General features: G+C 46.8%; 2 protein-coding genes across 3 annotated transcripts; one reads left to right on the top strand and one right to left on the bottom strand.

The window, feature by feature from the left end:
- Positions 1–29,779: 29,779 nt before the first annotated feature.
- LOC123148209 (phosphatidylinositol/phosphatidylcholine transfer protein SFH2) lies at positions 29,780–35,071 on the top strand. 2 transcript variants are annotated; one of them, XM_044567582.1, is made up of 11 exons: positions 29,780–30,054; positions 30,174–30,202; positions 32,357–32,440; positions 32,537–32,590; positions 32,701–32,778; positions 33,345–33,398; positions 33,626–33,685; positions 33,775–33,870; positions 34,067–34,168; positions 34,253–34,333; positions 34,456–35,071. In XM_044567582.1, exons 1-11 carry the CDS (start codon positions 30,000–30,002, stop codon positions 34,738–34,740), a joined length of 978 nt encoding a protein of 325 aa, XP_044423517.1. In that variant the 5' UTR covers positions 29,780–29,999; the 3' UTR covers positions 34,741–35,071. The 2 variants fall into 2 exon arrangements, with proteins under 2 accessions (XP_044423517.1, XP_044423518.1); XM_044567583.1 differs by lacking the exons at positions 29,780–30,054; positions 30,174–30,202 and adding an exon at positions 30,280–30,737.
- A 51-nt stretch (positions 35,072–35,122) lies between these two features.
- On the bottom strand, positions 35,123–37,202 carry LOC123148210 (phosphatidylcholine:diacylglycerol cholinephosphotransferase 1). Its single transcript, XM_044567584.1, has 2 exons — positions 36,589–37,202; positions 35,123–35,754 (listed from the first exon to the last, which is right to left on the bottom strand). The coding sequence occupies exons 1-2, from the start codon at positions 37,000–37,002 to the stop codon at positions 35,275–35,277; spliced, it is 894 nt and encodes a 297-aa protein (XP_044423519.1). The 5' UTR covers positions 37,003–37,202; the 3' UTR covers positions 35,123–35,274.
- Between the last annotated feature and the right edge of the window lie 34,887 nt (positions 37,203–72,089).

Here is a 72,089-nt window from a genome sequence, read left to right as displayed (position 1 = left end):
CTTTTGAAGATCCCTCGCTCAATGTAAACACCATAAGTCATTAAGCCCTCCGGTGGGCAAGCCCCTTCCCTTTCCTCTCCATCTTCTGCCAATCTGCCTCATGAGTCTGTTGACGAACACGACGCTGCACTGGCCATGAAGGATACGAAGCTCGCTGCCCGGCTGCCCCTGCGCCATCGCTCGCTGTTGTCGCCCGCTAGCCCCCACCCTCAGTCGTCGCTCGCAGGGCAATGCGCCCTGCGCAGCAGCGCCCGTCCGCCCACTTGCTCGATGTCCCAGCCCTCGTGGACAGTCGCATCATCTGTCGGTCTGCATTCTCCTGGCCAACCGCCGCTGCCACGCTAGGTTTGGGAGTGGCCGAGTGGAGCGTGTGCGTCATGTGCATCGAGTTTTTTTGAGGTACCTGTGCATGCGAGGTGCGATGCGTCGTTCATTGTGTTGTTGGGCGCTGGCTCAACCGCTTGTGGCCCAACTGCCTCAATGGCCCATTAACCAGTCCCGAACGGGCCTTTTCTCAGCATCTTTAGCGATTTTCCTAGCGACTATAATTAGCGTAGCCAGCGAATTAGCTTAGCCAGCATCCAGCGAGACGAGATGCATACATATAAAAGAAGTTTTGCACCCAGTTAAGGTATGGCAGACGCCATACCTTGCCCACTGGGGGCCTCCGCCACTGATCACCACACCAGCTTCTGTGGTTAAAATAGACGGCTCAGCATACCAATACAAGGCCACCTTGTCCGCTGTGCCCGCGGTCATGACTTCGAACCACCGTCCAAATATTTTTTTGTCGTTTGTTTTCATTCTTACTAGCAAGATGCCCATGCGTTGCACCTAACATCAAGATGCATTTGTATGACTTGTTTATATTGTGAGAGAAAAGGATGAACGAGGGAAGGCCTTATTTGCAAATGTGGAGAGGTGTGTGGGTACCTTTTTGCAAAATTGCCATAGTTTCTTTCCTATCCGTCAGATATAAATCGGACGGCCTATATTGCAGGATGGCAGGCACACCATCATCACCAACTCTGTTTTTTATAAGAGTGTATTTTATGTATTTTATAAGAGTGTAGATGTAGAGTAGATACAAGTCGACAGGTGGGCACGATGGTAGTGAGATAATGTGACGCAACACTAGAGGTACCACGTGGAGCGTTTAATTGGTCAACTAGTCATGTCATGAGCAAATACAGAGTTGTACGGTGAGTCCATGACTGTATAATAACCACTAAACATAAATGGTGACCGTAATGAGTGGATTCTGAAGTCCAGTGTATGTATCGTGCTTTCGCTTCAAATACAATGATCGTCATTGCATATATCGCGAGAGAAAGATGAAACATGCGTGAATTTTCTAGGGGCTTACTTTTAGAGGACCTGGAGATAGTTTTGTGTGCATACTTGAAAGGGGCATACAGGGGGTATGCGATGGAGAGAGAGATGCTCTTCGTTTCTCTTTATTATGACTAACTTTGTATATAGTATAAAAATATACAAATTCACAGTGCGGAATAAATATCATTGTGGGCACCATGCAATGCAAATTAGCGTTGGTACTCCTCCATATAACTTTGTAATGTTGTATATATGTAGAAACTCTAAAATAATTTTTTGGCCACACTTTATTCAAAAGGAATGTTGTATGTGAAATAAACGTGAAGAGAGGGCTTTTTAGATCAATGGGGTACGTGATGTAACATGTGTGAATGTGTAGTTGATGCATTTGGCGGGGCCTAGAGAGGTATGCGTGTGTATGACGTATTCGAGAGAGGCATGGATAGAGGGGCCGACAGGCGGGGCGTGGGAGAGATAGCACGAGAAATGAGAGTGTTCTAGAGATAGAGACGAATATGATGTCACGACAAGAGATTCCATTCCCTTGAGTGTGTATATGCAAGGGGGAGGGAATAGAGGCACCAGGAGAAATTTTCTGTGTGTGTGGTGTTTGTGTTGGTATGTCTGGGTGTGAGAAGATAATGAGACGTGGGGGCAGAGTGTGTGTCACCGCGTGAGGTCCGGTGGGTCGAGGTGAGGCCCTTCGTTCGGTTCTGTCCTGCGCCACATTGGTCGGCCCGTGACGCATTTAGGAAGACCCATGGATGACTAGTCGTACAAGACAAAGATAGCAGAATTGTGAAGGACTCTATGTCCACTGACAAAGCCGGCTAGGATTTGTAACCCTAGGTTCTTGGACTAAGGTAACCCCTTTATCTCTGATATTACTATTCATCCAGCCTAACTTTAAGGGGCATCCTACAGAATGCTCTGCTAGAATCATACTCATCGATTAGGAAGGTGTGAGACAATGCGTGAGAGACAGGCGTAAAGATAATGTGCGTACATGAGACATGTAGGCAGGTCCATGTATATAGAATGGGTCGATGAGGATTGTGCGTGTGTATGTTTGCGAGAGGAAGAGTTCTTGTGATAAAGGTTACTCAAAACACTTGTAAATGGTTACGAGAGGGAGGGTTATATCTAGAGCATGTGTGCGAGAAAGACACCTCGGGAGAGAGTGTGTGAGCATGTGTGAGAGACCACCGATGGAGAGTGAAACTACACGTAAAATACTGCTCTACACATTGATTAAAGATATAAATTGTATCCAAATATTAGGATGGGATCATGATATTTGCAATTCGCGTAAGGAGCGGTCATTGATCCATCAGACATCTAGATTCTATCCAATTTGAGCATGTCTATGTTATTATTCGACACAATTGATCCACATAGTTAGTATTTTGAACTCCAGACAATGCATCACTTTAGCAATCGAATATAAACGTGAGTATAGTTCATGTTGTGTGTGTAAAGCACATTATACATACGAAAGTTACACAATGGACATTATAAATAGCTACCTATGAACTAGCATACATTTGAATTCAACTTAAGGTGGTTTAAAAAATCAAATTCAACATGAAGTCCATTCAATTATTTGAATTTGATATCATGGCATTTGTAAACCATACCTAAATTATGGGGGCACCAATCTTTGCTCTGATTTTGTACATAATAGCATATGTAGTCGTGTACAAAATAGATTCAAATTTAGCTCCTCCATTCCAAAATAATCGTAGTTATAGGATTTTCAAGTGTCAAAATTTCAAAAGAAGCGGATAATTTAAAGAGGTTTTCAAACATACAAGGTCAAATATAACGTTGTCTATTTAGGTCAATCCTCATAGTTCAAGAGTACTCTAAACGTGAATGCTTGTGTTTCAAAATTTCGAACGAAGCGCCAAAAGAGCCTCTACTCGCCCAAAACCACGTGAGACCAATGTTTGGTAGTACAAGGAAATTACTTTTCTAATAACTCCGACCCGTGAAACCTACCGGCCCGACGTCCAAAGAACTAAAACGGGGTAGGTTTGTAGCTTCATCTAGACGCCACGCAACCACATCCGAAAAACATTCATACACAATGGCCGCCTAAGCACACATGCGCGCGGCCAAAATCGCTCCCGCCCACTATTTGGGACACCTGGGATTACCATCCTACCCCCGACCCGCAGTAGGTCCAAAATTTAAGAGGGGGCAAAGTTTGTACTTGCCCCAAATTTCAAACAAGCGCATCCCATCTTCTGTTCAAAAAAAGCCAAAAACAAGTGTGTCCCAGACCGAAACATGGTTCCCCCCCTCCCCCCCCCCGTCGCCCACCCGTCCTATTCCCCATTCGTACTCCGTGCACGCCAAAACTACCTCTCCACCAGCCGCGAAACCCCGGCGTCCTCTGTCCGCCACCCCATCCCACCCATCAACCGCCGCCCTCCTCCATCACGTCGGAGCCGATACCCCAACATCGTCGTCCACCGCAACCTCAACCGCAACGCCCTCCACGGCTAGTAGTTGAAGCCGAGGCCGAGCCGTCTATACCCGAGCCAGTTCAACCACGCCGTACTGCGCCTCACCGCTGCCGCTCCAACTTCGCCACCCTCCACCGCACCGGAGCTGTTCCTGCTACGCCATCCTTCCCCGCCTCGGATCTGCTTCCCCTCCGCCGACATACGGCCACGGCAACACAAGTCAACAATTTGGCCATGGGTTCGTCCAAGCCTGCACCCTCCAGAACATCGGTTTCCCCGGTAAAAAGAAGAAGATCGGCGCGACATGTGGAGGTGACCACACCGGCAACCGAAAAAGGTACTCCTCTTCCCTTATTCGTGCAAATCTTACGTCTCTGCTTGCACGGTATTCATCCCACAGAAGACACTAGTTGACCACTTCTTCTTGATACTAGATGTTCCTAGTAACTCGCGATGCACAAGGTTTCTCCTCATATACTATTTCACCTTAGCTAGAGGTCCGTCACCCCCTGAATTTCAATTTCTGGCCAGTTGATTCCCAATTAACGGAAGCATTCCCCGGCGTAACAGGCGCTAGTACGCCTATTACACCGGGGAAGCAGCGCCTTGGTGTTTATCTTAGGGGCGTGTGCGGCCTAGAGCTACTGGCGCCCGATCTGGAGGTCGGCCGGGATTAAAGGGATGGCCTGGGGGCGCTGCCAAGCACGGCGGTGGTGTGAGGTCGATGGGAGGGCGGGGCGGCGGAGGCAGGGGTCTGGGCCGGTGGTCGCTGGCGGTTCGAGAAAGATCGTCAACAGTGACTGGCGGGAGGTAGACGAAGGCCATCTGCCCGTTCCTTATAGATCGGACGGTTCATTAAAAAATCGACTGACCTATTTATTTTCAGTCGACTGTTATCTTAGATATGACCACATGTGGTGGTGTGCTGGAGGAGTACCTGCATTTCCTGTGCTCATATATTACAAAATCATACGGAGTAGAATCTAATTTTGTTTGCCATGCAATGTTGTAGAGCTATCATATGTCTCCTGTCATTTATTTTTCAGCCACCTGCTATCTGCTACTTTTACAGTGCACTAGTTCTGCACACACTTCACCCTTACTCTCACTATTGTGTTTTTATGCAAGGGTATTTCAGACCCTGCCTTGACAGAAGCAGAAAGAATAGAGAGAAGTCGCTCCAGCGTGGTACGCAGCTAGGCCAAAATGTTTCAAGCTTTAAAGGGTGTAGTGTCAGCAAATGGAGACGAGGAACATAGCTATGGAGTTGATGATCTCGCTCGCCGTGAACCACCAACCCAGGTGCTTGCTTTAACTTCACGGTGTCATATGTGATTGCATGTTGCATATGGTGTCTAGCTTGTATTCGAAAGGCCAAAGTCGGTAAGATAAGGAAAGATATTTTTTACATGAACCACCATCCCGTGAGCACCAGAAGACAAATAGCTAGTCAGGGCACTGGCCGAGCCAGTGACAAGCCCAGCAAAGATAGGCATCACCTGGAAGCCAACTAAAAAGCTGCGATGGTGGCGAAGCAGCCCGCCTCCCACCAGGCTCTCAGGTCCTAGATGATCATGCTCACCACTCCAGCCGGATGTCTAGCTTGTATTGCTTCCAATTTGGTTAAATTGCATCTGCTTAGCTTACACATTATACCTTTGAATATGACATGCCTTTCTGTTTTTGGTACATACTAGTACATCTGTGTATTAACCATGTTCTTACATCAAACTAATGTTCTTGTGTATCCCTCATCAATCACTTATGACGAGGCAGGCAGGCAAGGGGACTACTCCTCATTTAAAGAATGCAGCGTCAGCCTCCCGACATGATTCTCAAGAAACAGAAATGCTAGATGAAGATAGTGAACGTAGCTCTGTAGTTGATTACAGCATTTCCCCTACACTAGCATCGCAGGTGCTTGCTCTAACTTGGCAGCGTGATATGTGGTTGCATGTTGCATATGGTGTCTAGATTGTAATTCTTCCAATCTGGTTAAACTGCATGTGCTAGTCTGCTTAGCTTATACATTATACCTGTTAATGTGACATGCCTTCCTGTATTTAGTACATAGTACATCTGTCTATTAAGCATGTCCTTACATAAAACTATTGTTTTTTTGTATCCCGCATCAATCAACATGACGAGACACCTTTAGTATATGCAGTGCGATATTAGTTGCATCTTTCATATGATTTATAGCATGCGCTGCTTCTAATTTGTTGAAATTCCATTTATGATGGGACGCTTTTAACTTGGCAGAGTCATATTGGTTGCATCTTTCATGTGGTGTCTAGCTTGCATTGCTTCTTATTTGCTGGAATGGTTTCTGCTTAGTTTACACAAACAGTTGTGAACATGCCATGCCGTCCTGTTTTTCGTACATATTCCATCCTGGTATCATGTGTTTGCCTTACATCAAAGTAGTGATTGTCAGTATCATGCATGAATGAGTTCTGAAGAGAGAATTTTATTGCTTTTTCTTGTCGGTTTTACTTGACAATTCAAAATCAATAAAGCGGAAGGAAGTTAGCAAGGCAGCGGATAAAGGTGCTCCTTCCGAACGGAGGGCCTCTACAGTTTCTACTCCTCCACACCCCCAAGATGATTTCCAAGACAACACATGCATAGACACTCAACAAAGCTGTGTTTATGATGAGTACGTCTCCCCTAGTGCAGCATCACCGGTGCTCCCTCTAACTTGGCACTGTTGTATGTGGTTGCATGTTATGTGTGATGTCTAGCTTATATTGCTTCTAATTTTGTTGAATTCCATCTGCTTACCTTACACATTATACTTGAATAAGACACATGTTCCTGTTTCTAGAACATATAATATCTGTCTATTACACCATGTTCTTACATCAAATTACTACTGTTATGTAACCTGCAACAATCACTTATCATAAGACACTTTTGACTTCGAAGTGTGATATAGGTTATATCTCACATTCTTTTCTAGCTTGTACTACTAATTTGTTGAAATGGCACTTATGACGAGAGAGTTTTAACTTGGTAGAGTGATATTCGTTGCATCTTTCATATGGTATCTAGCTTTCATTGCTTCTAATTTGTTGAAATGCCTTCTCCTTAGTTTACACATTATAAGCTATGAATATGCAATGCTGTGAATATGCAATTGCACTAATGACGAGAGACCTCTAACATGGTAGTGTGATGTTGTTTGCATCTTGCATATGATTTATTTATTGTACTGCTTCACATTTGTTTAAACGCCATTTATGATGAGACATTGTTAACTTGGCAGAGCGATATTTGTAGCATCTTCCATATGGTGTCTAACTTCCATTGCATTGCTTCTAATTTGGTGAAATGTCTTCTTCTTAGTTTACACATCATAGTTCTGGTTATCTCTTCCGTCCTGTTTTCATACATATTACATCCTCCTATCATGTGGTTGTCTAACATCAAAGTTCAGTTCATCTGCATCACGCATCAATTTGTTCTGAAGAACTAAATTGTTATTCGTTTTTCTTATCGGCTTGACTTAACATGGCACAGAGAAAGAGGAAGAAACGTAGAATGGCAGGGAATGAGAAGCGGATGAACCCTGCAGATTCTGCTGGTACTGATGGTGCAATAGAAGGTCAAAGTCCAACAGAAAATTCTACAAACACGGCATCCCATGCTACACGAGTTGCAAAAAAAGCCAAACAGAAACAAATAGCTGCCACCAAACAGGCAGAGACAGCCCTAGTTCTTGCAACACCTACCACAGTACTACCAGCTGCACGACTTACTCGTGCGTCAACTGAGCTAGCAGCACGTTCCCAAGCTCCCTTGCCAGCTGACACTACTTCCCAAACACTCTTGACACAAGACGAGTTGGCAATATCAGATGAACCTTGTGAGCTTTAACAACAAGAAGGTAGTTGCTGCAGTCAAGTTATAGTTGCATGCTTCTTTATATGTAGTCTCACAGTTTGATGTACACTAACACTTCCTATGTTTGTTGTTGGACTAGCACCTAGGCGCAAGAGGAAACAAACATCAGGGATAATGCTCGATAGGTTAACTAAATCTAGAGGAGGAAGAATGGAGATCCGTTTTGAGGCAGGTTTAAAAAGGCCATGTGATGCTACAGAGACAGCCAAGTAAGTATCAGAGGCAGCAGTTGTTGTTAGGTGTCATGTACGTATCCTCCCAACATGGATTCAGTACATGAATGACAAAGACGAAACCTAGTTCAACACCTTCCTCGACCATTTATCTGTAAATATGGTTATGTATGGAAACTAGTAATATCGTCTTGCTCTGTCCAATACTTTCTAGGTTGCTGATAATGAGACTCCCATAATTTTCAACAGATGAGATTCAAGTTGGATAGCCAAGATGATGCAACCAGACAAGCTTGCACCCATGTTTTCAAGTCTGCTCTGTGACAGTATCGGTATAACTTGAGGAAAACTCACTTTGAAGGCAAGGCTAACAGTGAACTTGCCCAAACATCTCCAGTGGAAAATATATCTGATGAAGACTGGAGAGGCCTCGTTAAACACTGGTCCGATCCGAAGTATCAGGTACATTATATATATGTCATCAGATCACATGTTGAAGTCCTATTTACGCATGTGCCACACAAATCTATCTTCTTGTAGGTGAACTGTTCAAAGAATAAGGCCAACCGTATGAAAGTGAAATTCCAACAGACGATAGGATCTCGTAGCTATATTGCACACTGTGAGGCTCTTGTAATCAGCTGTTGTTTCACTCTTTTCGTTGTACCATATTATCAGATCTATATTGACTTGTTCCAAATGCAGAGGAAAGCCTAGAAGGACCAAAAAGTACCTGAACCAAATGATGTGGAAATCTTCAAGGACTGTCACACCAGCAAGAAGAAGGGCATGACTACACCAGTCAAAGCCGTTGTTGTAAGTCCTTAATCCTCATGCCTTTTAACTACTACTTACTCTGCCTTGTGCCTTGAACTGCATGGTTTGCAGCCAATGTCTATTACTCTTTTCAATTTTATACACAATTGTCTTAGCGTATCATTGCACCTTACAAGGTTTAAAAGATAGGAGTGATGTTCCTTTGATCTTAACCTGTAATCTAGTTCCGTGCTGGACTTGCCCACACAATATTACAATTGCATGTTTGTCTGTTCTTAGTTGTTTTGTGATATGAATGATGTCATACTATGCTTACCGTATTATAAACTTCGTCTCTTTATCCTTAGCCCTCAATACAATGTGAAGAAATAGACAATACATTAGCGATGGTACATGGTCATATGTTTGGAACCTGGTTTTATTATGTACTTTGCAATAAAATACAACTATTATTTTACATGGATTCACTAGAATAAGTTCTGTATATAGAACAAAGCTATTTTGTTTGGTTTTGCTGCCTCCTTAATATCTTCTGTTCTGGTACTACTAATGTAAAACCTCAACTTTTTAGCGAGCTATGGAAAAATGGTGGAACCGCCACCTTTTGAAGGTGGCGAGGCAACTATAACCGCAATGTTAGCTCTTGCTGCAGTGGGTCAGTACCTGTCCACTAACAATGCCAAAAGCATGTTCCTGGGTAATACTGGGTTGGTTGTTAAGGCAATATCGTCCAAACTGCCTCATGATCAAGATATGCAAGCTCAAAGCAATGTTGTATCTACGCTCCAGACACAAGTCCATTCCCTAACAGAGACCCTTTGTGAAACAAGGAGAAACATTGCTCAATGTCGTCAAGATATGCATGGTTTTGAAACCAGACTATCAGACATTTGCTATGTTGTTCAGGAGCCTAGGGGAAATGAAGGCGAGGGTTATGGTGCTCCATCGGACAATACAGCATGAAAACATAATAGTCAGGTCAAATGAACTGAGCTTCTGAACTTCTGGTGGTGCATTTATCTGCTAGACTGTTAAGTTTTATGCCAACCTTCCTTTTGTTATATAGTTGTAATTTGTTTTGGTGCGATACAAAATTTATTCTTAACGTGCAGCCACCGGCTGAAGAAAATAGCAAGCCATTTTTGTATAGTGTAGGGTGTTCCCTATATTTGCACTGGTGGCGATCTTTGATGCCGAATGGATGTAATCTGTGCAATCGCCTTAATAGCCTAGCATTAGTTTCGGCCTTATTTATTTCCTAGTCTTCTTTTTCCCTGGTTTGCTAGTGGCCGCAACTACCATGGGCCATATACGGGCCATAGGATCCATGGGTCTCCTACGGGCCATCGATAAATGGGCCTTTAATCGGTGGGCCTCGGGCCGTCGGATAAATGGGTCTACCTGGGTCGTAATCGGGTGTAATTGGTATCGGCCCAGCACGATAAGAGGCCATAGGACAACAAAGGCTTAATTCTGTCACAGGCATAACGGGTCGTTAATGGGCCAGAATATACGACGGGCTAGAAACGGAGCAATGGGTTAACAGGCCAGAAACGGGCCGACTCTTGCCATGGGCCGAATTTGGCCCATTAGGGTAACAGGCCAGTAACGGGCCGACTCTTGCCATGGGTCGAATTTGGCCCATTAGGGGAACAACCCAGTAACGGGCCGACTCTTGCCATGGGCCGAATTTGGCCCATTAGGGGAACATGCCAGTAACAGGCCGGAAGTAATCGAGGGCCGAAAAGGAGCCCAAGAACGTATGGGTCGTCAAGAGGCCGAAAACTAACACGGGCTGGAAACGGCCCATGTAAATCATGGGCCATTAACGAGTATAAAGAAAATTACTGTTCATTATGGGCTAGAGTCACCGTGGCCCTGTAAAGGGCCGAAAGATACGAAGGCCTCATATGGGTCGAAAGACATCATGGACCATACATGGGCCGAAAGTGAAATGGGCTGGTGTTATATTCAACGGCCCACATGACGTTGTTGGGCCGATTTCCATTAGGGCCTAACGGGCCGTGAGTTAACGGGCCGTAAAATGGGCTATTTGTGAATAGACCATTAACAGGCTTTTCATGGGCCAGCCCGTTAACTTTTTACCAAGTCAAACGGGTCGGCTTTGTAAGCTAAATGGGCCAGTGGTGGGCCGTGGCACATGTCGACATATCATAGGCGCCTATCTGACCCACTGACGAGCTGACACGTGTTTCGTCCGGCCAATAAGAATTTTACATGTGGAAATTTCCCATTGGTCGGGGATGTTAATGGGTTATCGTATCCAAAACCCGACCCGATAGCTTAACAGCGTTCCGTTACGGTGGATGCCACGTGTCGGTCACCCTTGACAAAAGCACTTCTGTGACGCGTGATTTATCGTCATGGAAGTGGACACTTCCGTGATGATAATTTTGGCAATGTCATGGAACACTTCTACGACAGCACAGGTATGACTATGTTGATTCTGTCATAAATTTGTCATGGATGTACATGCATGACAGAAAACGTGACCTACTGTGACAAACACGTATCATCACGGAAGTGTATTTTTTTGTAGTGTATAAGCCGAAGGTGTGCATCACAACATCAAAATCTTTGGTTAGCACATCATTCATTTTCTTCAACCATGTCATTGATGCCTTTGCCATGGAATTCATCCATAGGTATGATCAATTACCCCCCATGGATTTATTTTGTTCCATGGATGCAACATAATTTTCTATATCATGACAGGGTATTACCAAATCACTATACATTTGGTTAGTTACGTTTTTGTTGCTAATACAAAAGGGCTGAAACGGCTATACATACTTTGGTGGGTGAATTCTACATGGACCTCATGGGAATGGCCGATACTTATATATTGCCCTAAGAATATCTAAGAATGGCCGGTGTGGTATTCTAACATCGTCCTTAGTTTGAGTAGAGATTGAGATAAGTCCTTGCAAAGGAATTTGTCAAATTGATGCCATTGAAGATATTATGCATAGACCAATTCATCAAAATTGCAAAGTGAACTTATGTTTTCATTGGGTGTGCTTTGGCTTATTAGTTTTCAGAATTTACGTAAGGCCAACTCATGGTTGATTTTTTTATTGAGCATCATATTGACATCATGCATAATATTGTTTTTAGCTTGGTCTATCTAGTACCATGGAGACTATATATTGATGGTTAAATTTGTAACAATGGCCAAGGTGTTGGTGTTGTTTATTTATCTCCATATGAAGCTATTTTGTGAAGCCTCATGCCGCTTAAAATATTTTTGCACAATGATCAAAGCCGAATATGCATTGTTATTCGGGTTGGAGCTTTGTCTTGATATAGGTGTTATACATATTGAGGCTTCCGGTGATTCGTTATTAGTAGTGCAACAAATATCCAAGGGTTATCAATGTTTTGACGAATCACTTGTAGTTTATCTTTTGGTATGTCTAGATGCAAGATTTACCTTGGGTTGCTTTAAAATTGTTCATATATCTAGACATGACAATTCGAAAGAGTTGGCACAGCAAGCATCTGGCTACTATGTTAACCATGGTGTATTACATTTCTATCAATAGCCGATGCTAGGTCTTGTCAATATAGGTAAGGCCGAACCGAAGCCCACCGCTTCGGCCACTAATGAAACTTTTATGCAGGCGAAGTAAGGATTGGAGGAAGTTCATTCTTAATTATCTGCAAAATCCTAGCAAAAGGGAGAACAATATGGTTCGGAGGATGGTTTTGGTCTATGGAACCTTATCACCGGATTGTTATAGAAGCTGAGAAGTTTTCACCCAAGTTTGCCTCAAGAGGTTCAAACAAGCAATGGCCGATATATACTTATCGTCCTAAGAACATGCAAAATGGCCGATGGAGTGTTGACATCATCCTTAGAAAAATCATCGTGCAAGTTATTTTTCGGCACACAAGTTTGGCGAAAAACAGGGGGGCATGTGTTGACACCAGATTTTGACACAGCCGAGAACTTAATAAATATGGCCTCAAATGAAAACATTCTCAAAGTGAGAAAGTTTCGTATCATCAAAAGGATAAACTTTGATATTTGGGTCATAGCCATCCGATCTCATCTCTAAGGCCGAAATTGTGTTCGAATTACTGAGATTTTGTATCCAGGACACTTTTCGGCTGATTACACCCCCAAGACTGCCCTATATTGAAAACTGATCTACATGAATTGTCTTCGTCTCGTTGAAACTACCAATTTTGATATAAAGATCGTCTCAATCCGAGGCCATATGCAAAAGTTAGAGCCCGCATAGCGCGACCCTCCAGTGAGCAAGAATATGACGCCCGGAACCAGACACATATGTGGGTATGTCTGATGTGCTGCGTGAATAATTAGCTGTCTTGCACGAGCGATTTGACCCTCGAGATGACCTCTGATGAAAAAACGGTCAACATGAAAGTTGTTCGTCTCGTCGAAACGGTCAAGATTTCTTTTGGACTCATTCCCATCCAAGGTCGTTTGCCACCACAAAAAATACCCGCAAGGTACAGCTAGTTTAAACCGAATAGTTTTGGAAAGTTCGGATAAATCAATTCCGAATTTGACGAGGGTTTTGGACGTGAATTGATGTAGTTTTCTTGTAAGGAAAGCCTAGATGAATCTTTTGCTTGTACGGGAAGTCCAGCCGCCTCTTATATATGCTGGGGTGACGGCCGATTGAAACAACACCAATCGAACAAACACATCTACTACTTTTTCATGTTCATCTACTTTTTATCTCTCCTTTGTATCTTTCTTCTCGTTCTTCGCTAGTTCTTCATGCTGGAGGGCTGCGGATCCACGAGGCTCTAGGGGTGAGTGAATCGACCTGGAGCAGCCCATAGCCACCGCGAGCCCTGACGGGGTCCCTCCCGGGCAAGCGGGGCTTCGGGTCTACAAAAGCATCTGCCGGCTGTCCTGCGTATCGCGCTGCCAGTCACATCTCCTTCGACGCGAGCTGCGGTGCATCACCCCCGGCGTCGAGGGTACATGGTGACGTGTTCGTGTGCAAACAATTGGTTAAAGATTGAGGTCCATCTTAAAAGGCTTTGAAAAATGGTTTAACTTAGTGGCCTGGCAGCCCATGAAAAGCCTCGATTTAGGGCCTGGCAGCCCATGAAAAGCCTTGCATATTTTTTTCGCTTTGCTGTTTTTAAACATCTTTTGATAAGGGATTTATGAATACTTTCTGATAAACTAGTGTTTATTACAACCCGACATGGCTTTCAACGCTCAGTTGTCAGTACATGATCAGTTATAAACCGGTAATAAGTTGCTCCGGTCTGGTTTTGACTTAAGGTCACTAGCATTATTCGAACAAACCGGTGGTTATCATAACCCAGTATGGTTTTTCTATGAACCGCCAAGAGGAAAAGGAGTCATCAATACTCCAAATTGGTGTTTTCACCCTTACTATACCAACGGCTGGACAGCCAAACAAGATACATCACAGGAGTAAGATAAATGAAAGCCATAATGGGTTGTGCATATAAATCACAAAGGCATGGCAAGTTTTCCGTATCAAGCGAGGCAAACATGCTCAATGGCATGACAGATCAAGTGTTCACGCTATCCTATTACAAGGCGCTTTAAACATCCCAAATTGAACAATTGTTTTAATTCAGGTGGTAGACTGCAACTGGTAAACCAGCCTCCGGTTTATGACTCCTCCTCTGGACAGTTTGAAGATTGAGGGTCATCTTGCGCAGTCGCATTCTCCTCATCCCTACCCAGTCGCTAGAAATCAATCGTTGACCAATCGATTCTAGTTAAGGCTTGAAAAATGGCTTCTTCATGGATAAGGTTGGAAGGGTCAATGTCAGGAGCATAATTATGCTTATGAATTGGCGGCACAAGATCCTCTACATTATGAATTAGCGCGGGCTGTCTTTTCCCTTCAGCGTCGTAAACCGGTTGAAAATGAGATAGATCTATGTCATCCGCCAATTTGCTGGCTATAGGCCGCATCTCCTTTGTCAGCCTTGGAAGATCATCGTTGTTGAAGTTGGTGCCATCTTCCTTCACGCTGGGGTAGCCTTGGCTGATATCTGCCGGTTCAAGATCTGGAATCCATGCCTTGGCCCGGATTAGCGAGGTCAGCGCACCTGACCTTGTGGCTGATCTCTTCAGTTCATCCAACCGGGCAGGTAGCATGGCCAGCTTTTCGATGGTTTCTTTGATCAGTGTTGGTGGAGGCTTGTTATAAGCTGCAGTGCAAATGGCTCGTTGGGATCTAGAATACAGTTGTTCTATCAAAGTATAGGCCGCTTTAAGCTTCATCCGCATATCGGAGCCCAGATGAGTAATGCGGGTCCTTGTCATGGTAAAGCATCAGTAAACCGGTTTTTGATAAGATGTTATGGATTGGAAAAACTTCATATGCAGATACTTACCAAAGATAGCAGAGGTCATGGCGTTAATCTGCCGTTTTAACCCGGTCAGTTCTTCAACCACCGGTTTCAGGGCTGCTTCTGCGTCTTCGGCCTTCTTTGTTAAACCGGCCTTTTCCGTCTCCCAGTCTGCATGCTCTTTGTTAAAGGTTTTTTCAGCCTTTCCATGGATGCTAAGGCATTTGTCAACTCCTCCTTGGCCTTGGAAGCCTCTGCTTGCTGAGATCTGACGTTCTCCTGAAGGTCAGCGGTTTGAGCATCGCTTTTACTCAGCTCGGCCTGCAACGACAAGATATATCAACAATGAGATATGTATATTTGAAGTACCAAGCGCATAACAAGTTATGCACTTTGTACTTGGGGGCTAATGCCTATTTGCTCTATCATCAAAATTTTCTTTGCAAGTCTCAAGTATAATGCAAGCATTATCCTTGACACTTGGGGGCTAATGTACATCTGTTCAAATGGATGCATGGATTAAAGACCCGGTTCACCTTGGAAAGATAAACTGTCCCTTGAGAACTACATAGGCGAAAACTACAGGAATACAATGATCACGTCTGGTTTACTTCAAATGATCAGTTGGTATATGGAGGACAAGTTTGCAAGAGTTAAGGTATTATAAAGTCCCGGTTTATGATTGCCATCATAAACCGGCCATTGGAGGCTACTTGGGTTGGTACTTGTACTTTGGATTTAAGAAAGGAAAAGTGATGAAAATACCTCATAGCGCTCCTTCATCAGGTTCACCAAACCGGCTTCATAATCATGGTTTGAGTGCAGACGGTTTAGAAAACCGTAGTGGAGTTCTTGAGCGCTGAGATGGGCATAGCTTGACAAGTCGGTGCTCCATTTGCCTTTTTCCATGGCAGCACGCTCTTCCTTGGCACTATGTTTCGCCAATATAACAGGATGGCCAGGAGAGGTGTGGCTCATACCGGTAATGATAACCTCGCCTTCTTTGTCTCCAGCAGCCTTTTCTGGAGTTGATGGAATGTCAGTAGTCCTTACTGGACTTGAAGGTCTGTCAGTAGCCCGGATTGGACTGGCCGGTTCACCATCTGGTACAGCAATTTCAACTTCTGCTGGTTTATCAACATTATGATCTGGAGGGGGCGGTTCGTCAAATGTGGCTTCAGTATTTGGACCCTCCGGTTCTGCAGTCTGCTCCGGTTCAACAACCACATGATCTTCGGGCGGGTTATTCACCCGAGCCTTCTTACTAGGTCTGGCTTTGGCTCTAAACAGAACAAGGTACAAAGGTTAATATAGCATATAGAGTGTGAAACATTAAAAGATTGGATTGAAATACTTACCCAGCCATGGTTATGAGAGGAGGGAGTTGTGTTGCTTTTGACTCGCCAGAAGATGAAGGAGGTGTCACCTGATAATTCGAATCAGACGGATTAAGAGGTTGTCGTAAATAGCCTGCCTTGGGATAAGAAGTGTCAGAAGTGGGTGAGACCTCAGATCGGCGCTTTCGAACCGGGGTGTCTGGTAAACCCGTCGAAGTGACCTTTTGGCCGCTGTGTCGGGTTGTGCGGCGAGCCTCGTGCTGCTGCTTCTTCAAAATAAATGTTGGATCCAAGTGAGCAAGGGGATGAGAAAAGCTTACTTTCCGGACCGCTTGATGGATTTTTTGTGTTGGCAGAGATTCTGAACTGAAGGAAAGGATAATTATCTCTGCATCGTCAGCTTTGCTGCCTTCAACGTCCTCCTGATAAGTATCATTGTCAATGAGATGCACGAAAAGTGAACCAAGTGAATCAAGTTCTACCTCAACTTCCGGTTCATCCGGGTCATCATCCAGTTCCATGCTGATGCGTTCAGGTGCCTTCCGTTTTGTGGTTTTCTTGACGGCTTTTGTTTTAGGATGGGAAGGCTTTGCCGCTTTCTCTTGAGTCTTTTTCTTCCAGAACGGATCATCACCTTGTTTAAAAATAAGCAGAAGGGTATTCAGAGATTGCACAGTCTAAAGATATCAAGTGTAAAGTGGAAGAACAATACTTACAGCAGGCGGTTTGTTTTGCGTGTAAAAAGGGGCTAATCCGGTTTGGCGACAGACAACTTCCGATTCGTTCAATATTTTCTTGACAGCTTCAGTGACTTCTTCGTCTGTTAGCTGAATATTGACATGACGTTGGGAGTCTTCTACTTCACCAGTATACTCGCACATTAAGCGGGAGCGGCGACTTAGCGGCAAGATACTCCAGGATATCCAGCAACGGACAAAGTCTACACCTGTTAAACCATTGGCCAAGAAGGCTCTCAGCTTGGCGAGTTGAGGTGCATACGGGGCCCGTTCCTGGGCACTTAGTCGTTGTGGAAGTGGGTGAGTATTGGCAAGCCGGTTGGCACGGTAACCCGGCAGAGGATTCTCATCTTCAGGGGAGGTGTCTTTACAGTAGAACCAAGTTTGATTCCACTCTTTGGGGTGACTGTGCAGCTTGGCATGAGGAAATTCAACCTATTTTCTTTTCTAAATGGAGACGCCACCAAGTTCAGTATTGGGTCTGTCTACAAATTCAGTGCGTCGGTTTAGATGAAAGCAATCCCGGAACAGCTCAACAGTTGGCTCTTCTTGTAGGTACACTTCACAGTAAACTTGAAAGTTGCATATATTGGATACCGAGTTGAGTCCAATATCTTGAGGGTGGAGTTGAAAGCTGGCAAGTACATCCCAGAAAAGCTTTGATCCGGGCGTTTTGAAACCATGGCCTGTGTGATCAACAAACACCACTACCTCACCCTGCTTAGGGGTGGGAGGATTTTCCGGTCCAGGAACTCGCCACCGGATCGCATTCTTCTTTGGTAAGGTACCAATCTTGACCATTCCATTTAGTTGCTCCTCGGTAACCTGGGAGGGAGCCCAGTTGCAGGAATAAAACTGCTTGGCCATTGCAAGTGAAAAGCTGGAAAGAAATGTCGGTTTACAATTCATTCATAGTAATGCATAAGGTACAATAGGACAAAGGAATCCAAGTATGTGAAATTTGTAAACCAGAGACTGATACAATTATGAATGACAAAGCGATAAGAAGAAACAGAGGTATACACCTGCTATTAAACCGGAGTATGACAACAGAGATAAAGGGATTGCCGGTTTACAAGGGGACTAATGGTATATAATAGATTACTCTCTACAAGGGTAAACCGTCTATGTGATATAGAAGGTACAGATCTAAGGCAAGAATGACTAAGTAAGGTAAAACAGGTTTCACAAGACTGTATTGAAATTTTGGATCCACCGTAAGCTAGGAAAAGGAAAAATATTGAGACTTAAAAGCTTGGTCCTGAAGCAGTTCACGAAAGGTCCAGATCAAGTTACGATGTACTTAAAGATTGGATCAAATGGTTGAGATAAGGAGTTTGATAGCTACTATGCGGAACACATCAAGATCAAGGTCTACCGTCTATGGGATGATGAAGAACACGAGGAGAGCAACAGGAATCCGCATGAACCCTAACGGATCTACAGAGAAAAGAGGGGAAACTTACAGCAGTGGTTGAGGTAGCGGTGATGCGCCGCATCTTTCTGATGCAACCAGGTTGATGCAGCGCCCAACGGAGAGGCAGAGGCGGAGTTCGATGACGGCGGCGGCGCTCGGGTGCAGGGGCGTCGCGAGGAGGAAGAAGAAGCGAAGAGACAAAGGGGGAAAAGAGAATGACCTTCGGTCTTATTTATAAGGCGAACAGATAAGCAACAAGTGCGTAAATCGAGGAGCTTAAAATGGATAGTTAATAAGGATGTCGCCTCGATGGTTGGATACTCATTAATGAAGGGCATCTTCGGCTTTAATGAATAGGTGACATCATGGCAGTTTACTGCGGATCTAAAGGATGGCATCACGGCTGTTTACCAGATCCATGCGAAGGTGTCAGGGCAAGAATTTTTCTAAGTGTTGAAGATTGACATGAACAAGTTCAAATCAATCTGGGGCCTATTGTTGGGGATGTTACTACTGGACGTAAACCGGCCAGGAGTAGCCGGGTTAACTTTATGAAGATTAGAAGCCCATGAAGACATAAGGATGATGGCGCTTTACGAAGGCCCAAAGCCCAAAGGCGGGTTAAGGCCTGTAGATGTAAACCGACTCTTTTATGTAACTTGTATTGTAAGTTAGAAGGAATAGAGACGGAGCCGGATATGTTTATGATCCGGCCTCGGGACTCTGTAAACCGGCGGGCGTCAACCTATGTATATAAAGGGACGACCTGGCAGCGGTTTAGGGAAGAGACAACACACAACAACTCGAGAGCCAGGCAAAGTGGATTCGCTCCCTGGTCATCGAAACCCTAGCAATATCAACATAACTAGACGTAGGCTTTTACTTTCATCGAAGGGGCCGAACTAGTATAAAAACCCTCATGTCCCTTGTCCGGTTTAACCCCTTTAAGCTAACCCGTAGCGATGGCTCCACGACTAAGTCCTTTCATGAGGACATCTACCGTGACAAAACCATGACAACCCGGGTATGCCTCTCTTCTCTCTCTATCGGGATATGACTTGGAATGAAGGATTTTTACCCAGCGGTCGATTTGAGTCATTTCTTCCTCTTGTAGCTCCCTAGGACCATCAGTGGCAACGAATGGAGTGCGGTGGCTGAAGATCTATCTTCTCGTTGTCATCATCAATCTCCATGCGTGAAGCTAGTTGCGTTTGAATCCGTGGACAGTGGGAGGAAGTTTCTAGCATGTGTAGAGAAGGTTAGACCCTCTTTCGTTGTTACAAATCATTTGTTAGATGTGATTCATACACTGTCACGGTCCCAACCCATTCATACCACACCTTCAACCAAATGCATCCTAAGACAGTGTCACAATTTGTATCTAGTATCTAAAATTGTTGCCATCTCATCAGCGGTGCCATTAGAAAATTATTTGGCACCGCTTCAGCAGTTTGTGCATTCAACTTTGGTCCACACATCCGAGCAACCAAGCAGTAAAATACTAAGTCTTTATGGCATGAAGGAACTGGGCATCGGAGCAACTAGGTGCTCCGGAGTCCAGGTCCCTGATTTTTTTCCACTGCATCGGCTCGCCAGTGCAGGGCACCGGTGCATGATGTAGCAATAGTTGTCTTTACACCAGTTTTGGCATACATAGTGGATGTACTTAGTGCTATTAGTTCTTTGTTACTAAATTTGTGCATGTACACACTTGTTAGTATCAATTTGCTGTCATTCAAACATTGTCGCTATGTTGTTGTAGTTATATTTATCTTTCTCATAAAATATTCAATTTGTTAATATTGTACATGAGCAAGAACTTATAGCTTTGTTGTAGTTAATTATAGCTTCTGATATTTCAGAATTTGGTTGTTGTCTCAGTAGCAATTAATTCATTTGCACATCGATCTTTTTGAGAAGATATGTAATAATTAACATGTTTCTTCAGTTTTTCAAAAATAAGCATTGGTGATTTTCTATGTTGCTATAAACCCATTTCCCGTACAATTGTTACTGATCTAGTTTTAAATATTATAGGATGAACGGAAGTGTTCTTACCTGGAGTGGGTTGATCAAGAGTGGCCAGAGTCTTTGAAGATGTGCCTAGCAAAACTCTGGAGCATGTATGAGGAAGATAACAGAGGTAGGCTTAGAGAAAGTGTTGTCAACGCTGCGGGATAAAAAGAGGAAGGTGGAGAATGAGCTCAGATTTTTTAAATCAGACTTTGCTAAGATGGTGTTGGCGAAGGAGGAGGCACTTTCCAAGTTAGCCAGTGCAAAACAGGTTCTTACTGAACTGAAAGCGGATGTGGATAAGACGAGCCTGGATGATCTCGATTAGGGAAATGAATATATTATTATAATATTGTTTTTATGAAGTTGAACTAGCTATATATGTTGTACTGTGCTGTTTTCAGGTAGCTATCGTATTGTGATGTTAAAATATATTTATGTGCCTGATATGAAATTGGCAAACAGTTGTTCGATATAAAATGTGAATTTCCGTAATACTGAAATTATTACTTGTAAACTAATAAACCTGCTAAATGTGTCATGGAACTTTGCAAACGATTCTAGCAGTAAAAGCGCTTGTGACGGATAGCCCAATGCCACATAGTTTTCTTCATCAAATCATGTGTGATGTAGTTGATAAAAGCAAACGGTTAACCAAGGCAGAGCGTGTGTGATAGTTACACCTATCACAGACGAACGAAAACGTTTTTCCTGGATTGACTGTGTGGGATGTACATAAGAACGAAAACGTATTCCTTGGATTGACTGTGTGTGATATATATATATGAACGGAAATGTTTTTCTGGGATTCATCGTGTGGGATGTACATACGAACAGAAATGATTGGGTTTTGATGCCTTGCCCGATCGCACATGAGCTCATATTGCCCCAACCTGTGTCCCGGGAGGGCCTATCCCCGACGGTTTCTGGGTCGTGTGGGAAGGACCCCCTATCGCCCACACTCACTTGGCGACAGTTCCAAATGCTGTCGCGGAAAGGGGTTAAAAATCGTTTGTATAGCACCGACGCGTACCAGTGACAATAACGTATATCATATCATGTCTTGACCATATCACATCACAACATGCCCTGCAAAAACAAGTTAGACGTCCTCTACTTTGTTGTTGCAGGTTTTACGTGGCTGCTATGGGCTTCTAGCAAGAACAGTTCTTACCTACGCATCAAAACCATAACGGTGATTTATCAAGTTTGTTGTTTTAACCTTCAACAAAGACCGATCGCAGTCAAATTCAATTCAACTAAAGTAGGAGAAACAGACACCCGCCAGCCACCTTTATGCAAAACTAGTTGCATGCCTGTCGGTGGAACCGGTCTCATGAACGTGGTCATGTAAGATTGGTCCGGGCCGCTTCATCCAACAATACCGCCGAATCAAAATAAGACATTGGTGGTAGGCAGTATGACGATCATGGCCCACAACTCTTTTTCTTCTACTCGTGCATATCATCTACGCATAGACCTGGCTCGCATGCCACTGTTGGGGAATGTAGCATGCAATTTAAAAAAAATCCTACGCTCACGCAAGATCTATCTAGGAGATACATAGCAACGAAAGGGGGGAGTGTGTCTACCTACCCTCGTAGACCAAAAGCGGAAGCGTTTGACAACGCGGTTGATGTAGTCAAATTTCTTCTCGCTCCGACCGATCAAGTACTGAACGTTCGACACCTCCGAGTTCTGCACATGTTCAGCTCGATGACGTCCCTCAAACTCTTGATCCAGCAAAATGTCGAGGAAGTAGATGAGTTATGTCAGCATGACGACGTGGTGACGGTGATGGTGAAGTGATCCACGCAGGGCTTCGACTAAGCACCGCGAGAATATAACCGAGGATGTAATCTGTGGAGAGGGGCGCCGCACACGGCTAACAGATGTTGTTGTATGTTCTAGGCGCCCCCTCCCTATGTATATATAGGTGGGAGAGGGAGGGGAGCAGCAAGGGGGTGCCCCAAGTAGGAGGAATCCTACTTGGTAGCCTCCCTAGTTCGGCCTCCCCCCTTCCATAAGTTTCGGAGGGGAAAGGAAGGAGGAGGGAGGAGGGAAGGAAGGGGGAGGCCGAATCCCTCCCCCTCCTTCTCTCTTCCCCTCTTTCCTTCTCCTCTGGTGCGGCCCATATGGGGGGCGCAGCAACCCCTTCTAGCTGCTGTGTTTCTCCTCTTGGCCCATTAGGCCCATATCTTTTGTCGGGGATACTCGGAACCCCTTCCGATGACCCGATATGTACCCGATACCCTCCGGAACACTTTCGGTGTCCGAATACTATCGTCCTATATATCAATATTTACCTCTAGACCATTTCAAGACTTCTCGCCATGTCTATGATCTCATCCGGGACTCCGAAAAACATTCGGTCACCAAATCACATAACTCATATAATACAAAATCATTATCGAACGTTAAGCGTGCGGACCCTACGGGTTCGAGAACTATGTAGACATGACCGAGACACCTCTCCGGTCAATAACCAATAGCGGAATCTGAATGCTCATATCGGCTCCTACATATTCTATCAAGATCTTTATCGGTAGAACCGTTATGACAACATACGTTATTCCCTTTGTCATCGGTATGTTATTTGCCCGAGATTCGATCGTCGGTATCTTCATGCCTAGTTCAATCACGTTACTGGCAAGTCTCTTTACTCGTTCCGTAATACATCATCTTGTAACTAACTCATTGGTCACTTTGCTTGCAAGGCTTCTTATGATGTGTATTACCGAAAGGGCCCAGAGATACCTCTTTGATACTCAGAGTGACAAATCCTAATCTCGATCTATGCCAACCCAACAAACACCTTGGGAGATACCTGTAGAGCACCTTTATAATCACCCAGTTACGTTGTGACGTCTGATAGCACACAAGACATTCCCCCGGTATCCGGGAGTTGCATAATCTCATAGTCGAGGAATATGTATTTGACATGAAGAAAGTAATAGCAATAAAACTGAACGATCAATATGCTAAGCTAACAGATGAGGTCCATCACATCATCTATAATCTATAATACCTAAATAGTTCATCCCCACTAACTTAATTCTCTTGACATGCAGCCTATCCACCTCATCAACCTATCAACCTCAGCTATTCTGCCATGTCATCGCCTCTCTACAACCTTCCTCTAAAAAAGTGGCCATTCGGTTTTTGTCCTGTGGTTTGTTTTTCTGCGCGTTCAGTTTTCTATTGCTAGCAAAGTGGCAGCCCATAAGTCTAGCATACATGGCAGCCCATCCGTTTCCAATCGTTCTGTTTTCTGCCACTAGCAAACTGGCAATAAAGCAGCCCATCATAAATCCACCAGAAACAACTGGACGGGAACTGATCTAGGCGATCAAGAAAAAAAATGAGTCGTCCTCTCCCCTTCCATGCATCTTCTTTTGCCCTCCCTATAAATTAGCTTGAACTCCACATGATCCCAATAGTGCTTCTCCTTGCGATACATACAGTGGTCATCGCCTCCATTTTCTGTAACAGATGAGCCACTCTGAAAAACTAGATGCATCGTATCCTCCACCTCCCAGGCTCCCACCACATTTTCCCTAATAACAAAGCAGCGCTTCGTCTGCGCATCTCATCTTCGACCGCCGGCCGGCCGCCGCCGGAATCCAGCTCTGCAATACACGACCTGGTCACCACTCAAACATGTGGCTCGATCTCGACGGAATCAGGCCTCGACCTATTTAGGTGGGGTATTCCGGCGCGATCTCGACGAGGCATGGGGCGTGTCTTCGGCCGATGTGTGTTTATCGCCTTCAAGATTTCGTCTTCAAGGACAGACAACAACTGCGGCGCACAGAGCGTCGAGCGATGGTGTCTCTCTGCGACCAGGGTTGGTTGCAGGTGTTCTTCTTCTTCGTCTGCGGCTTCGTCGTCCTTTGCGTATTGTACTATTGCAGGAGTACTACCTTAATACAAGTCCAGTAATACTGCGGTGTATACCTTTCAGAAACCCTTAAAAAAATCCTTCCAAAGAAGTGAAATTTTCGCCGGGTACCATCAGCGCCTATTCTGTTTGTTCCATGCTTCAAGGGCTAGAATTCCTGCTATTTATTTCCCATGGCCATTGTAACGTTTAGTCCTAGAACATCTATAGTTTGCAGACATAGTTTTCCTTCTGCAAATGAATTTTATGTCATTGTTTCTGAAGGAACCCACCTTTTAAGTTAATTAATTAAGTATCTCTGCTCCTTTACTACTATGCTTTGTTGAGAGATGCTTACTGAATTGCTTAACACAAGTTTTAATGCCGTGAATCAAACTAGCAGCTGTGCAATTATTTTTATATTAATAAGCATTTGATAGCTCAAGTGGTGCTATTCCAACACACTTAGATTTCGGTGGTGCTCTTGCTGATTGTCTTAATGCCACACTTTATTAAAAGGGAAAGCTTGCAATTCCCTTTGCCTTCTTGTCTCCATGTATAGGGTACCTTCCTTAACCTGCTCAAGTAGAAGCTGATTGATATGTTGCTTTCATCTACATCGTTATTTATTGCAGGCACCTTCTTCTATTTTCTCTCAGCTGCAATATTTATTGGATCTGTCAATTGTGAACTTCCATCTCTTTATTCTACATGCACAATGTTACTGATCTCTGTCCAATCTCAGTGTGTGATCTAATAACATGCACAAGATATATCAAAATGGCAATTCCTTTTGTCGCATCTCCATTTGAGAATCTAGTTCTTAGTGTACAAAATTATTAATGTAAATGATACGAGATTACTTATGAATAACACTATACTTGCTATCTTTATAATTATATTGCTATTATTGTGTTCATTCCAAAAAAATCATCTTAAGATCATATCCATATTATTCAAACAAAGTTATTCCATTTATGCATTACCATGTGCGTAGGACTAAGAATTCCCGCAGCATCGCGCGGGGGAATTATCTAGTTCTCCTAATGATGCGATCCTGTTATCAATGACAATTCATGTCCATGGTTAGGAAACCTTAACCATCAACCTTAACCATCTTTGATCAACGAGCTAATCAAGTAGAGGCTCACTAGGGACTCAGTGTTTGTCTATGTATTTACACATGTATTGTTTTTGGTCAATATAATTTCTAGCATGAATAATAAACATTTATTATGAACAAGAAAATATAAAATAATAATTTTATTATTGCCTCTAAGACATATTTCCTTCAATAAAGTGTAGTTTACCACTAAAAAAGACTCCAATAGTTCCTTTATCTCTAAAATAACTGTCATTTACAAGAAGTTGGGGCAAAAGAATCTCTCCAACAGATCTTGTAAACTGGCCTAAACTTTAGATAATCCCGTAAAAGTGGCATTTTCTCCTTGAAAGATTATCTTTTTGGCGGGGTTGCAACTGCCTGAAACTACCGTGCGATGTTCTTGAAACGCCGCCGCCCCAGCGAAACCTCGCCGGAATGCCGCTATGCCGGGACACCGATGCGCTGCCACGTCGGGACGCCGAAAACGCCGCCAGTCGCACCACCACCTGCCGCTCATGTCGCCAACGGCCACGACCCACCCGCGTCACTGCCCGTCGGTGGCCTTAACTCGTATCACCGGCTGGCGGGCCTTAGGACATTTAGCTTGTTTTGTTTAACAAACAATGAAATAGAAAATAGATTTAGAGGATGAAGTTTATGGGAATTGACAAAAATTACTCCCAGCCAACTATTCCTAAACGTTAGGGGAAGCCAAAAAATGATTTTGCAGGAAGATTTTTAGGAGAACTATTGGAATTGCTCTTATTCGGATAAGCCGGAAAATGACTTGGTGTACTGTGACGCTCCACTACTACGCTCTCTGTGCCAAAAAAAAAAGGATGAACATGCGGTGACGAGGGATTAGAGATCAATAATGCATGTTTTTCTTGGTATGCGATTTATAGTATGATTCATAGGTAATTTGGACTACAGCTCGAGTGATATCATCTTTTGTGCCATATAGCGTGTGAAGCTGTGTCTCCACTCCAAACTTGCTACAGTAGCACTTGTGCCTCCTCCGCACTAAACACACATCGGCAGTTGCTTCACATCCTTCATTCGCATGAAGCCTAGAACTACACTACATTCACAATGCCATTGTATCACCTTTGTGTGCCAAACTGCCGATGCAACTTCGCTTGATTCAAACTCAAACACCACGACAACAGCACCGACGAGCACCGCAACAACCCCAAGGCAGCTCCACGTGCTCAGATGCTAAAATTGCTAAACCCCATAATGATGGTACCAATTGGAGGTTATCTCTAACCCCACACGCTAAGATTCCTGCTCCTCCACTGCCCACGCCATACTCAACTTAATATAGTGACGCTCCATCGCCACGACACGGCAAGACGCCAAGACCGACGAGGTCGTGGGCATCGGTTCTACCAACGAGTCAACAGTGTGGAACACATGGAAAGAAGAGGATGATGGGGCGATGAATATATGTGTTGGCATATATTCACGCAGCCCTATTCTATCTCCCATAAAGCAGACTCGCGTCCACACGATCCACATATACTAGCATAGTATCTTCCGTAGTGGCGCACCACCCTAATAAGGTTGTAGCTACGATCCATGGAGCGGCAACTTTTGCACCTGACCGCCGCTGTCAACCAATGCAAAAAATAGTAATGGACACGGGCGGTTTCTTTAATTTCTTGCGTGCTAGCTTTACGCAATTCAATACGATGGCGTTACTTGCTCGATTCCACGAGCTTTGCTTAGTTTGCCCAGCATGAGTTGCACGCGAGCCACCTAACCCGCAACTTTTTGGTTCTTATGTACACTCACTCGTTAATGTCGGATTTTAAGTTAATTAGCATGTGACATGGTTACATGCAAAGATAGGTAGTTGACAGTTTTGATTGGGTTTAGTTAGGTCTCAGTCAAATGACATAACTAAAAGAGAAAAGGGGGAAATTAAAAGAAAAATTGACACGAATCTCTACATAAGATCTCACGAATATAGCATCAACTAAAACTTGGTTAAGTCTCAGTCGACTGCGATTTAGCAATCCCGTTTGACGATTTGCATGCATCGATTGTCGAGCTCATTCAAGCTATCTTCACTTTTTCCAAACTATGGGGGTCGCTAGTTCTCAGCTGTATGATCTTTGATGAAATTTCAAGAAGTTATAAAAGCCGGGTTCTAAAACTACAGTGTCAATACTCTCGGGTTGTATTTAGGAGGTTGCATTGATTGGCACTTCAACGGACAACAACATGACAGGTCCTAGAACATGACTGTCATGTGGCTCTAACCGTGCTTTCCGCAACAGAAAGAGACATGACGATTTTTTTTGGAAGCCTTGTTGAGGAAGCGAAGCGGCACATCACTTCAGGGAGAGATACAAAGCTCACAAACATCTATCTCAATCAAAACAGAGTTAACCCAACTTGCTTTTTTGACAATGTAAAGTTTTTCTCCCCGTACACTTAAAGCGGGTTTCCCACTAATCCGCCCAACTCGCTTCCTTCTTTCCCACCTCCTTTTATTATGTTGCTACAAGTTTGGAACCAAAACGATATTGTATTTCCATTAAGAAATTAATGAAAGGGCCAAGCCTGGTTGAGAAAAAATAGACTTAAGAGGAGTTCGGAATAGCAGAGTTTGTTACACCGAACCAACGGACTGTGTTGGATAAGTAGATGTATGACTCATGTCACCAATCTAAATAATCGCCTTGTGAACACTTTTTATTATATGAAAGGACTCTGGCTTGTAGAATAAATTTCTTGACCTACAAGATTCGGTAGTACATGACATTTTAATCATGTTCTTTTTTGTTTTATATAAAGGAATTTCCACACCATGAATAGGCCCAAAAGGACATGCAACAAAAGTAATATGACTTTTTTTAGGATGGGGGATGTGCGGGAGGGGAGGGTGGGGATTCCCCACAGTTTGTTATATACTCCCTCTGTTCGGTGAAAAGTATACGTTTGGTTTCAAAATTTGTCCATAAAAAAGTGTACTTCTATCTTTCCAATGCATTTTAAAGTAGAAAATAAATACTTCTCTCTAATCACACGGTAATCAAGACCAATAACAATCTACACATGGTCTTCTTAATTTCTAAATACACTTAGCTCATTGGGGTTGAGTAATTAAAGAGAAGAGAGATGGTGGCTTGCATCTTTCAAATGCATTTTTTACTTCACTCCATAATGTGTCCTAAAATGACTAGATGTATACTCTTCATCGGACAGAGGGAGTAGCAATTAGAGAGAGGCTTGTTAGTCTTACATGAGTCATTACAAGCATAGGCGCATGCGGCAATAAGAAATAAGATATAACACTAAGACAAATATAACACTTGGACCTATATTACTCCCGAAGTTGGAGTTTGGCTCTAGGACGCTAAGATGTGGTTTCAGAGGGGCGAACAACTTCATTGATCATTATTCTATTTATTCTGACCTCCGTACTTCGATCTGGACATAGAATGCCACTCTTTAAAAAGGAAAAAAAGAGTAATCAGCTGTGACACGAAAAAACGAATCCTTTTATAGCTCATCATTTATTGGCAAAGATAGAAAAAGTCAATATGAAGAAGGAGAAAGAAACAATAGTAACGTGGAAGGGAAAGACGTTCAGGTTTAGGGGGTGGTGGAGAAGGGGGAGGAGATGGTCTCCTCCGAGTCGTTTGCCGACCAGCTCTTCAAACAGACAAAAGAAAATACCATCCCTCCCTTCGAGTGTGATCCGATTTTTTTCTCAGCTTCTTGTGGACAATAAATTTGAGAAATAAAGTTTTTTACCTGTAAAAGAAAACATCGGCCTATGTGTATTATTTACGTTTATTAGAAAACACATTGGCCTATACGTACCAAAATATAAAGTCTAGTGCAAACCAACCTGTGGTTGGATGGTTAGAGGGACAGTGGTATTTCCAACCCATCAGGTTTAAGTCCTGATTCTCGCATTATTTCTGGATTTATTTCGGGATTTCTGGCGATGCACACTTCATAAATCTCAAGACGATATGCCGCCTCAGTCTCTCGGAGGTGCTTATAGATGTGCATGTGTGCCTCTATAAGGATGAGTATATGCGCGTATGTATGAGTGCTTGCGTCTGTACTGAAAAAAAGTCTGGTAGTACTCTGAATTGGATGTGTATCCGACTCGCGAGAGGTGACAGAATCCGTACCCAACTGAACTGCATGCCCAAAATCCCTGCAAAAAGGAAAAAAACTGCATGCCCAAAAAAACAAGAAACGAAAAGAAAACTGCATCCCCGCCGGATTGCGCGCCTATAATAGCAGCGGCTGAAGTGGACGGACTCCCAACCCAAAGTCGTCCCGCAACGACAAACCGACCCACCGACCAAGACGAGAGCCGGTCGACCGACGACTCGGAGGAGACCGTCTCCTCCCCCTCGTCCACCGCCCCCTGAACCTGAACGTCTTTCCCTCTGAAGCCTGAATCCGCGCCAGAACCCCGTAGAATCGGCCGCCCCGCTCCGCTCGGCTCCCCTCCCGCCTCCTCGAGCGCGCGCAATGGGGGCCGCCTGCGACGACGCCGTCCAGCAGCTCGCCCACCTCCTCGACCAAGGTTAGCGCGGGTTCCTTACATTTCCACGTTTCGAGTTTTGGTACACACACCATGCGTTTGCTCGGTGCTGACTGCTGAATGCTGACTGGCTTGTGCCTCTTGTTCTGGGTTTTCTGCAGTCGAGGAGCCGCTGAAGAAGACGTTCCAGGTATGCTGGATCTTCCTCCTCTCTGTTCTCCAGCTTTTGTATGCATGCCTTTGCAGTACTCTGTTTTCTGCTTCACTTGGACTGTAGAGTGTAGACAATCACTTAGTTCAGCTCAGAGGTCTGCAAACCCAATCTCGGTTCAAATGGATCAGGGAAGATGGATTTTTAGATGACGGAAACTTTCATTATCGCCGGCCTCTGCATCATAATATTACTTATTACATTGTTTATATTGAACAAAAAACAATTTCTCATCTTGCCGAAAAGTAGGGGAAGGTCAAAAACAAGGACCACTTGTTTGGCGATAGATGGTTGGTTGATATCAGTCACTATCTAATCTCCAAGTCTGCTGGCCACTTCTGTTTGCAAGTTGGAACAGAGCATTTAGTTGATAACATGCTGGATCAAGGGTGGTTTACTGAATATCGATGAGCTACTGCTATAAGCAATCTGTATGTATATGGTATACATGATATGATATGATAGATTTTCGGTAGGGAGAGTTGCCGCGCTATTGCTTGCCTGTGGATGCAAGGTATTCTTTTGTTCTTTGGTGTAGGCCACACGTTTGGGATTTCTCCGGGGGGTAATTTTGAGTGGTTGGACAATGAAGTGAGGGGTGTGTCTCATCTCTCATGGAATTGTTCTGATCTCACCTCCACTGAGTCAACTAGTGGACGGTGAGGTGTTCGCACTCGAAGCCTCCTGATCTTTTATTGGGGGCATCGAGTCTCCCAATTAGTTGGTAACAGTGTATTCCTCACTAAAATTTCCTTGCCGTCTGGGATCTGGCCAGTACAGATTCCTCTAGCAGAGGCTCCAAGTTCTCCGGCATAATTTCATTTCCGCGCTTTTTAGTCTGCTAGTATGGTGGCACTGGTCTCAGGTTGCTACACATCCTATCCCAGAAAATTGCTTGCATTTTCTATGCTTTGTGGTTACTGAAATGCTCCCTGAGACCAAGGCTTTTGCACGCCCTGAGTGCTGATCAGTAGGAGATGTCAACTTATTCCGGAGCAGAATCTCTTATCTAGTGGAGCTGGAATCAAGATGGACAGTGCTACTTGCAGCATAATTATTGTGCTGAAATTCTCCATTAGGCAGGCAAAGTACTAGCACATGGAACTACTACCAAGTAATATAAGCACCCAAGTTCTTTTATAGGGGAAATGAGCCAATTCCGGTCTCAGAGAATATATCTGGCTTTTCAAAGTAGCCAATGCATGCGAATTCGTTATGTTTATATTTTCATACTTGTGGAAGATCTATAATTGCTCATCGTACCATGAATGCGCACTATGCATAGTCTATTTCTGGGGCTTGTATGGGAAACGAATATTGATTCTTTCACTGATAACGAAACCCGACTTTTAAGGGCTAAGATTCTATATTCCTTCTGCCATAACAAAACCTGACTTTTATAGCATAAGATTCTGCCATGGAAAAAAGGATAAAAGAAAGTCAAGATAAGCATATACCTGCCACTTACATCTGGAATCCCGTCTTCTATGATTGAACTAGCATCTGATCATGTCTGCTTACTCTGTTTGCAAAGTTCCCCTTCTAATTTTAGGAACACTTGATGTGATCCTGCTATTATCGGGATACTATCATATGTAAACAATAATAATGACTACAAGTGCTTACAACAATATGAAAATAACACAATGTTTTGGATTTCAAATTAAGCTCAGTGTTACATACTACCATATCGGGAGGACTGGAGGAACCACTTTTTTTCCAAAGCGGACAATTTTATTAATGCATCCAGCTGATACAAATAAAGTAAACCTGACCTCTGCAACAACATGATGAACATAGTGTTGAGGATGCAAACAGCCATCGCGCACCACAACACTAAGGAAAAGAAAGAGGCCAAAAAGAGCAATACCCACAGCTCCTTCAAAGAAAATACCACCTGCACCTCTTAGCTTCATGGCAAAACTACCAGAACTACAGTTGGTGTAAGAATACCATACTTTAAAGATTTCAAAATATTCTGAGTGTTACATACAGCCATATTGGGGAGAACTATAAACCATATTTGGTGCATTTCAGCTCTTTCAGTTTTCCAAAGATTTTGTTACTATTACAGATCGTAAAGTAGCTTTTGATGGGAGTTGAGTTCTCAATTACACGAATTTCTCTTTCCAGAATGTGCACCAGGGATGTCCATCAGAGACACTAGTGCGCTTCCTTAAAGCTAGAGAGTGGCATGTAACTAATGCTCATAAAATGGTAAGGTCTTGGCTTATATTTTCCCCTACGTGATTAATGCTGAAGTAAATGTTCCATGGATAACTTCACTGATTAAGTATGTTTTGTTTTTGCTAGCTTGTGGATTGTTTGAATTGGAGGATACAAAATGAAATTGACAGTATACTGGAGGTGAGCAACCATTCTTCTGAGACACTCTTGCCTGTCTTAAGCCAGTTAAGTCGATTTTTCTGTTTACTTTTTCTTGTTATTGATCATCTGCATGTGTTGGACAATTGCAGAAACCTATAACCCCAGTAGACTTGTATAGATCGATACGAGAATCACAGCTTGTTGGGTTATCGGGATACTCAAAGGAGGTATATAGCTTTCTTAAGCCAATTATCTTTTATTTCCTTCCATTGTTGGGTCCTATCCTTTCACTTTTCTAGAACTTGTTTCATCATAATGTGTTTCCTAACATGCAACGTTCGACATAGCTAAACCTGATGTAGCTATTTGGTCCCTACTTCCAATGCTGTGCACCACTACTTATTTATATGGCTGTCTTTTGATACTGCTATACCCTTGAATTATCCGTTGCAGATAAGTTTCTGACGGATAGCATAAGATACGTTCACCTTCAAAAACATAAGATATGTCTATTGCACTAGTAAAGGATATGTATATCGAACAATCAGCGGTAACAAATTTGAGAAAGGGTCCAGATTTGAACTTCTTTGATCAGAAAATGTTTGGGAGATTGGCGTCTTAAACCCCTGATGACACGATTTTGCATTCTGAAACTATAGGTCTCTATGAAAACACTACCTTGGTAATTGTGGGTCTTTATGAGATACAAGTAATCGTGTTCAGACCATAATTAATTGTACTATAGATAACCTTCAAATTATTTAATACTCTAATTTTCCTTTGCATTTGCCAGGGCGTCCCAGTGTTTGCCTTTGGTGTTGGACAGAGCACATATGACAAAGCTTCGGTAATTGACCATATACTTCTTTTGCAAATCAGATGTTTTCACTTTCTCCCTGTGAATACAGTTCTGATGAGTGTTTAGTTTGTCAGCTTGCATCCATGTCAATTAAAGATAATTATCAAATTGCAATATTAATGGAATTGGAAATGTATTTCTACTGGATTATAGGCATGAAGATTCAATCTGTCGTTCTTTATGTGCTTTAGAATGATAGTATGTTGCATTTTCAGGTCCATTACTATGTGCAATCTCATATTCAGATCAATGAGTACCGTGATCGTATTATTCTGGTGAGTGTGCAACTAATCTTTACATGGCCAAGATCATCTAGTTCATTTGAGACTGAATAACACCTGCTTTCCTTGCTTATGTTCCATAGCCCATGGCGACGAAGAAGTTTAGACGACCTATAACCACCTGTATAAAGGTTCTTGATATGACTGGTCTGAAGTTGTCAGCACTGAGCCTATTGAAGGTATGACCTGCATGAACATGTCATATTTTTACGCTTCTATGGCTACATACAGAAGTGAAAAAATACATGGGTGTTTATGACATCCAAAGGTGACAGGGACAAGAACCGTTTTTTTAGAAAGCTAAATATTTGCATAAGATCTGCATGTTGTGTACGCTAGTCCATATTTATGATGCTATCTGTTGTTGGATTGCAGATTTTGACTGCAATATCTGCTGTCGATGAACTAAATTACCCTGAAAAGGCCGAGACCTATTATATTGTGAATGCTCCATATATATTCTCAGCGTGTTGGAAGGTATCATGCCTAAGATTTTCATTGTACCAGTAATTTAGTAATTTTTGTTTCGAAGACCCAATAGTAATTTGATTTTGTTACTAGGTTGTGAAACCTCTACTGCAAGAGAGGACAAGAAAGAAGGTCCATGTTTTGAGTGGTCGTGGGAAAGATGAGCTCCTAAAGGTAAGATTACTTGCTAGTGCTATTTTCATCACTCGTTGCTCATCAAGACATTACTGCACTCTAATTAAGCAAGAGAGATAAGAGAATGAGACCTCCATGGACCATTTATTTGGACTATGCAGATTATGGACCATTCCTCCATCCCCCATTTCTGTCGACGAGAGGGTTCATCAAAAGCTTCGTTGAGCAGCATCGATGACTGCTTCTCGCTCGACCACCCTTTCCACCAAGAGCTCTACCATTACATCGAGCAGCAGGCGCTGAATCAGGAACTCATCAAGCAGGGTTCTTTGCACGTAGACATCCCCGATCAAGACCCCGATGACGCCATGATTGTGGAGGTCATCCAGGCCGAGTTTCACAAGCTCGGTGAACAGAATGGGTCTGCCGATGGCGACCAAAAATAACGGTGTCCGTGATGTCAGCGGTGTGGCACGACAGATGTGTGTTGCTGTGATGAAACTGATGATCCATTTCGGTGTTTGCGATGTTTGCTTGACCAGCCTGCTGTTGTTTGTGGGGTGACCAGTTCCATGGTGCAAGACTGAGGTAGAAGAAGCAACCGATGTATACTAGATAGAAATAACCACCTATTCACCTGTTGTATACTTTGGCAATGTGCTGTCATATGTATGTCCTCTAAGCTAGGAGTAAATCATCCTGTAACATGGATGCAAAAATAATCTTGAGAGTACCATCCTTCAATCAGAAATAAATGGTGCATCTTGACCTTTGCCATCTGTTGCCACTTCCCAGCTTGGTTCCTGTGCTGATTCCTGTCTTGTGATGTACTTTAAGCTTCTGATACTTGCATTTCAGAAGATGTTGCAACTTAACTTACAAAGGACAAACACAGTTACACAATTACATATCAGTAAGTAGCATTCTAAAAAATGACTTGGATCGTCCAGTCCACTGCAATTCCACGGCCATTGATAGCCCTATGATGTAAGCTTCTGTGAGACGAGAGCCTTCTGGCAGCTGCTGCAGCAACGGTTGTCGCCGCTGTCGATGTTCTTGCTGTCCAGGTACCAGCCGGCGAGCATGTCGAAGACGAGACCAGCGCCGACACCGACGGCCAGGTCAATGGTGTAATGCCCTCTGCACGCAAGCAGCCTGACGAACTGCAGCAGGTTGAGCGTGTCGTAGAGCACCGCCAGCCTGCGCCGTCCCACGCGGCGCATGTCGATGGACGCGATCACCGCTCCGGCGACGTGCCCAGAATAGAAGAGGAAAAAGGACACGTTCCCCACGGGGAAGTCCATCCCGGAGCCCAGGAACTCCGCCGGCAGGGGCAGCTGCGTGGAGCACCCGAGCAGGCCACGGCAGGTGAACATCATGAGCGTGGCGATGGCGGCACGCGGCCGCTGCTCGGCGAGGACGGCCCACAGGATGTATGCGGCCTGCATCGCGACGAACACCTGCACATGAGAGGGTCGCATGTCACATTCAGCATGGATTCCGTCATGGCAACACTAGCAACTAGTGGCAATTGGAGCGGGGACCGGGTAGCTATCTAGCCAGATGCAGTATCTTATCAGGAAATCCATGGGTATGTGGAGAATGCATGACGATGATATTCTTGATCTTATCCGAAAAGTTGGATGGTAGTGGTTTTAGGGTGAGCTAGCTCACCCAACACCATTCATCAGTTTCTTGGTCCTTTGCTTTATGGCTACCAGCTAGTTTTGCTTCCCTCACCACCCGGAGCGAGGAAACAATTCACAAAGATTCACTTGTTGTCACAATACCAGAGCCTAGACATCATCATTCCTATAATTAAAGCAAGAGATGTTGATGTGCAACTGCCACCGATGCGTATTAAATTTTTTATCAATTGTATAAATAGGAGTGTACTAGTTCAAACTGGGATTAAACTGCTCCGCCGACAGCGGGTGTGAAAGTTCTACGGAAAATTTAGATGCAGGAGGTGGCAATGGTATGTTCGTGTAAAATGTGAGACAAATTGCATCTACAAAATACGAAAAGGAGAGCAAACTCTGCACGAAAAGACAAATGGTTACGTGAAATTCGTGAGCCTGTTCAGTTTCCACTTTCTGGTGTGCGTGGCTACAATGTAGCCTGTTCTGCTCAACGGAAAGCGCTGGTTGCCTTCACGTTTGGTCGATGAGAGGGTAACATCAAGAGGTCAAAAAGCAAAAGGGGAAAAATTGCTGGTGGAGCAGATGGGCAGATCGGCAGGAGCTAGGTTCATTCGCCGATCAGATCTAGGCATGGCAGGGAAGTGCGCTCACCGTGTTGAGCGCAGCGAGGAGCGAGTTGAGCCAGGGGCGGGCGGCGATCCCGGCGTGCATGGCGGCGGTGGCGTGGAAGCCGAGGTCGAGCGGCGGCGCGGCGGCGGGGACCATGGGGATGGTGTACTCCACGCCCATGAAGAGCAGCAGCCCGCACGCGAACAGCGCCGGCAGCGGGTGCCGCCGCAGGATGCCGGCCACCCCGGACGGCGACAGCCAGTCCATCGGCCTCCTCCCGCCCGCCAGCCTCTCGCCGCCAGCGCCGTCCCCCATCGCGGCGCCGTCGGCCGGCAGCGGGTGGACCTTCTTGCCCTTGCCCGCGCGGCGGCGCGCGTCCGGCCCCGCGTGGCCGTTCGCGGCGGAGGCGGTGGCGGCGACCCGGTCGTTCGCGGCGGTCAGGCTGGGCGGCGGCATGCGCGCGAGGACGCGTCGGCTGGCCGCGGGGCGCGTGGGCGGTGGGCCGTTTTCAGCGCGGGTGCGCGTGCGCGCGCGTGAGTGACGCGGTCGGTGGTGGGAATTTTCTCTTTTCTTTCGTCCGATTGGATTGGCGGATTTCCCACCTTGAGATTCGCGGTGCTTTTGTAAGCGTTTTTTTCTCTCCGACGGCTGCGGCGCGTGGCGGAGGTCCCGAGGAAAGAGAGAGAGGCGGGTGTTTAATGCAGAGGCCCGGCGGTTTAATACTAGCCACAATAGGTAGTACTCTCTCTCTTCCTAAATATTTGTCATTTTAGAGCCTGCGAACACGTCCGGAGTTAAAGCATCTCCAGCCGTTGGTCCAGGTGGCTCCAAAAATCGCCGCCTGGTGGCGAACCGGCGCTAAAATCGGCCACAGGGTAATTGGGTTCCCAGCCGACGCCCCCAGGTCGGCCCCGTGCGCCTGTTTTAAACTTTTTTGAATATTAATTCGACTAAAATTCGGCAAATAGGACAAAATATTCGGCGAAACAGTAATACTCCGGCGAACTGAAATAGCTTTTTACATAGATAAAATACTTAGAAAAAAATACACAAGAGGCCGCGACTACGGGCCGAATAACACGCTGAGAGAGGCGAAGTCGCCACCGTCGCTGTCGCCGTCGTTGTCCTCGTCGTCCTTCTCCTCCTTCACGCGGCCGCCCTTGCTGGACCCCTGCCCGGGGTCGCCCCGGCGGACCGGTGGAGGCGCGTCGTCGTCGTTGTTGTTGTCGAGGACAATGACGCCTCCCTCGTCGCGGCCACGGCGCCGAGCGACGAACTGGCGAGGCGTTGGCGCTCCAGCTCCGTCCGCGCCCACTTCAAGGCCGACGTGTCGTCGAGCTCCGTCTTCACGGCAGCGAGCCATGGCTTCGTCTTCACGGCGGCGAGACCCGACTCCGTCTTCGGCTTGACGACGCGGGGAGGAGCCGAGGAGGAGGCACGCCCGCCCTCATTGATGACGATGCCGGCGTTGCGGGTGCGCCGGTCGAGCGGCGTCATTGCGGGCTCGGGCTCGGCCTTGGCCTTGACGCTGAACAGCGCCGTCGACCCGGAGGAGTGAGAGAAGGAGCGGGAGGAGGAAGAGGAGGAGCCAGCCCTCCTCGGCATCGATTGGCCGCCGCTCCGGCGGGGGACCGGGGCGGCAGGGTACGTCAACGGCGGCTCGTTGCCGCCCTCGAGATGCTGGAGGACGGCGTGGAGCGTGCGGCCGGGGGTGCCACACCACAGGCGGCGGTCGTCGCTGTTCTTGGTCCCTCGCACCCCTAACGCGTTGTTGGTGGAGGCCAGCCGCTGCACCTGCCGGCGCTGGAAGTAAGCTACCCACACCTCGTGGTTGCCGGCGGCGTACTGCGGGAGGGCCCGCTGCTCCTCCGTCAGCGACGCCCGCACGCGGTCGACCTCGTCGGCGAAGTAGTCGGCGCGCGTGGTGACGTCGGGCAGCGAGGGGATGGGGACGCCACCGGCGCTGAGCTTCCACCGCCCCGGGGCGCGCATGTCGGGAGGCGTCGGGACGTTGGCCTAGAACACCAAGTGGGCTTCCCACTTGTGGAACGAGTGGCTGCCGAAGGCATTGGCCACCGCCCCATCGCTAGGGAACCTCTCGCCCATCGTGGCGGCTGGGCATGGGGAGAGAGGGGAGGAGCATCGGCGACGGTTACGCACGGGGAGAGAGAGGAAGAGCTCGGCGGCTGTGGGCGGGGTGTGGCCACAAGCGAGGGGAGGCGCTACTTTATAGCGGCCGAGGGTGGGCGCCGTGTGTATGCGTGGCGGGAGGGGGCGTTGTTGCGCCGCCCATGAAGAATCAATGGAAGGCTGACTGGCGGCGGCCTTGGCATTGATTTCCCGCGGGAAACCGAGATGGGGGTCGCTGACTCGGTGGGCCTATGACGCCCCTGATTCAATCGTACACTAATCATACACGTAAATGTGTACGATCAAGATCAAGGACTCACGGGAAGATATCACAACACAACTCTAGACATAAATTAAAATAATACAAGCTTTATATTACAAGCCAAGGGCCTCGAGGGATCGAATACATAAGCTTGAATACACAAGAGTCAGCGGAAGCAACAATATCTGAGTACAGACATAAGTTAGACAAGTTTGCCTTAAGAAGGCTAGCACAAAAGCAACAACGATCGAAAAGGCAAGGCCTCCTGCCTGGGAGCCTCCTAACTACTCCTAGTCGTCGGCGGTCTCCACGTAGTAGCAGGCATCGGCAGTGGCATCTGGCTCCTGGGCTCCGACATCTGGTTGCATCAACCGGAAAGGAGAAGAAAGGGGCAAAAGGGGGAGCAAAGCAACCATGAGTACTCATTCCAAAGTACTCGCAAGCAAGGATCTACACTACATATGCATCGGTATCAATGAAAAGGGGTGTATCTGTGGACTGAACTACAGAATGCCAGAAGAGAAGGGGGAACCTAGCCTATCGAAGACTAGCATCTTCTGAAAACCACCATCTTGCAGCAACAGAGGAGTAGAGTTAGCATAAATGTAAAGTAGTAGTAGTGTTATCAACCTCGGCCAGAGATCCTTTCTCGACTCCTTGCGAGAAAGCAATCCCAGAGCCATACTATCCATTTCTCATCTCAAGTATCCAGTTCTAGTTGTATCGATCGGGATACAACTCCAAGTGTCCGTTACCATAGGACAGGCTATCGATAGATGTTTTCTTCCCTGCAGGGATGCACCAACTTACCCACCACGCTTGATTAACTCCGACCGAACACACTTTCCTGGGTCATGCCCGGCCTCGGCCAAACAATACGCCGCAACCCGACCTAGGCTTAATAGAGAGGCCAGCATGTCGGACTAAACCTATGCCCCCAGGGGTCTTGGCCATCGCCCCAGGAACTCCTACATGTTGCGTGGGCGGCCGGTGAGCAGACCTAGCTACCACCTTAAAAAGCCAGGAGCTTACCAGTCCAACCTGGCGCGCGCCGCTTAGTCGCTGACGTCTAATAAGCTTCGGCTGATGCATACGATGCAGAACGCCCATACAATGCCCACGTGATGGTTAGTGCTATCAGGCCAGAGGCCCCTCGGATCAAATATCCAAACCGTTATTGCATTGGCAGTGCGGTCATGAGCAGAGACTCACGAAAGATGTGACCCCGTCGCCCCGTCTCGAGTACTTGCGGCAAGGGCTAAGAATGCCCGGCCACGCCTCGTAAGTATCTCGCGGGCACCTTCCAGGTCAACCCGACTCCACATCACTCGCTATTAAGCTCGCACGGGTACCCCTCAGGGCCGACCCGTCTTTAGTAACATGGCTCAGTGTAAAGTCATAGTAACCATAGTAACTGTGTGTCTAACACCAAGGGGGGAAACCCGAGGAATCACCCCCGGTGAATTCCACTCGATGTTATCATCAGGGTGAACGTAAGAGGATCCACCCTCGAGGTTCACACTTGAGGGGTTGCACAACAGAGCCGTCACGGAAGTGGTTAAGGTGGAAATCACCCTCGATGACCTCGACCGTATAGCTACACTACAGAGATCTCATCAGGAGTGATGTAAGTGGTTCCACCCTCGGCACTCGATGGTAACTCTACAGAGTTGTACAACTAAGGGAGGATGATGTGTGGTGTCGGAGCCTGGACGTCGATCACATTGATCGAGTCATCAAACATAAAGCGAGGCATCTGGGACAAGGTGGGGTCACTGATGGATCTCTAACCAACCTATACTAAGCAGTTTAGGATAAGCAGGTAAGGTATGAAAGCAGGTAACAAAAACAAGCTATGCATCAGAGTAGGATCATACAGAAAGCAGTAGCAGTTCTAATGCAAGCATGAGAGGGAAAGAAATGGGCGATATCGGAATGCTCAAGGAGGGTTTGCTTGCCTAGAAGCTCTGTTGAAAAGGAAGAAGGCTCGTCAGAGACGTAGTCGATCACAGGGGCGGCATCGGTCTCGGGGTCTACCTAAGAGAAGAGGGGGAAGAACAGTAAATACAAAGCAAACAGATGCATCACTAAGCATTACATGATGATAGGCAGAGCTAGGTTTGTCCTAATGTAGTACTACACGTTGCACATGGAGGGGATAAACATCCGAGGATGAATCCCCGGCGTTAGACGAATTCCGGATAGGTGGAAGAGGGGGAACGGTTCCATGTTCAGCATGCTAGGGGCATGTGACAGATGAAAGGACCGCGTATTTGGATTCGTTGGATTTTTCTGAGCAACTTTCATGTAGAAAACATTTTTCATCCGAGTTACGGATTAATTTCTATGATTTTCTAAAGATTTAAAATTTTCCAGAATTAATTAAATTAATAGAAATGGAATATGATGTCAGCATGAAATGTTGATGACATCAGGAGTCAAAAGAGCGGCTGACCAGGTCAAACCTGACCAGTGGGGCCACTCGGACCCACATGTCAGCCTCTGTTAGCTTAACAGTGGATTAAACTAATTTAACAGGCTAATTAGAGGGCTGGGCCCCTGGTGTCAGCGACTAACTAACAATTAAAACTAATTAACAGATTTATTTATGTATAAAACGTTTTAAACAAGTGGGGGCCACATGTCAGCCTCACTGGGCAGCCCAGTCAGTAGTTGACTGGGTCAACCCGGTCAACTGGGCCACCCGGGCCCACTGCTCAGCGACCTAGGGGCGGGGCCCACTGTGCCACGTCGGCGTCGGCCAGAGACGCGCCGGAGATGGCTCCGGCGAGCCAAAACGCGGCGGCCGAACGCTGGAGCAGCTTGGGTTTTCGCCCTGGTGCACCAAAACGCGTGGTTCTACTTGTGTTTGAAAGCTGAGGCTGCCGCGCATCGAGTGGTGCCTCTGGACCGACCGGAGATGGCCGGAGCAGGGAGCTGCAACATCGCCGGTGGTGGTGACCTACGGTGGCTCGGCGGAATCGAAGACCTAGCGCGCGTGCGAGCGATCTAAAGCATCGGCCGCACCATTGGGGTGCCCCAAGCACAACGGTGTGCTCGGACGGCCATGAACACGAGGAAAGCTACGGCGGCGAGCTCATCTGCGGCGACCGAAGCACGGCAACAGCAGGAGCTCGGTTGGGCGGCGTGTGCGAGAAAAAGGAGAAGGAGGGGAAGCAGGGGAGCTCACCGTGCGGCGCAAGACAGGCCGTTGACGGGTTAGTAGCTGCAGGGGTAGCCGAAATCGAGGGATCTCGTCAGCGACAGAGGCGGAAGGGGGCGAGGTCGTGCGACGTCAGCGGTGCTTCCCAGCTCCACCTGAGGGTACCAGACGACGGAGTCGACCCCGGCGGAGCTCACCGATAGAGTCAGCAGGCGCGAGGCTGCCGGTGGCCGCAACAATGACGAAGGGCGGCGGCGATGGCGCTCGGAGGTGGATGGAGAACAAGGGGGAGAGGCAACGCGCATGTGGAGAGGGTGAGGGGATTCTGGGAGTGGGTGGAGGTAGGTGGGGAAGGACTCGAGGAGCCGAAGGGGAGGCGCGGGGCCTTATCCCCTCGTCGGAGCCGGCGAGGTGGTCCGGCGGCGACCGCGCCCGCGGTCGCTTGAACAGGAAGTCGACCGGGGGAGCGTAGGGGGGGGGGCTGGGCTGGTTCGGTGGGTTATGTGGGCCGGCCCAGGTGGGTTCGGTCCAGGGAGGGGGTTGCTCTTTCCTCTCCCGTTTCTTTTATTTTTCTCTTTTTCCAGCAGCTTTTTCTTTTTCTTTTTAGCCAATAATGACTTTGCAAAAATATGCCAATGGCCAAAACAATTCCAATGAATTAAAGTGCATTGCCACAAAAAAAATTGGGGCCTTTAGGAGTTGTCCAAGAATTTTTAGAAAATGAAAAGGACATCTTATATACTACTGGACCAGATAATAAATTCCCTTGGGGCAATTTGGGAATTCCAAAAATGTTGGCTTCAACATGACAAATATCTAGGGATTATTTGCCATAGGATGAACTATTTTATTTGCATGAAAGAAGAAGCAAATATTTGACATGCAATTTGAATTTGAATTTGAAGCAGATTTTGGACAAGTGGCATTTTGGCATGATATTCTGATGACATGACCTTCATTAGGGGGAGATTACTGTAGTGCGATGCCGGGGATGTTACAAATCTCCTCCACTACAAGAAATCTCGTCCCGAGATTTAAGTGCGGAAGTAAAGAGTAACTTCGGGAGAACTGACCCTTATAGGGTTAATTATCTCGTGAACAATTCAGGGAATGTGACAGAAGTATCTCTCGAGTTGAAATTTAAGAAAACGTCGAGAGCAAAATATGAAGGTACAATAAGAAGTTTCAAGCGAATGGACAAACGATCGATACTTGAACAAAGTGTGAGAAGGGTTCAGAGCATCGGGAATAGATCATCTCTCGGAGGGTGGCTCGTGATAACACACAAAGCCAAGAGCATAAGATACTTCGGCATAAAGGATATACAGGAGAGTCACGTTCCGATCCTGTGGAACTCTGGGTTATGGGCCCACCATGTGGGTTAAAATAGAAGGAGCGATGACATCTCGCACGGTCATGATAGCAAGGCATGTCGGAGGGTATCCTGTCAGTTATGTCGGCAACAACGTCGGTACCAAGGGCGAGGGACGAAGAGAACCATTTTCCTGCTCGTTGAACGAGGCGGGCCATTAGGCAAAGTTCTCTTCCATCGGTGGCTACCGGAATGTCATCAACAATAGTGACAGGGTCTTACTAACAGAGTGATACAACGAGGTGTTTACATAAGCAGGGAATACTACTGCTTATATAATATAGATCACAATAAGGTTTAAACAAACCAATGGAAAGGAAAATGTAACTATCAGATTAAACAGAACAATGGAAAGGAAAATGTGTTTTAAACACATATTTCAGGGGTATATCCTTCCCAAGGACAAGCAGAGCATGATATCCATGACAGGATAGAAGTATAAAACCGTTTAGGTAAGGGGAAAGAAATTTCTTGACATTACCCATACAACGGTGTTTGGATAATTGATAAAGAAAATCTAGTATCGTGCTTCAAATGTTCTTATTGGAGATCGATTACCACAGACATGCTTCGAGATAGCATTGACATGGTTTCAAGCAAAGGTCGGACTTTGGATACACCAAGGATCCATCAGAAACAACTTAGAAAATAAGTCATACAATTTTAGCAGGGAAAAGATGAGGGTGTGGCCGACAGGCTCAGCCACAATCCATCGACATGCCAAAAAGGATGTATTTCCAAAATTATATGAACAAGTTTGTGTTGGGGAAGGCAAGAATGTTGTCGATGATAACATAAATCATTGAGGGGAAGGATTGTATTTCTCATCATGAATTCGATTGATGTCTTGGAAAAGCTCAGAATGTTGATGATGATCATGACACATTTGTCGAGAGATTTCATGAAGATGTAATCGATCGGCGATGACATCCAGTCAAAGGAATGATGAAGCGAAAGGTTATTGGAACCATCGATACGACACAAACTCGAAATTAAGCTTGTTGTTCAAGGCGAAATGATAAGATGAGGAAGATTGACGTAAGCTTAGCTCATCGTCGGAAGTTGCTCCGAGCATAAGGACCAGGTAGCACAGTTAAAAGTTGACATGATAAAAATATAGTCGATCAGGCTAGGAATGATGTGATGGGGTATAAAGCTTCCCCGTATCAAGTACTAAGTGTAATGTCAGAAGGTAAATCAGAGTAGAGGTTGGACGGGGGGAAATGATTTGCAGAGGATAAGAAATTTTAACTTACCCAGTAAATGGGATCAAGGAGGAAATATGGTCAGGACCATAACTACAAGGGATCCAATTCACGATACCGGAAGAATTATTCAAAGGATTAAATATCCTTGCAAGAAGCTTTCATGATAAGTTTCACACTGTGTCTGTGGGCATGAACACAAAGGTTCAGGGTCGACTCCCACTTCTACAATGCATAACCTTTCATTTTACTTCTCTCTCTTAATGAAGCTGTAGTATTGAAATTTTATCTGACGAAAAGCCAGTAGAGTATAACCCGCATAACTTTCGAGTTCACACAGATTAGGGAAGGCATAGGTTCAACCCATCGGGGCATCTTAGGAACATATATCATAACTTTCAAGAATAAATAACACAAGCTCGGTAGTAGAGAATGCTTGAGAAAGCGGAGGATACAAGTTACCAAAAGCATTATGTATCCAAGGAAAGGCTCACAAGCTTATTGAATATGAAGGACGTTGTCAGATAAAATCCGAAAAAGGGGGTCTGGTGGTCCACAAGGGATCTGATGTGAGCATCAGTACTCAACCAGAGGAAGAAAGAATGCAAGGAGATCAGATTATAGAAACAAGTGACTAACTCAAAGCTCAATTGCAAAGGAATTAAGAATTCCAAGACAGGGGATCAGAAGCAATGCTCTGATTAGGGATGGATAGGTAGAATAGCCTTAGGGGTACAATCGATGGCGATTTGATTGGTCGAGATCCAGCTCATGTTAAAATGGCGTCTGAGCCGGAAGGATGAATTCTAGGATCTGATTGAGGATTGCGAGCATTCGCAACATATTGTATCAACGGACTCAAAATGATAATGACAAAGGCTGACAATAAGATTACTAGACTTATGGTTTTAACCATAATGCAAGCAAGTAAGAAATTCAAGAACAATAGGCTATTGAGGATTTTCACAAGAACAAATGGTATTGCGAATACTTTTGTGAAGTACATGAATCAACTGAGGATGAGCGGATACTCGATAGGTGCACAAAGTTATCCGTGGGGGTATTCAGATGACAAGGAACTGCAAGGCAGTAAGCTCAAAGGATTCTCCGAAAAAGGAGAGCAGTTCAGGGCATCTTGTAATAACAAGATCAACAAGGAATGATTTTATGAATGACAAGTGTATGTAGTTATCCATGCGGATATATCGGTGGTAGGGAACTGCAAAGAAGTGGGCACAGGGTCTCGGGACTCATGGAGGAGTATCTTCCGAGTCTTCTGATGAAACAGCCGGTCATCTGTGGTGAAGGGGCTCTCCGGGATGAAGTGGTTACGAGAACCTAATGTCAAGTTAGTAAAAATTTAACCCGAATGGAAGAGAGATCAGAGTCCCAGATTATAGACGAGGAGTAAAAGATTCTAATACCACCCAATGGTGACGTGGGCCCGTAGGCCACACAGCCATGTTAGTAAAAGTTTTTTGTAGTGACTAGACTCGACTTCGACCAAGCAGTTGGAAAAGGGGGCTACCTATAGGCAGTCGGCTCTGATACCAACCTGTGACGCCGCCGATTCAATCGTACACTAATCATACACGCAAATGTGTATGATCAAGATCAAGGACTCACGGGAAGATATCACAACACAACTCTAGACACAAATTAAAATAATACAAGCTTTATATTACAAGCCAGGGGCCTCGAGGGCTCGAATACATAAGCTCGAATACACAAGAGTCAACGGAAGCAACAATATCTGAGTACAGACATGAGTTAAACAAGTTTGCCTTAAGAAGGCTAGCACAAAAACAACATCGATCGAAAAGGCAAGGCCTCCTGCCTGGGAGCCTCCTAACTACTCCTGGTTGTCGGTGGTCTTCACGTAGTAGTAGGCACCCTCGGGGTAGTAGTAGTCATCAGTGGCATCGTCTGACTCCTAGGATCCGTCATCTGGTCGCAATAATCGGGTATGGGAGAAAAAGAGGTAGCAAAGGAACCGTGAGTACTCATCCAAAGTACTCACAAGACTTACATCAGATTTAAACTAAGTATGCATCTGTATCAAAGGAAATGGGCTGTATCTGTGGACTAAACTGCAGAATGCGAGAAGAGAAGGGGAAAGCCTAGCCTATCAAAGACTAGCATCTTCAGGCATCTTGCAGCATATAGAAGAGTATAGATCAACATAATGTAAAGTAGTAGTGTTATCAACCTCGGCCAGAGATCCTTTCTCGACTCCCTGCAAGAAAGCAATCCCAGAGCCATACTATCCATTTCTCATATCCATTTCTCATCTCAAGTATCCAGTTCTAGTTGTATCGATCGGGATACAACTCCAAGTGTCTGTTACCGTAGGACGGGCTATGGATAGATGTTTTCTTCCCTGTAGGGGTGCACCAACTTACCCACCATGCTTGATTAACTCCGGCCGGACACACTTTCCTGGGTCATGCCCGACCTCGGCCAAACATTACGCCGCAACCCGACCTAGGCTTAATAGAGAGGCCAGCACGCTGGACAAAACCTATGCCCACAGGGGTCTTGGGCCATCACCCCGGGAACTCCTGCACGTTGCGTGGGCGGCCGGTGAGCAGACCTAGCTACCTCCTTAAAAAGGCAGGAGCTTACCAGTCCAACCCGGCGCGCGCCGCTCAGTAGCTGACGTCTAATAAGCTTCGGCTGATGCATACGATGCAGAACACCCATACAATGCCCACGTGATGGTTAGTGCTATCAGGCCAGAGGCCCCTCGGATCAAATATCCAAACCGTTATAGCGTTGGCAATGCGGTCACGAGCAGAGACTCACGAAAGACGTGTCCCCGTCGCCCCGTCTCGAGTACTTGCGGCAAGGGCTAAGAATGCCCGACCATGCCTCGTAAGTATCTCGCGGGCACCTTCCAGGTCAACCTGACTCCACATCACTCGCTATTAAGCTCGTGCGGGTACCCCTCAGGGCCGACCCGTCTTTAGTAACATGGCTCAGTGTAAAGTCATAGTAACCATAGTAACTGTGTGTCTAGCACCAAGGGGACAAAACCCGAGGAATCACTGTTGGAAATATGCCCTAGAGGCAATAATAAATTGGTTATTATTATATTTCCTTGTTCATGATAATCGTTTATTATCCATGCTAGAATTGTATTGATAGGAAACTCAGATACATGTGTGGATACATAGACAACACCATGTCCCTAGTAAGCCTCTAGTTGACTAGCTCGTTGATCAATAGATGGTTATGGTTTCCTGACCATGGACATTGGATGTCATTGATAACGGGATCACATCATTAGGAGAATGATGTGATGGACAAGACCCAATCCTAAGCCTAGCACAAAGATCGTGTAGTTTGTATGCTAAAGCTTTTCTAATGTCAAGTATCATTTCCTTAGACCATGAGATTGTGCAACTCCCGGATACCGTAGGAGTGCTTTGGGTGTGCCAAACGTCACAACGTAACTGGGTGGCTATAAAGGTACACTACAGGTATCTCCGAAAGTGTCTGTTGGGTTGGCACGAATCGAGACTGGGATTTGTCACTCCGTGTAAACGGAGAGGTATCTCTGGGCCCACTCGGTAGGACATCATCATAATGTGCACAATGTGATCAAGGAGTTGATCACGGGATGATGTGTTACGGAACGAGTAAAGAGACTTGCCGGTAACGAGATTGAACAAGGTATCGGGATACCGACGATCGAATCTCGGGCAAGTATCGTACCGATAGACAAAGGGAATTGTATACGGGATTGATTGAATCCTTGACATCGTGGTTCATCCGATGAGATCATCGTGGAACATGTGGGAGCCAACATGGGTATCCAGATCCCGCTGTTGGTTATTGACCGGAGATTCATCTCGGTCATGTCTGCATGTCTCCCGAACCCGTAGGGTCTACACACTTAAGGTTCGATGACGCTAGGGTTATAGGGAAAGTATGTACGCGGTTACCGAATGTTGTTCGGAGTCCCGGATGAGATCCCGGACGTCACGAGGAGTTCCGGAATGGTCCGGAGGTAAAGATTGATATATAGGAAGTATGGTTTTGGCCACCGGAAGTGTTCCGGGCATCACCGGTAGTGTACCGGGACCACCGGACGGGTCCGGGGGTCCACCAGGTGGGGCCACCAGCCCCGGAGGCCTACATGGGCCAATAGTGGGAAGGGACCAGCCCCTAGGTGGGCTGGGGAGCCTCCCACCAAGGCCCAAGGCGTCCTCAAGAGGAGAGGGGGCAAACCCTAGGCGCAGATGGGCCCTAAGGCCCACCCTAGGTGCGCCCCCCTTTCTCCCCTTGGCCGCCTCCCAGATGGGATCTGGGGGCTGCTGCCACCCCTAAGGAGGGAACCCTAGGTGGGGGCGCAGCCCCTCCCCTCCCCCTATATATATTTGAGGTATGGGGCTGCCCAACACAGGTGATTTGCTCTCCCTGTTGGCGCAGCCCTACCCCTCTCCCTCCTCGTCTCTCGTAGTGCTTGGCGAAGCCCTGCTGGAGTCCCGTGCTCCTCCACCACCACCATGCCGTCGTGCTGCTGCTGGATGGAGTCTTCCCCAACCTCTCCTTCTCCCCTTGCTGGATCAAGGCGTAGGAGACGTCATCGGGCCGTACGTGTGGTGAACACGGAGGTGCCGTCCGTTCGGCACTGGGATCATCGGTGATTTGGATCACGACGAGTACGACTCCATCAACCCCGTTCACTTGAACGCTTCCGCTTAGCGATCTACAAGGGTATGTAGATGCACTCTCCTTCCCCTCGTTGCTAGATTACTCCATAGATTGATCTTGGTGATGCGTAGAAAATTTTGAATTTCTGCTACGTTCCCCAACAGTGGCATCATGAGCTAGGTCTATGCGTAGTTTCTATGCACGAGTAGAACACAAAGCAGTTGTGGGCGTCGATTTTGTCAATTTACTTGCCGTTACTAGTCTTATCTTGATTCGGCGGCATCGTGGGATGAAGCGGCCCGGACCGACCTTACACGTACTCTTACGTGAGACTGGTTCCACCGACTGACATGCACTAGTTGCATAAGGTGGCTAGCGGGTGTCTGTCTCTCCCACTTTAGTCGGATCGGATTCGATGAAAAGGGTCCTTATGAAGGGTAAATAGAAATTGGCATATCACGTTGTGGTTTTCGCGTAGGTAAGAAACGTTCTTGCTAGAAACCTATAGCAGCCACGTAAAAACTTGCAACAACAATTAGAGGACGTCTAACTTGTTTTTGCAGCATATGCCTTGTGATGTGATATGGCCAAAAGGATGTGATGAATGATATATGTGATGTATGAGATTGATCATGTTCTTGTAATAGGAATCACGACTTGCATGTCGATGAGTATGACAACCGGCAGGAGCCATAGGAGTTGTCTTAATTTATTTATGACCTGCGTGTCAACATAAACGTCATGTAATTACTTTACTTTATTGCTAAAGCGTTAGCCATAGTAGTAGAAGTAATAGATGACGAGACAACTTCAAGAAGACACGATGATGGAGATCATGGTGTCATGCCGGTGACAACGATGATCATGGAGCCCCGAAGATGGAGATCAAAAGGAGCAAAATGATATTGGCCATATCATGTCACTATTTGATTGCATGTGATGTTTATCATGTTTTACATCTTATTTGCTTAGAACGACGGTAGCTTAAATAAGATGATCCCTCACTAAAATTTCAAGAAAGTGTTCCCCCTAACTGTGCACCGTTGCGAAGGTTCGTTGTTTCGAAGCACCACGTGATGATCGGGTGTGATAGATTCTAACGTTCGAATACAACGGGTGTTGACGAGCCTAGCATGTACAGACATGGCCTGGACACATGCGAAACACTTAGGTTGACTTGACGAGCCTAGCATGTACAGACATGGCCTCGGAACACGGAAGACCGAAAGGTCGAGCATGAGTCGTATAGAAGATACGATCAACATGAAGATGTTCACCGATGTTGACTAGTCCGTCTCACGTGATGATCGGACACGGCCTAGTTGACTCGGATCATGTTTCACTTAGATGACTAGAGGGATGTCTATCTGAGTGGGAGTTCATTAAATAATTGATTAGATGAACTCAATTATCATGAACATAGTCTAAATTGTCTTTGCAAATATGTTGTAGATAAATAGCTCACGTTGTAGCTCCCTGTTTCAATACGTTCCTAGAGAAAGATTAAGTTGAAAGATATTGTAAGCAATGATGCGGACTAGGTCCGTAGTCCGAGGAGTGTCCTCACTGCTACACAGAAGGCTTACGTCTTTGATGCACCGCTCGATGTGCAAACCCCTACAACGTCGTCTGTGGATGTTGTGAACACCTGACAGACACATCCTGATGACTACTTGATAGTTTAGTGCACCATACTTTACGGCTTAGAATCGGGATTCCAATGACGTTTTGAACGCCATAGAACATATGAGATGTTCCAAGAGCTGAAATTGGGATTTCAGGCTCATGCCCGTGTTGAGAGGTGTGAGACCTCTGACAAGTTCTTTTGCCAACAAGATGGAGGAGAATAGCTCAGCTAGTGAGCATGTGCTCAGAATGTCTGGGTGCTACAATCACTTAAATCAAGTGGGAGTTAAACTTCCAGATAAGATAGTGATTGATAGAGTTCTCTAGCCACTATCACTAAGCTACTAGATCTTCGTGATGAACTATGACATGCAAGGGATGGAGTTGATCCCGGAGCTGTTCGCGGTGCTTAAGACCGCAAAAGGTAGAAATCAAGAAGGAGCATCAAGTGTTGATGGTTTAACAAGACCACTGGTTTCAAGAAGGGCAAGGGCTAGAAGGGAAACTTCATGGATGGCAAACCAGTTGCCGCTCCAGTGAAGGAACCCAAGGTTGAACCCAAACCCGAGACTAAGTGCTTCTATTGTAAGGGGAACGGTCACTGGTAGCGGAATTACCCCAAATGCATGGTAGATAAGAAGGCTGGCAACTTCAACAAAGTATATACGTGTTATTAATGTGTACCTCACTAGTACTCCTGGTAGCACCTGGGTATTGGATACCGGTTCAGTTGCTATTATTGGTGACTTGAAGCAAAAGCTACGGACTAAACGGAGACTGGCTAAGGGCGAGGTGACGATGTGTGTTGGAAGTGTTTCCAAAGTTGATGAGATCACCATCGCACGCTCCATCTGCCTTCGGGATTAGTATTGAACCTAGATAAATGTTATCAGGTGTCTACGTTGAGCATGAATATGATTAGATCATGTTCATTGCAATACGGTCATTCATTTAAGTTAGAGAATAATGGTTATTCTGTTTACATGAATGATACCTTTCATGGTCATGCACCCTATGTGAATGGTTCATTGAATCTCGGTCGTGGTAATACACATGTTCACGCCAAAAGATGTAGAGTTAATAATGATAGTACCACTTTCTCGTGGCACTGCCGCTTAGGTCATATTGGCGTAAGATGCATGAAGAAACTCCATGTCGATGGATGTTTGGAGTCACTTGATTTTGAATCACTTGACACATGCGAGCCATGCCTCATGGGCAGGATGACTAAGACCCCGTTTTCAGGTACAATGAAACGGGCAAGTGACTTGTTGGAAATCATGCATGCTGATGCGTGTGATCCAATGAGAATTGAAGCGTGCGGTGGATATCGCTATTTTCTCATCTTCACTGACGATTTGGGTAGATATAGGTATATCTACTTAATGAAGCACAAGTCTGAAACGTTTGAAAAGTTCAAGCGATTTCAGAGTGAAGTTAAGAATCATCATAACAATAAGATCATGTTCCTACGATCTGATCAAAAGGGGATTTTCTGAGTTATGAGTTTGGCAATCACTTAAGACATTGTGGAATTGTTTCACAGTTGAAGCCACCTGGAACACCACAAGGTAATGGTGTGTCCGGACGTCGTAATCGAACCCTATGAGATATGGTGCGATCTATGATGTCTCTTACCAATCTACCGTTTTCATTTTGAGGTTATGCGTTAGAGACAGCTGCATTCACTTTAGATAGGACACCATCTAAGTCCGTTGAGACGACGTCATATGAACATTGGTTTGGCAAGAAACCAAAGTTGTCGTTTCTTAATGTTTGGGGCTGCGATGCTTAAGGCTTCAGCCGGAGAAGCTCGAACCCAAAGCGGACAAACACATCTTCATAGGATACCCAAAGGTGACAGTTGGGTATACCTTCTATCTCAGATCCGAGGGCAAATTGTTTGTCGCTAAGAACGGGTCCTTTCTCGAGAAGGAGTTTCTCTCGAAAGAATTGAGTGGGAGGAAGATAGAACTTGATGAGGTTGTCGAACCTTTATTTCAACCAGAGAGTGATGCAACACAGAAAGATGTTTTCTGTGGCGCCTACGTCTGTTGAATAGGAAGTTAATGATAGTGATCATGAAGCTTCGGATCAAGTTGCTATCGAACCTCGTAGGTCGACAAGGATATGTACTACTCCTGAGTGGTACGGTAATCCTGTCTTAGATATCATGTTGTTAGACAACAATGAACCTACGAGCTATGGAGAAGCGATGGTGGGCCCGTATTCCGACAAATGGTTAGAAGCCATGAAATCCGAGATAGGATCCATATATCAGAACAAAGTATGGACTTTGGTGGACTTGCCCGATGATCGGCAAGCCATTGAGATAAATGGATCTTTAAGAAGAAGACGGACGTGGGCGGTAATGTTACCGTCTATGAAGCTCGACTTGTGGGAAAGAGTCTTTTCACAAGTTCAAGGAGTTGACTACGATGAGAATTTCTCACCCGTAGCGATGCTTAAGTCCGTCGGAATCATGTTAGCATTAGCTGTATTTTTCGATTATGAAATCTTACAGATGGATGTCAAAACAAGTTTTCTTACCAGTTTTCGTAAGAAAAGTTGTATGTGATACAATAAAAGGTTTTGTCGATCCTAAGGATGCTAAAAGGTATGCTGGCTCCAGCAATCCTTCTATGGACTAGAGCAAGCATCTCGGAATCGGAATATATGTTTTGATGGAGTGATCAAAGCTTTTAGGTTTATACAATGTTTGCTAGAAACTTGTATTTACAAGAAAGTGAGTGGGAGCACTACAACATTTCTGATAAGTATATGTGGATGACATATTGTTGATCCGAAATAATGTAGAATTTCTGGAAAGCATAAACGGTTGTTTGAAGAGTGTTTTTCAAAGGAAGACCTGGATAAAGCTGCTTACATATTGGGCATCAAGATCTATAGAGATAGATCAAGACGCCTGATGATACTTTCAAAGAACGCACACCTTGACATGTTTTTGAAGGAGTTCAAAATAGATCAGTCAAAGAAGGGGTTCTTACCTGAGTTGTAAGGTGTGAAGTTGAGTAAGACTCAAAGCTTGACCACGGCAGAAGAAAGAGGAAGGACGAAGGTCGTCCCCTATGCTTTTGTCATAGGCTCTATACGGCATGCCATGCTGAGTACCGCACCTGATGTGTGCCTTGCCACATGTCTGGCAAGAGGGTACAAAGGTGATCTAGGACTGGACCACCAGATAGCGGTCAAGATTGTCCTTAGAGGAATAAGGAAATGTTTCTCGGTTATGGAGGTGATAAAGAGTTCGACATAAAGAGTTACGTCGATGCAAGCTTAACACCTATCCGGATAGCTCTGAGTAGAGATACCGGATACGTATAATGAAGCAATAATTTGGAATAGCTCCAAGTGGAACGTGGTAGCAACATCTACGATATAAAGTTTTGCAAAATACATAGGGATCTGAATATGGCAAGACCCGTTGACTACAACCTCTCTCACAAGCATAACATGATCAAACCCAGAACTCAGGTTTGCAGTGACTGTTTATCACATAGTGATGTGAACTAGATCATTGAGTCTAGTAGACTCTTGGATGTTGGTCACATGGCGATGTGACCTGTGAGTGTTAATCACATGGCGATGTGAACTAGATTATTGACTCTAGTGCAAGTGGGAGACTGTTGGAAATATGCCCTAGAGGCAATAATAAATTGGTTATTATTATATTTCCTTGTTCATGATAATCGTTTATTATCCATGCTAGAATTGTATTGATAGGAAACTCAGATACATGTGTGGATACATAGACAACACCATGTCCCTAGTAAGCCTCTAGTTGACTAGCTCGTTGATCAATAGATGGTTACGGTTTCCTGACCATGGACATTGGATGTCGTTGATAACGGGATCACATCATTAGGAGAATGATGTGATGGACAAGACCCAATCCTAAGCCTAGCACAAAGATCGTGTAGTTCGTATGCTAAAGCTTTTCTAATGTCAAGTATCATTTCCTTAGACCATGAGATTGTGCAACTCCCGGATACCGTAGGAGTGCTTTGGGTGTGCCAAACGTCACAACGTAACTGGGTGGCTATAAAGGTACACTACAGGTATCTCCGAAAGTGTCTGTTGGGTTGGCACGAATTGAGACTGGGATTTGTCACTCCGTGTAAACAGAGAGGTATCTCTGGGCCCACTCGGTAGGACATCATCATAATGTGCACAATGTGACCAAGGAGTTGATCATGGGATGATGTGTTACGGAACGAGTAAAGAGACTTGCCGGTAATGAGATTGAACAAGGTATCGGGATACCGACGATCGAATCTCGGGCAAGTATCGTACCGATAGACAAAGGGAATTGAATACGGGATTGATTGAATCCTCGACATTGTGGTTCATCCGATGAGATCATCATGGAACATGTGGGAGCCAACATGGGTATCTAGATCCCGCTGTTGGTTATTGACCGGAGAGTCATCTCGGTCATGTCTGCATGTCTCTTGAACCCGTAGGGTCTACACACTTAAGGTTCGATGACGCTAGGGTTATAGGGAAAGTATGTACGCGGTTACCGAATGTTGTTCGGAGTCCCGGATGAGATCTCGGACGTCACGAGGAGTTCCGGAATGGTCCGGAGGTAAAGATTGATATATAGGAAGTATGGTTTTGGCCACCGGAAGTGTTCCGGGCATCACCGGTAGTGTACCGGGACCACCGGAGGGGTCCGGGGGTCCACCAGGTGGGGCCACCAGCCCCGGAGGCCTACATGGACCAATAGTGGGAAGGGACCAGCCCCTAGGTGGGCTGGGGCGCCTCCCACCAAGGCCCAAGGCGTCCTCAAGAGGAGAGGGGGTAAACCCTAGGCGCAGATGGGCCCTAAGGCCCACCCTAGGTGCGCCCCCCTCTCTCTCCCCTTGGCCGCCTCCCAGATGGGATCTGGGGGCTACTGCCACCCCTAGGGAGGGAACCCTAGGTGGGGGCGCAGCCCCTCCCCTCCCCCTATATATATTTGAGGTATGGGGCTGCCCAACACAGGTGATTTGCTCTCCCTGTTGGTGCAGCCCTACCCCTCTCCCTCCTCGTCTCTCGTAGTGCTTGGCGAAGCCCTGCTGGAGTCCCGTGCTCCTCCACCACCACCACGCCGTCGTGCTGCTGCTGGATGGAGTCTTCCCCAACCTCTCCTTCTCCCCTTGCTGGATCAAGGCGTAGGAGACGTCATCAGGCTGTACGTGTGTTGAACATGGAGGTGCCGTCCGTTCGGCACTGGGATCATCGGTGATTTGGATCACGACGAGTAGGACTCCATCAACCCCGTTCACTTGAACGCTTCCGCTTAGCGATCTACAAGGGTATGTAGATGCACTCTCCTTCCCCTCGTTGCTAGATTACTCCATAGATTGATCTTGGTGATGCGTAGAAAATTTTGAATTTCTGCTACGTTCCCCAACAATCACCCCCGGTGAATTCCACTCGATGTTATCATCAAGGTGAACATAAGAGGATCCACCCTCGAGGTTCACACTTGAGGGGTTGCACGACAGAGCCGTAACGGAAGTGGTTAAGGAGGAAATCACCCTCGATGACCTCGACCGTATAGCTACACTACAGAGATCTCATCAGAGTGATGTAAGAGGTTCCACACTCGGCACTCGATGGTAACTCTGTAGAGTCGTACAACTAGGGGAGGGTGATGTGTTGTGTCGGGGCTTGGACGTCGATCACGTTGATCGAGTCATCGAACATAAAGCGAGGCATCTGGGACAAGGTGGGTCATTGATGGATCTCGAACCAACCTATACTAAGCAGTTTAGGATAAGCAGGTAAGGTATGAAAGTAGGTAATAAAAACAAGCTATGCATCAGAGTAGGATCATACATAAAGCAGTAGCAGTTCTAATGCAAGCATGAGAGGGAAAGAAATGGGCGATATCGGGATGCTCAAGGAGGGTTTGCTTGCCTGGAAGCTCTGTTGAAAAGGAAGAAGGCTCGTCAGAGACGTAGTCGATCATAGGGGCGGCATCGGTCTCGAGGTCTACCAGAGAGAAGAGGGGGAAGAAAGAGTAAATACAGAGAAAACATATGCATCACTAAGCATTACATGACGATAGGCAGAGCTAGGTTTGTCCTAACGTAGTACTACATGTTGCAGACGGAGGGGATAAACATCCGAGGATGAATCCCTGGTGTTAGACGAATTCCGGACAGGTGGAAGAGGGGGAACGGTTCCATGTTCAGCATGCTAGGGGCATGTGACAGATGAAAGGACCGCGTTGGATTCGTTGGATTTTTCTGAGCAACTTTCATGTAGAAAACATTTTCATCCGAGTTACGGATTAATTTCTATGATTTTCTAAAGATTTAAACATTTTCTGAAATTAATTAAATTAACAGAAATGGAATATGATGTCAGCATGAAATGTTGATGACATCAGCAGTCAAAAGAGCGGCTGACCCGGTCAAACCTGACCAGTGAGGCCACTCGGACCCACATGTCAGCCTTTGTTAGCTTAATAGTGGATTAAACTAATTTAACAGGCTAATTAGAGGGGTGGCCCCCTGGTGTGAGCGACTAACTAACAATTAAAACTAATTAATAGATTTATTTATGTATAAAACGTTTTAAACAAGTGGGGCCCACATGTCAGCCTCACTGGGCAGCCCAGTCAGTAGTTGACTGGGTCAACCCGGTCAACTGGGCCACCCAGGCCCACTGGCCATCAACCTAGGGGCAGGGCCCACTATGCCACGTCGGCGTCGGTCGGAGACGCGCCGGAGATGGCTCCTGCGAGCCAAAACACGGCGGCCGAACGCTGGAGCAGCTCGGGTTTTCGCCCTGGTGCACCAAAACGCGTGGTTCTACTTTCGTTCGAAAGCTGAGGCTGCCGCGCATCGAGTGGTGCCTCTGGACCAACCGGAGATGGCCGGAGCAGGGAGTTGCAACGTCGTCGGCGGTGGTGACCTACGGTGGCTCGGCGGAATCAATGACCTAGCGCGCGTGCGAGCGATCTAAAGCATCAGCCGCACCATTGGGGTGGCCCGAGCAGAACGGTGTGCTCGGACGGCCATGACCACGAGGAAAGCTACAGCGGCGAGCTCATCTGCAGCGACCGAAGCACGGCAACAGCAGGAGCTCGGTTGGGTGGCGCGTGCGAGCAAAAGGAGGAGGAGGGGAAGCAGGGGAGCTCACCATGCGGTGCAAGACAGGCCGTTGACGGGTTAGTAGCTGCAGGGGTAGCCGAAATCGAGGGATCTCGCCGGCGACAGAGGCGGAAGGGGGCGAGGTCGTGCGACGTCAGCGGTGCTTCCCAGCTCCACCTGAGGGCATCGGACGATGGAGTCGACCCCGGCGGAGCTCACCGATAGAGTCATCGGGCGCGGGGCCGCCGTTGGCCGCAACAACGACGGAGGGCGGCGGCGATGGCGCTCGGAGGTGGATGGAACGAGGGGGAGATGCAACGTGCATGCGGAGAGGGTGTGGGGATTCTGGGAGTGGGTGGAGGTAGGTGGGGAAGGACTCGAGGAGCCGGAGGGGAGGCGCGGGGCCTTATCCCCTCGCCGGAGCTCGGGAGGTGGTCCGGCGGCGACCGCGCCCGCGGTCGCTCGAATAGGAAGTCGACTGAGGGAGCGTGGGGGGGGGAGGGGGGTTGGGCTGGTTCGGTGGGTTAGGTGGGCCGACCCAGGTGGGTTCGGTCTAGGGAGGGGGTTGCTCTTTCCTCTCCCATTTCTTTTCTTTTTCTTGTTCTCTTTTTTTCCAGCAGCTTTTGCTTTTTCTTTTTATCCAATAATGACTTTGCAAAAATATGCCAATGGCCAAAACAATTCCAATGAATTAAAGTGCACTGCCACAAAAAGTTTGGGGCCTTTAGGAGTTGTCCAAGCATTTTTAGAAAATGAAAAGGACATCTTATATACTGTTGGACCAGATAATAAATTCCCAGGGGTAATTTGGTAATTCCAAAAATGTTGGCTTCAACATGACAAATATCTAGGGATTTTTTGCCATATGATGAACTATTTTATTTGCATGAAAGAAGAAGCAAACATTTGACATGCAATTTGAATTTGAATTTGAAGCAGATTTTGGACAAGTGGCATTTTGGCATGATATTCTGATGACATGGCCTTCATTAGGGGGAGATTACTGTAGTGTGATGCTGGGGATGTTACAGGCCCCGCAGTTTGTTCGCGCCAAAATTGCTTTCCCCGGCGCCCCACCAGCGCGCCGGGTTGGCCCTGGGTCCGTCGGCGCTAGTTTTGGCCCAAACTGGCAAAAAACAAGCTCCTGAGGGCGCGACTGGGTCAATTTTTGGGCGCCGGCGCTAAAAAATCGTCTGGGGAGAGGGTTGTTGGGGACGCAGCTGGAGATGCTCTTATGAGGGGTGCCGGCCAGCCCGGTGGTTTGAGGCCCGTTTGAGAAAGGTTTGAATTGCCCAGTTGTAGATGCTCTAAGTCCCATGAGAATTTAGCTAAGCTATGAGATACCTTGTTTGCCTCTTGGACATAACAAAAAGGTTTTTACCAATTTAATGAGTACTTACCAAGTTGCTTCGTGATTTCAGGGTTCTCCGGGTTTGGAAAACGCAAAAGAAACGGAAGTAGAGGTTAACATGATTTCATCTCAATAACTGAAGCGAAACGCTTGCGTACGGCACGCCGGCCGAGTGATTCAGCTGGACGCACGATGCATGTAGGATGAAAACGTGATCCAACCGTGCACATGCGTCTGCGCCCTCTCCGCCACACGCCCCCGCCCCACCTCTCAACCTTATCCTCTTCCTTCCTTCACAGCGTTCCGCAGCACCTCCTCTGTCATAGCCCTAGCGAGCACTCCTCCCCTCTCACATCACGCGCAACTCCTCCATGGCGTGCTGCTCGCATGCGTCGTCACCCTGACAGTCTCAAGGTTTCTTGCGTGCTGCTATGATAGGGGGCCATAGCCCGCGAGCTCACAGGCTAGGGCGGCCATGGCTTATGAGCTTGGGGCAGGCGACGACTGAGGGCGACTACGAGCTGCTATGGTCGGTGCTGTCGCGTTTTTGCTACGGGGAGCAATCTCATCGGAGCAGCGAGCACCCAGAGACAACACCAGTGTTGCAACCTGCATTTGAGGAAGCTACTACCGGCGCGGCAAAAGCTTCAACCTGCGGGGACATATGCTGGAGCCGGCCATTTTCACAGCAAGAAGCTAAAACCATTGTCTCCAAAAGCTTCAATCGGCGTGACAAAAAGCTTCAATAGTGGTTGACAGACGCCGGGGCTGGCCACTGCCAACAGAAAAAAGCTTCAACCGGTGTCGCAAAAAGCTTCATCCATGACGACAGACGTTGGAGCTGGTGAAGGAAATATGCCCTAGAGGCAATAATAAAGTTATTATTTATTTCCTTATTTCATGATAAATGTTTATTATTTATGCTAGAATTGTATTAACCGGAAACATAATACATGTGTGAATACATAGACAAACAGAGTGTCACTAGTATGCCTCTACTTGACTAGCTCGTTGAATCAAAGATGATTAAGTTTCCTAGCCATAGACATGAGTTGTCATTTGATTAACGGGGTCACATCATTAGAGAATGATGTGATTGACTTGACCCATTCCGTTAGCATAGCACTTGATCGTTTAGTTTGTTGTTATTGCTTTCTTCATGACTTATACATGTTCCTATGACTATGAGATTATGCAACTCCCGTTTACCGGAGGAACACTTTGTGTGCTACCAAACGTCACAACGTAACTGGGTGATTATAAAGGTGCTCTATAGGTGTCTCCGAAGGTACTTGTTGGGTTGGTGTATTTCAAGATTAGGATTTGTCACTCCGATTGTCGGAGAGGTATCTCTGGGCCCTCTCGGTAATGCACATCACTTAAGCCTTGCAAGCATTGCAACTAATGAGTTAGTTGCGGGATGATGTGTTACGAAACGAGTAAATAGACTTGCCGGTAACGAGATTGAACTAGGTATTGAGATACCGATGATCGAATCTTGGGCAAGTAACATATCGATGACAAAGGGAACAACGTATGTTGTTATGCGGTTTGACTGATAAAGATCTTCGTAGAATATGTAGGAACCAATATGAGCATCAAGGTTCCACTATTGGTTATTGACCGGAGACATGTCTCGGTCATGTCTACATAGTTCTCGAACCCGTAGGGTCCGCACGCTTAAAGTTTCAGTGACGATTTGTATTATGAGTTTATATGTTTTGATGTACCGAAGGTTGTTCGGTGTCCCGGATTTGATCATGGACATGACGAGGAGTCTCAAAATGGTCGAGACATGAAGATTGATATATTGGAAGCCTATGTTTGGATATCGAAAGTGTTCCGGGTGAAATCGGGATTTTACCGGAGTACCGGGAGGTTGCCGGAACCCCCCAGGAGGTAAACAGGCCTTAGTGGGCCTTTACGAAGAAGAGGAGAGGTGGCCAGGGCTGGGTCGCGCGCCTCTCCCCCTAGTCCGAATAGGACAAGCAGAGGGGGGCGGCGCCCCCCTTTCCTTCTCTCCCTCCTCTTTCCCCCTCCCGAATCCTATTCCAACTAGGAAAATGGGGGAGTCCTACTCCCGGTGGGAGTAGGACTCCTCCTGGCGCGCCCTCTCCCTGGCCGGCCACACCCCCCTTGCTCCTTTATATACGGGGGCAAGGGGGCACCCCATAGACACAACAATTGATCAAGTTGATCTTTTAGCCGTGTGCGGTGCCCCCTCTACCATAGTCCACCTTGATAATACTGCAGCGCTGCTTAGGCGAAGCCCTGCGTCGGTAGAACATCAAAATCGTCACCACGCCGTCGTGCTGACGAAACTCTCCCTCAACACTCGGCTGGATCGGAGTTCGAGGGATGTCATCGGGCTGAATGTGTGCTGAACTCGGAGGTGCCATGCGTTCGGTACTTGATCGGTCGGATCGTGAAGACGTACGACTACATCAACCGCGTTGTGCTAACGCTTCTGCTTTCGGTCTACGAGGGTACGTGGACAACACTCTCCCCTCTCGTTGATGTGCATCACCATAATCTTGCGTGTGCGTAGGAATTTTTTTGAAATTACTACGTTCCCCAGCAGTGGTATCAAAGCCAGGTTTATGCGTAGATGTTATATGCACGAGTAGAACACAAGTGAGTTGTGGATGATACAAGTCATACTGCTTACCAGCATGTCACACTTTGGTTCGGCGGTATTGTCGGATGAAGCGGCCCGGACCGACATTACGCGTACGCTTACGCGAGACTGGTTCTATCGACGTGCTTTGCACACAGGTGGCTGGCGGGTGTCAGTTTCTCCAACTTTAGTTGAACCGAGTGTGGCTATGCCCGGTCCTTGCGAAGGTTAAAACAACACCAACGTGACAAACTATCGTTGTGGTTTTGATGCGTAGGTAAGAACGGTTCTTGCTAAGCCAGTAGCAGCCACGTAAAACTTGCAACAATAAAGTAGAGGATGTCTAACTTGTTTTTGTAGGGCATGTTGTGATGTGATATGGTCAAGACATGATGCTAAATTCTATTGTATGAGATGATCATGTTTTGTAACCGAGTTATCGGCAACTGGCAGGAGCCATATGGTTGTCTCTTTATTGTATGCAATGCAATCACCCTGTAATGCTTTACTTTATCACTAAGCGGTAGCGATAGTCATAGAAGCATAAGATTGGCGAGACGACAACGATGCTATGATGGAGATCAAGGTGTCGCGCCGGTGACGATGGTGATCATGACGGTGCTTCGGAGATGGATATCACAAGCACAAGACGATGATGGCCATATCATATCACTTATATTGATTGCATGTGATGTTTATCTTTTATGCATCTTATCTTGCTTTGATTGACGGTAGCATTATAAGATGATCTCTCACTAAATTTCAAGATAATAGTGTTCTCCCTGAGTATGCACCGTTGCCAAACTTCGTCGTGCCCAGACACCACGTGATGATCGGGTGTGATAAGCTCTACGTCCATCTTCAACGGGTGCAAGCCAGTTTTGCACACACAGAATACTCGGGATAAACTTGATGAGCCTAGCTGTCGGGGGTTGGGTGCGACATATGCCAAAGGATGGCTTATCATGGTGGGGGCGAGTAGAACATCGCCGGTGCCTGGAAACGGGATGAGGCGTAGACATGCATGCCGGCGAATCTTACCCAGCTTCAGGGCTCTTCGGGGAGATAATACCCCTATTGCTGCTCTACGGGGTCTCCGCATGATCACTATGGCAAAGTGTTTACACAATTGCTCCTTGAGTTGTTTTCTGGAGGTAGGAGAGGGCAAGGCTAGCTCTCTTCCTCCTATATGATCTGGTCTAGAGCTAATGGATTCCAACCCTTTGTATGGGTGCCCTGGGGGATTTATATAGGCCTACCCCCCAGGGGTACAATGGTAATCCGGCTGGACGCGGGCCCAGCCGTCAGTGCCTCCTGCCTTCGTCTTCTCCGCCGACTACTGGGGCCCGCCGACTCGCTAGGTACGGAGCCAACAGGCCGCGTCCACCGCGGGCGGGTCTTGCCGGCTGCTGATTACTGTAGCCGTGCTTCTGATGACACGGGCTTGGTCATGGAGTCGTGGCAACAGCCCCACCGCCTGGCGGGCGATCACTATTGCCACTCTCCATCACATCTGATTAATGCCGCGTGGGCCCCGGGGGAGGAGCCGGCCGACTCCCGACGGGTCTGACTTGTGGCGCACTTGCCGTCTTCTGGGATACCGCTGGTCGATGGGACCCGCCGCCCAAAGGTCGTACAGACAAGCTGTCGTGGGCGCATGATTCGGTCCACCGGTGCTGATGTCAGGGCCAGCATGGCAACAGTGCCACGCCACACGGAGATCTCAGTGGGTACGACGTACTGTGACCATGCTCGCCTTTGGTAAGGGGTGGGAGCAGTCTTCACTGTAGCCACTCCCCTGTCCTGTCCCTCTTGATGAGGACATGGGGTTTTGCTGGAGTCGCGGGCCGACTCCCCAAGGCCGGCTTCTTGGGAAGTCGTTAGTCAGGACTCGATTTGTCCTGAAGTCGTCCCTGGGACTCGGCTGCGAGTGGCTAGACGGTGGCCTTGCCGCTGACTCCTCAGAAGGCGGCTCTTTGTCACATCCCTAGTCTGGTATGACTTAGACTAGCTAGCCATTTGTGCATCATATTTAAATTTCATTTAAATTTGAAATGAGGATTGGTGGAACCCTCAGAATCATTTTTGAAAATGACCCAAATAAAAATTTCTCCAAAAGGGTCCAAGAAAATGCTCATGTTGCCCTTTGAAAATATTGGACAGAGATAAAAATCAAACCAATATTTTTAGGAGCTCATGGATATTTAATTTTGGCCATTTGGGTTAATCCGATAATTAATTGCTTTGGATATATATTGTTATATATATGAAATATGGTCCAAAAATTATGCCATTTATAAAGGAGCTCTGGAATAATATATCTAGCTCCTGCAAAAATTGGCATAAGGTAATAAATTGATTTAGTATTTTATTAAATCAAAACAAATGTCAGAAAATTTAGAAAAAGAAATAAAACAGGAAAACCTTACCTGGGCTTCTGCCTGGCGCCTCTGGCCCAGCAGCAGCAGGCCGGCCCAGCCAGCAGGCGGCCCAGCCCGCCCCCTCCTCTGTCGTCTTCGTCCTCGACAGAGGGAGGGGAGCGTGCCCGGCGCGCGCGCGCGCCACCGCGCCACGCCACCAGCCTCCCTGTTTGCCTGGCGCCCCCCCCCCTCGTCGCTCTGGACGATCCCGCGCGTCGCCACACCCCCCCGTACCCTCTCACTCTTCCCCCGATTCTTCCTCTCCTCTCCCTCGCTCTCTCTCTCCTGTGTCCGAACGCGTCGGTCGCCGCCGTTCGCCATAGCCGCCGCCACTGGCCTCCCCTCGCCTCCCCGACACGCGCAGGAGCTCCGCCCCCTCGCCCTGAAGCTCTCTGTCAAGCCACAAGACGCCGGACGCCCTGTGGAGCCGCCGTCGCCATCGTCTTCCTCCTCGGGCTCCGACCACCATCGCCGTTGATTCGCCGTCTCCAGTGCGTCCCCGAGCCCGCTTCGACGCCCGCTGCAACCGCGGTGAGCTCCGCCGCCGTTCCCCTCTCTTCTCCCCCTCGTTCCTGCGCCGTAACTCCGTTCCCCACCACGGCCGAACCTCCGCCGTCGCCGAGCTCGCCGTCGACGCAGCTCCGGTGACCATTTGGTCACCCCGGCGAGTCCAACAAGTCTGTAAGGCCCCGTAGAGCATCCCTAGCGCTTTGCTTCGCTCGCCTTCGAGCTCCAACCGCGTTTCCATGCATGACCGAACTCCGGCGGCCGCAGCCGAGCTCGCCGCCGTCGACTCCGGCCACCCCAGGCCCAGCCACGGCCACCGCCCGACGCGCCATCGAGCTAGCTTTCCAACGCACCTAGCCGCACGCCATTTGGAGCACCACAGAGGAAACCCGGGGCACATGTACGCCGCGGACCTCGCCGGCGACTAACCGCCGGCGGGTTTGACTTGTTCGACCTGGGGTTTGACCCCCCCAGGGTCACTGACGCGTGGGCCCCGTCGGCCAGGTGATTAGCTTAGTGCTAGTCACCGTTAACTAACCCCCCCTGACACTGACAGTGGGCCCCAGCGCCACTAACTTTTAATTAGGATTAAATTAACCCCTGTTTAACCCCCCCTGTCACTGACGTGTGGGCCCCACACGTCAGGTTTGACCCCATCAGCCGCAGTTGACTGCTGACGTCATGCTTACTCAATGCTGACGCAATATATGATTTCTGGATTTAAATTTAATCAGAAAATTCCAGAAATTGTTTTAAACTTCAAAAATTCATAACAATTCAACCGTAGCTCAGATTAAAATAATTTATATATGAAAATTATCAGAAAAATGCAATCTTTCCATCTGTACTAGTTTCATGCATGACAAACCAACTTATACATGCTGAATATGAGAAAACACATTATGGCATATATAGGAGCTTAATTTGGAGATGCATTTGAACCTTTGGTTCAAATGGACTTCAAACCAAATGATTACTAGTTGCATTAGCTCAAACAGCATCACCTCTACATGCCATGTTCATACATCATATTGTTGCATATGATTGTGTTTTGATTGCCGACACTGTTCCTTCTCGATAGGTCCTGCTCCGGAGTCTGTTCCAGAGTGCCTATCTATGAAGCAGTGCCTTCCTTGCTGATCTACCAGGCAAGCAACCCCCCCCTTGTTCATTTCGATAAAACCCTACTCTCTCGCTCCTGCTCTCAGTTATTGCATTAGGACAACAACGGTTCATCTGCTACTTTGTGCTGCGGTAGTTGAACCCATTCCTCTGCATGACCTGTCATTGCCACAGTAAATAGTTGAAACCCACTAGCATGTGTAGGAGTTGATTAAAGCCATTGTTGTGTTCCTACCATGCTATGCCTGCTATTGCTTAGGGTTGTGTCAGGTCTGGTTCATTGGGAATGAATTGGAGTGTTATGATATGTTCTGATGCTGAGAGTGAAGTGTGTGAACACGATTTGGTAAAGGTAGCGGTGAGAGGCCATGTAGGAGTACATGGTGGGTTGTCTCACTGGAACCATCCTTAAGCACTGAGTTCTATGTATGTTGTCCAATGACTCGATACTACCACACATTGGAATGCTTAAGTGCCCCTCTCGACTTATTAGCCAACTTGATCTCTGTCCAGGAGTCGCAACTAGTTTCTGGTGTTTGTAGGTAGTGCTATTTTTCTACCAAGTGGCACCCGGCAGGGTGGGCTTGGGACAGACTAGGCACACGTGGCCTGGTGTACCGAGTGGCACCCGGATGGTGGGCTCGGGAACCCCGCTCACATCGTTTGGGGCCGTGAGCGACACCCCGGCCGGATCTCCTTGCGGATGGAACCCGAATAGGCGATAAACCTGGGCTAGAGTCTTGTGTGGTTAGTCAGGTCGTGGCCGACACCCTCGCCAGGCTTCCGCTTGAAGGTTGCCGAGATACATGACGTGTACATGGCGGTAAGTGGCGAGAGCGTGTGTGAAGAAGTACACCCCTGCAGGGTTAACATGATCTATTCGAATAGCCGGGTCCGCGGTTATGGACTTCTTGGATGCTTACATGGTACATAGACAACCTGAAGTGGATACTCTAAAATGCTCAAGACAAGTGTGAGTGCTATGGATGGCCTTCTCGTAGGGAGACGGGGATGAATCCATAGTAGTGTATTGTGTGGTGATTAGTGGACTCGTGTACGTTGTCTCACCTCAAGAGTTTCTGGTAGTCGTAGAACAGGATAGCCACAGAGTCAAAGCTGGCTTGCTGCAACTAAACCCCACATTACCCTCTTGATACAAATGCATGTATGATAGGATCTGATGTAAGTCTTGCTGAGTACCTTTGTACTCATGTTGCTTTATTTATGTTTTTGCAGCGGAGACTTCGGTCTTACTAGGGTTCTCATGGACTTCGACTAGTAGCTAGTACCTCAGCTACGATCTTGATCGGATGTTGTAGATAGTCAGGCTCTTCAGCCTTTTTCATTTGTAGATGTCTGTACCCAGACATGTAATGCTTCCGCTTGTTGCTTGTATGCTCTGTATGATGGGTTTTGTGACCCCTGTTTGCAATAAATGCTATGATGGCTCTTCTGAGCCTTTATCTATATGATTGTTGAGTTATGCTATGATGCCATGTTGTACATCACATACTTGCATGTTATGCGTACGTGTAATGTGTATTGCTATGTGTGGGATCTGACTATCTAGTTGTTTATTCTTAGTAGCCTCTCTTACCGGGAAATGTCTCCTAGTGCTTCCACTGAGCCCTGGTAGCTTGCTACTGCTCCGGAACACTTAGGCAGGCCGGCAAGTGTCCTTCTTCGATCCTGTGTCTGTCCCTTCGGGGAAATGTCACGCGATGAATACCGGAGTCCTGCTAGCCCGCTACAGCCCGGTTCACCGGAGTCCTGTTAGCCCAGTGCTACAGCCTGGATTCACTCGTAGATGACCGACACGTTCAATGCTGGGTCATGGATGCCTGTCCCTGTAAGTTAGTGCCACTTTGGGTTTACGACTAGCCATGTCAGCCCGGGCTCTTTATCATATGGATGCTAGCGACACCATCATATACGTGTGCCAAAATGCGCAAACGGTCCCGGGCAAAGGTAAGGCGACACCCGTGGGGATACCGTGCGTGAGGCCGCAAAGTGATATGAGGTGTTACATGCTAGATCGATGTGGCATTGAGTCGGGGTCCTGACAGCGCTGGTATCAGAGCCTGACTGCCTGTAGGATTACCAAGCCAAACCGGTCGAAGTTGAGTCTAGAAAATCTTTAGTTATGTAAGGGAATTGATTGTGGGTTGGAACGTAAGGCTCTTTTTACTCCTTATACCTCATGACCTTCTGATCTGAGTCGTCCTATCTTTCCGACGGGATTAAGGAACTAGGCTTGTCTTCCGTCTATCAGGATCACGTGTTACTACTCCGTAGTCCCTTAGGATTGGTTGATCAGAGTCATACCCCAGTTTTCGAGTACTTCCGGTGTAGTCTGTTTAGTACTATCTCAGAACCTTGAGTGATGATGATGAGTATGTTACCACCCCATTTTTAGTAGGATGTCTCATTCTGAGCATTTTACTGCCGTTATGCTGCCGGAATTTCCCTAGGAGTTCGAGAGATACTAATTCCTTGTCCTACATTCTACAGTCTATAGTTGATGTTGATTCCGTCCCTGGTTTCGTTTCTCAGGATGTCATCAAGTTCTATTGTTCGTAGCCAGAACCATGGAGACGGTAGGGATGAGGATCCTCCCGACCAGCCTTCGTTGGCAGAGTTCATGCTAGAAATGGAGAGGAACAAGCGTGAGTCTAACCGTTTGTTGGCACGTATCGAGGAGAACACCGCACATCAGTTCAAAGGGTTTGCTACCATTCATGATTTCATTCGCTTGCACCCACCTACCTTTCATCATTCCATCGAGCCACTCGATGCAGATGACTGGCTCCGTAGCATCACTCATAAGCTGCATTCCACGAGCGTAGCTGAAGATGACAAGGTCATTTATGCCACATACCACCTGGAAGGTCCTGCTAGTCTTTGGTGGCAGAACTATGAGGCTATGCTTCCAGCTGGCCAGATTCCTACCTGGAGAGATTTCACTGAGGCTTTTCGCGAGCATCACATTCCCCAGGCCCTCCTTGATCGCAAGAGAGAAGAGTTCTGTAGTTTCACCCAGAATAAGATGGCTGTTGATGCTTATAGCAGAGAGTTCGAGAACCTCGCCCGTTATGCCACAGAAGAAGTGTCCACGGACGCCAAGAAGCAGGCTAGGTTCCGAAAGGGTCTCAACCCCAAGTTGCGTCGTGATCTCCACCTGCATCATTGCGATACATTCCAAGCCCTTGTGAACAAAGCCAATGTCATGGCTGATGCTCTAAGCCGTAAATCTTATTGCAACAATCTCATGTTGCAGCAAGGCCAACCACTTCTCCATGAGGAATTCTGTAAGCTTAATCTCCACATAGCTCCTCGCGGATTTCTTTCTACCTTGGTGGCGAACCCTACCCTTGAGGATCAGATCATCTCTGACCAGAAGTTTGATAGGGGGGTTATCCGCATTAAGAGAAACATTAAGAAGGGAGTTGGTGGATGTTTCTCTATGGATGATCGTGGTGTTGTTTTCTTTGAGAATCGCTTGGTGGTTCCCAAGAATCAACATCTGCGACAATTGATTCTTAAGGAGGCGCATGAATCTCCTCTCATGATTCATCCCGGTAGCACTAAGATGTATCAGGACCTACGCCAGAGGTTCTGGTGGACTAGGATGAAGAGAGAAATCGCTCAGTTTATTGCTAACTGTGACGTTTGTCGTCGCGTTAAGGCAGAGCATCAAAGGCCTGCTGGCACCCTTCAGCCTTTAGCTATTCCTGAATGGAAATGGGATAAAGTTGGTATGGACTTCATCACCGGCTTTCCCAGGACCAAGAGAGGGAATAACGCTATCTTCGTAGTCGTTGATCGTCTTTCCAAAGTGGCTCACTTCCTTCCTGTTCGAGAAAATATCACTGCTAGTCAACTCGCTGACTTATATATTTCTCGAATAGTATCACTCCATGGTGTTCCACTAGAGATAAATTCGGACCGTGGCAGTCTTTTCACTTCCCATTTCCGGGAGAGTTTCCAAACTGCCATGGGAACCCATCTTTCCTTCAGTACCGCTTTCCACCCTCAGTCGAGTGGTCAGGTGGAACGGGTCAATCAAATTCTCGAAGACATGCTCAGAGCTTGCGTTATCTCATTCGGTATGGATTGGGAGAAATGTCTTCCTTTCGCCGAGTTTGCTTATAACAATAGCTACCAATCCAGCCTCAAGAAAGCTCCTTTTGAGGTTCTCTATGGACGAAGATGTCGAACACCTTTGAACTGGTCAGAAACCGTTGAAAGACAATTCTTTGGACCGGACATGATCCAGGAGGCAGAAGAGCAAGTTCGCATCATTCGTGAGAATTTGAAAACAGCCCAGTCTCGTCAAAAGAGTCAGTATGATCGTCATCATAAGGATATGACTTATGAAGTTGGCGAAAAAGCTTACCTTCGGGTTACTCCCATGAAGGGTACCCATCGTTTCGGTATCAAGGGCAAGTTGGCTCCTCGTTACATTGGTCCTTTTCGCATTCTCGCTAAACGAGGAGAGGCTGCCTACCAATTGGAACTACCCCCATATCTTTCTCGAGTTCATGATGTCTTCCACGTCTCTCAACTCAGGCGTTGCTTCTCGGATACCATCCGCGGAGTGGACCACGAAACGCTTGATCTCCAAGATAACCTCACATACCGAGAGTACCCGGTTTGCATTCTTGATCAAGCAGAGCATGTCACTCGACGTCAGAACATCAAGTTTCTCAAAGTTCAATGGTCTCATCATTCCGAGAGAGAGGCTACTTGGGAGCGAGAAGATCGTCTTCGACTGGAGTACCCCGCTTGCTTTCCGTCGACCCCTGAATCTCGGGACGAGATTTTTTCAAGTGGGGGCGAGTTGTCACATCCCTAGTCTGGTATGACTTAGACTAGCTAGCCATTTGTGCATCATATTTAAATTTCATTTAAATTTGAAATGAGGATTGGTGGAACCCTCAGAATCATTTTTGAAAATGACCCAAATAAAAATTTCTCCAAAAGGGTCCAAGAAAATGCTCATGTTGCCCTCTGAAAATATTGGACAGAGATAAAAATCAAACCAATATTTTTAGGAGCTCATGGATATTTAATTTTGGCCATTTGGGTTAATCTGATAATTATTTGCTTTGGATATATATTGTTATATATATGAAATATGGTCCAAAAATTATGCCATTTATAAAGGAGCTCTGGAATAATATATCTAGCTCCTGCAAAAATTGGCATAAGGTAATAAATTGATTTAGTATTTTATTAAATCAAAACAAATGTCAGAAAATTTAGAAAAAGAAATAAAACAGGAAAACCTTACCTAGGCTTCTGCCTGGCGCCTCTGGCCCAGCACCAGCAGGCCGGCCCAGCCAGCAGGCGGCCCAGCCCGCCCCCTCCTCTGTCGTCTTCGTCCTCGACAGAGGGAGGGGAGCATGCCCGGCGCGCGCGCGCGCCACCGCGCCACGCCACCAGCCTCCCTGTTTGCCTGGCGCCCCCCCCCGTCGCTCTGGACGATCCCACGCGTCGCCACGCCCCCCCGTACCCTCTCACTCTTCCCCCGATTCTTCCTCTCCTCTCCCTCGCTCTCTCTCTCCCGTGTCCGAACGCGTCGGTCGCCGCCGTTCGCCATAGCCGCCGCCACTGGCCTCCCCTCGCCTCCCCGACACGCGCAGGAGCTCCGCCCCCTCGCCCTGAAGCTCTCCGTCAAGCCACAAGACGCCGGACGCCCTGTGGAGCCGCCGTCGCCATCGTCTTCCTCCTCGGGCTCCGACCACCATCGTCGTCGATTCGCCGTCTCCAGTGCGTCCCCGAGCCCGCTTCGACGCCCGCTGCAACCGCGGTGAGCTCCGCCGTCGTTCCCCTCTCTTCTCCCCCTCGTTCCCGCGCCGTAACTCCGTTCCCCACCACGGCCGAACCTCCGCCGTCGCCGAGCTCGCCGTCGACGCAGCTCCGGTGACCATTTGGTCACCCCGGCGAGTCCAACAAGTCCGTAAGGCCCCGTAGAGCATCCCTAGCGCTTTGCTTCGC

Source organism: Triticum aestivum, chromosome 7A, assembly GCF_018294505.1.
Source record: "Triticum aestivum cultivar Chinese Spring chromosome 7A, IWGSC CS RefSeq v2.1, whole genome shotgun sequence".
Lineage (NCBI taxonomy): Eukaryota > Viridiplantae > Streptophyta > Magnoliopsida > Poales > Poaceae > Triticum > Triticum aestivum.
Note: the sequence above shows the minus strand (reverse complement) of the source record. Positions and strands in the feature narration are given on the sequence as shown.

Excerpts from the sequence above, each read along its gene's own strand:
- LOC123148209 (XM_044567582.1), top strand. The coding sequence starts at position 30,000 with ATGGGGGCCGCCTGCGACGACGCCGTCCAGCAGCTCGCCCACCTCCTC. Across the intron at positions 33,399-33,625 it reads GCACATATGACAAAGCTTCG|GTCCATTACTATGTGCAATC; the intron begins GTAATTGACCAT and ends TTGCATTTTCAG. Across the intron at positions 33,871-34,066 it reads CAGCACTGAGCCTATTGAAG|ATTTTGACTGCAATATCTGC; the intron begins GTATGACCTGCA and ends GTTGGATTGCAG.
- LOC123148210 (XM_044567584.1), bottom strand. The coding sequence starts at position 37,002 with ATGCCGCCGCCCAGCCTGACCGCCGCGAACGACCGGGTCGCCGCCACC. Across the intron at positions 35,755-36,588 it reads TCCTCGCTGCGCTCAACACG|GTGTTCGTCGCGATGCAGGC; the intron begins GTGAGCGCACTT and ends TCTCATGTGCAG.